General features: G+C 43.0%; 5 protein-coding genes across 7 annotated transcripts in view; all 5 read left to right on the forward strand.

Moving 5' to 3' along the window:
• Positions 1-4345: 4345 nt before the first annotated feature.
• On the forward strand, positions 4346-11725 carry LOC104040261 (serpin B10). Its single transcript, XM_009509316.2, has 7 exons — positions 4346-4513; positions 5795-5908; positions 7563-7697; positions 8218-8335; positions 8699-8841; positions 9433-9588; positions 11100-11725. The coding sequence occupies exons 1-7, from the start codon at positions 4346-4348 to the stop codon at positions 11502-11504; spliced, it is 1239 nt and encodes a 412-aa protein (XP_009507611.1). The 3' UTR covers positions 11505-11725.
• Positions 11726-14416: 2691 nt separating this feature from the next.
• LOC104039301 (heterochromatin-associated protein MENT) lies at positions 14417-22685 on the forward strand. The gene is made up of 8 exons (XM_009509319.2): positions 14417-14527; positions 15844-16020; positions 16945-17031; positions 17426-17563; positions 18096-18213; positions 18928-19070; positions 20166-20333; positions 21420-22685. The coding sequence occupies exons 2-8, from the start codon at positions 15853-15855 to the stop codon at positions 21825-21827; spliced, it is 1230 nt and encodes a 409-aa protein (XP_009507614.2). The 5' UTR covers positions 14417-14527; positions 15844-15852; the 3' UTR covers positions 21828-22685.
• Positions 22686-31660: 8975 nt separating this feature from the next.
• On the forward strand, positions 31661-40235 carry LOC104039588 (heterochromatin-associated protein MENT). Of its 2 annotated transcripts, XM_009509317.2 has the most exons (7): positions 31661-31840; positions 32933-33019; positions 34634-34771; positions 36672-36789; positions 37129-37271; positions 38624-38791; positions 39688-40235. In XM_009509317.2, exons 1-7 carry the CDS (start codon positions 31670-31672, stop codon positions 40087-40089), a joined length of 1227 nt encoding a protein of 408 aa, XP_009507612.2. In that variant the 5' UTR covers positions 31661-31669; the 3' UTR covers positions 40090-40235. The 2 variants fall into 2 exon arrangements, with proteins under 2 accessions (XP_009507612.2, XP_009507613.2); XM_009509318.2 differs by lacking the exon at positions 32933-33019 and having other exon boundaries at positions 31670-31859; positions 34653-34771.
• Positions 40236-41257: 1022 nt separating this feature from the next.
• Positions 41258-60205, forward strand: LOC104047917 (serpin B6). The gene is made up of 8 exons (XM_064443486.1): positions 41258-41411; positions 51661-51781; positions 52516-52693; positions 53721-53858; positions 54937-55054; positions 55297-55439; positions 57441-57608; positions 58565-60205. The coding sequence occupies exons 3-8, from the start codon at positions 52526-52528 to the stop codon at positions 58967-58969; spliced, it is 1140 nt and encodes a 379-aa protein (XP_064299556.1). The 5' UTR covers positions 41258-41411; positions 51661-51781; positions 52516-52525; the 3' UTR covers positions 58970-60205.
• Positions 60206-62495: 2290 nt separating this feature from the next.
• The window catches only part of LOC104051524 (leukocyte elastase inhibitor), an 8160-nt gene continuing 3047 nt past the window's right edge, over positions 62496-67608 (forward strand). Inside the window, exons 1-4 of one of the 2 annotated variants that reach the window (XM_064443484.1) lie at positions 62496-62656; positions 64193-64368; positions 66370-66507; positions 67288-67405. In XM_064443484.1, coding sequence (XP_064299554.1) covers positions 64201-64368; positions 66370-66507; positions 67288-67405 — 424 coding nt within the window. In that variant the 5' untranslated portion in view covers positions 62496-62656; positions 64193-64200. Of the gene's footprint in view, positions 62657-62771; positions 62866-64192; positions 64369-66369; positions 66508-67287; positions 67406-67608 lie in introns of those variants that run through there. The other variant, XM_064443485.1, reaches the window with a different exon arrangement.

The raw sequence follows: 67608 nt of genomic DNA on the forward strand, positions 1-67608 counted from the left end.
AACTGAAGAGTTTTTATTCAAACATAACTTTTTATTCTGATCTACCCGAAATATACAACATGGTAGTTTTGAATTAAATCAGATTTCCAAGAGCTGATACAGCTAAAATAAGCTACCAATAAACATGAAAACCAGCCATTGGAAGTTGTATCCTAAAATACTGTGTGAAAGCAGAAGCCACCATTTCTCTGTGACAGAAAGGCTTTCTCTCAAGACCCTCAAGAGCCTTTACAGAGCACTTCATAAAGTTCCGTTTAGACATCAAGCATTTCACCTACTCCTGAACCCAAGTTCTAATGAACAGAGTAACACACTGTGTAGGAAAGTCACAATGACTTGTGATAAATTACACTGAAACTAGAGGAAAACAAAATGTATTTATATAGCTGAGATATGGCCAGGGAGCTGATCTTCTGCCAATGTTTGTCTTGACAAAATGGAAATATGAATGACTACAGTGAAAGAGCCCACAAGTTTATTTCCCAAAGGAAGGATACTATTAATACAAATGTAAGTCTTCTGTGCTGCTGTGTTGACTTAGTATAGAGTGGGAGTGAGAATACCACTGCTACTGAGTCAGCAGTAGCACCACCCATTCAGCTGTGTCCTCTGATCGTGCTAATTTAAAATAATATTGGAAACCCGTATCAATCCATCACGCTGAGTTAGCATATGTTGTCCTTTGAGACGAGTATAATTTCAGTTACTCAGTATGCTTTTTTTTTTTTGCTAATGACCAGCCATGCCACTCAAGAGGTGTTTTAAAAAGGTAGCTTAAAAACCTTACACAAAAGCACAAGCCTCTCATTCAGTCTAACTAGCATTTTCACGTAAGCAGAACGCCTCAGCCACTTCTTGTAAAGTAGCAAGCAGCATTACAAGTTAGCAAATTAAATTCACCCCTGCTTTAAAACCAGAAAATCCACAGTAATTGCTCTAAGGGATGAAGTCTCTCCAGTGTATCTACCACTCGTTCAACAGCATGGCTAAATTTGTAAAGATTACTCAAATCATTTAGGCTTTGGGAATCACTTACGGGCAATGTAAACAGATTACAACTTTCCCAGGTGCAATGGAAGCAATTAATTCTGCAGTGAACACCTATCCTATGCTATGACACTCTCTGGAAAGTATAACTGATGCATTAATTACGACTCACACTGAAACATTCTGGTTTTGTGTAGCTACAATTTCAAAAGTCCTGAGGGGCAAGAAAACACCATCCGATTAAAGTCATGCAGTTCCTCACAAGCAGGAAAGCAACTTTAACAAAGTTTTTGGTACCCAAATTATATTGATGCAGAAGGTTCACCACTGGCAAGAGACCCTCTGCAGCTCTGCCCTCCTATGCCCTACACCAAATTTTGCCTGTAGTCCCATGGCTCATTCCTCATTATAGTATCCTTTGTGCCAGCCACTGACCTACAACATAAGTCCACGTTAAATGTATGCTTATAGGCAGCAGGTCAGAAGAAAGCTCTCAAAAGGCAGTTTATGCTGAGGAGACAGACTTCATGAGTGAGCCTTGCTCAATGCTGATGAGGCAGCACTGGAGAGACAAGCAGCTCCTGTCCAGGTTTTCAATGTGGTATTATCAACAGTGTAGGGGTAAAGAATGAAATAAAGGGCAAGGGTAGGATTGCACAGGGTGTTTCAGTTAGGGATCAGAGTGGGGGTGGACAGCTACAAGAAGGATATCAGAGGAAGGGACAGCATGACTGCAAGGAAAATCAGGGAAGGAGGTATTTCAGTAGCCAAGGCATGAAGAAAAAGAGAATTTGACAGAACATCCATTTCTGGAATGGAAAATAAGGAACGGATCTCTGAGGTGTTACATTGGTCAAAAAGCAGCTTTCAGATTAGGGTGGGGAAACAAAAGCAGAAGAAAATGAAGTCTAATCTAAGACCCACATCAGGTTCTAGGGATGTCACTGTAAGGGACTGAAAGAGTTAATGTCTCAAACATTGCTGTAAGATGGGATGTAGTGAACTGCAGGCAGGAAATTGGTGAACACAGGGCATCGGGGGCACGTCAGAGGTTGTGCAGTCCCAGGTTCTGCTGGGCCTCACACAGCAACTTGTGGAGGTCATACAAAGTTTATTTGAGGAAGGGGCTTATGACTGCCCAAAAGACCCCTCACAGCCACCCCTCACAATGGTGCCTGCGCATAATATCACAAAACTTCTGGAACAAGAACCACGTAAGCTCACTAGAGGCATAACTGAAGGTGAGGCTTAGACTGTAAAAGACACTACAACAAAGAAACCGGTGCACGCCCACCACCAGAGGATCATCACGTCTATTGACATCAGCACTGGATCCAAGGGTGGTGATATCTCCCTATCCTCCCCCAACCCCTCTCTGTCCCCTTTCCTTTCTTTTCGACTTCTTCTTCTTTTCAGATACTCTGAAAAGAATATTAATAATAATATTCTGAACCAATATTCTTAATAAGAACCTCCACCATCAATGCTTTTCCATGTTTTCAAGTTACTTCTGCATTGACATAAAATGTTTGCTTCATTTGGTGTTGTTTCACCTGAATTTAGTCCAAGGGGATCATTAGCACCTTGGTCGCTCTCCCTCGTCCTCTCAGGTTGGGATGTGACAGTCACCACTGATAATAAAAGCAAGGGTTTGGTGCCTGTTTCTCAACCTTCACTATCTCACAGTGACACTTCCATGGTTGTACAGTCTTAGAATCCTCCAAGAATAACAAAATCAATTTTTCTAAAACTGAAATCCACCAAGAGTGACAAACACTTTCTCAGCAGAAAAACTCACACATAAGAAGTCACTGTCTTCTCTCAATCTGTTCCTCAGAAATAATTTCTAGTAGATGAATCATTAAAGAAGTAGGTCAGCAACTGCCTTTTTTTAAAAACCTCCAAACCGCAAAAGAAAGGTTATTTAGAGTGGTGTGGGTTCAAATTACTACTAGCCTGTTGCCACAAAAGTGTTTATAGAAATACTTCTGCAGTCAGTTTTGTAAGGTTCTTGTATGGTATCATTCTCACCATCACTTCACATCCTACTCTGAGATGATTCAGTTCTTACACAGGGATGGGGCCTTCAGGGCATAATAAATTACAGAGTCTTGAGTCATAAGAGCCTTTGCAGAACTGCACACTATAAATTCACCCTACCCTTCATGGGAATTGCAGAAACCTTGGAGACACCCAGAGCAGCAGTGTTCCTCCCTGAACAGAACAAGGTACTGTAAAGATTTCTAGAGATTATTTATTTCATGTCTTCTTGGACGATGTTGCCTTGTTGACAAATGCATAGGAAAAAACTAAGCAGGTATCTGAATTGTAACAATTGGATTACAACAAATTGGAAACAACAAATGCTTGGGAAAGTAATTTACTAAGATGGCACAGGCACGGTCTAGAATGTGGAAGTCTTAAAAATATACAGGAAGAGCAATTCATTGCAGAGAGTTCTAGAATTTCTAGGGCTCACTGGCTAGCATATATATCATAGTAGAGTAAGAACCTCTGTGTTTGCTTAAGTCAGCTCATTTGTTCCTGTGCTTTTCAGCGCTTATGAACATCAGGTCAGCTCCTGATTTGCGAGCTGCTCAGGACATGAATTGCCTTTATTCTAAGGTCATCCTATACCAACCAGAATAGCTCCTAGTCCCTGCCTAGATCTCTCAGCTAAACCTGCAATGAAAATGACCAACAGCAGCACTTGTGGTCTACTGAATATAGCAGTATTGTCCTGCAGAAGAACTGGGAAGCTAGGATCTGGGTTAGTGCTGTAAGATGGATTTTTGGGACATTTTTGAAAGTCAAACCAGGATTTCAGGATGCTTAGCATACAATAGTTGGGGCGGTGCTTGCCCAAGCATTGGAAATAGTATTTTGCCCTGTCCTAAAGCTACAGTTTGACTGTTACTGTTACCAGGGTATTCATTCACTACAGTGATGAGCATCAAAAGGCTCTTGCACAAATCAAAGCATGAAAGATGTCATAAGAGACAGTCTCTCAGTATCCTCTAGCCCAGGCACTGGCAAGTAACATTATCAACTGCCACTCCAAGATGCTGTAAATCACAGTGCAGTAGATGTCCTGGTGAAGAAATACAAAACAAGATTGGAGGCTGGTTTTCCCCTAACCCAAATGATAGCTAGTGTCATCAGTGAAACAGGACATGCTATACTTTATATGACGTTATAATTGTTAATCCGCCTCATTCTTCATATAGATGAATACTACTGGAAAGATTTTAAAACACAAAAGAAACTTCAAAAAATGAAGAGAAACTTGCAGGCACATAGTCATACTTAGTGGTTCGCTAATAGCATCTTTTGTCCCTTTCTGTGCAGGTTAAGAACAATGGAAGCTTTGAATAAGGCAAACACAAGCTTTGCTCTCGACTTTTTCAAACATGAGTGTCAGGAAGATGGTGACAAGAATATTTTGTTCTCCCCTTTGAGTATTTCATCTGCCCTGGCTACTGTTTATTTGGGAGCCAAAGGTAACACTGCAGATCAGATGGCAAAGGTGAGTCTGGGCCTCAAAAGGTAGTTATCTGAAAGGGTTGATCTCTTGGAATAACATCCTCGATGCAAGAAATATATTATGATGGAACAGAGTAAAGCCATAAGCAGAAAAATTACTCTAATCAAAACACTATGCATGTATATGTCAGCTGCTGTCTCATCCCTGATGTTCGCTGCAATGAATAGCCCAGTCCTCCACTTGTGCGGGTCAAAGAAATAGTCTACTCTAGTCTCAGGAAACAGGCCCCTTGTTGGGCACTGGTGACTTTGTCTCCTTTTAAATGTCACCAGCAGAAATAAGGGATCTTTATCCCAAAGCTCACTAATTTGAGCACTCACCAGGGAGTGGAATACTTGGATTCTCCTCCTACTTTGCCACAGTCAATTCCCATCTCATATCCCATCTCTTTGGAAAAGAACCCCCACAAAAAGACTCTCCCCTATAGCTATTAAAAGTTTTGCACTTTGCTAAACATAAATCCAGGTCCACAAAATCAGAGAAGAAATGCTACAACCCTTTCTTTGGGGTATGTGTTTTACAGGCAAAATCACTTACCAAAATCCCTAAGTCGTACCTGTGCAAATTTCATAGCCTCAGCAGGCAGTAGTGAAAACAGCCCCAGTGCACAGTTACCCACCTCTTACCATAAGAGGTGAGGCTTGTGACTTTGCATCTGCTAAAACAGAAGGAGTTGTCCCATCTGCAATGGCAGTGGTGTAACTCCTGATTTACAGGACAAAGGAGGCCAGCAGGGTAACAAAGGAAGGAGTGATCTGCTAGGAAGAAGGGAAAAGAAAAAAAAGGCATAGCTCTTCAGAAAAATGTTCCAAGGTTGGCCGCACCCCTTTGTAGCCTGGGTAAGGTGCATATGCCCAGAGCAAGGTATTTAAGGCCTGAAACTGCCCTCATTGGTTTCATGCTTTCTGACACATAGCAGCGCTCCATTTAGATTTCTGCTTTGATAGTCTCCAACTGGAGGTAACTGGCTCTTCCCAGGTATTAACTGGTCAGCCCAGGGCATAACTCAAAGCAGGCAGATTCCTCTAGAAAGGCCAGTTACATGAGAGTCTTGCCCTGCAACCCTCAGCTTATGTGCTCATGCCATTTCATAGACATGGGCCTCAAGGCCTAACCAAAGATTTCATATTCAGTCAGGTCTGAACACAAGAATAAAATCCAAGTTTAATTCTCTTCATCACCAGTCCCATGACATCACTGAAAGATTTTATTGACACAGCAAATTTTCTACCATTGTATTTATTATTGCTTTTTCCACTGTAGGTACTTCACTTTAACAAAGCTGAAGGAGCCAGAAATGTCACCACAACCTTAAAAATGCAAGTGTATTCCAGAACAGAAGAGTGTCTGTCAAATCATTGTGCCTGTTTCCAGAAGGTATCTTGCCAAGACTAGTGGTCAAGCTATGGCCATGGTCACACCTCCTCTTGCTTGTATTTTCCTTCCACATTTGCATTTGCCTTCCTCAGATGCTGTGTACACAATTAACTGGTACAGCATCCTGTGATACCTTCATATAATGCAATACTTATTACATGCTTCCCCTTTTTAGGCAGAATTGCAAAAACTAACCTCAAATTTGCAAAACTTAAAATGTAATGTTACCATTCTCTGTCAATGTCTCTCTTGATCTTTTTCCTTTAGCTTTGAGGAGAGATTTCTTTCTCAAATTATTACTGCTCAATAGCTAGCTATTTAGCAAAAACATGTCCTTTGAACAGGCATGGTCCCTACCTCAGAGATCTAATCACAAGAACAGAGCTGTCCTCCCACATATTTGATTGCAGCATCAAGACAACAAAAAACAGAGTATTAACTTTTCTGGCTACCTATGCTTGGTAGGTAGCCTTCTTCAGAAATTAGTCTCCATTTCAGTTGACTAGTTAACAAAGTAAATTGACATGATGGAATTTCCCAAGCTAGATCAGTTGTTTGCAATAAATCTTAAGAGGAGTGGAAATCATTATATTCCTGAGATATTTCTTTGACATACTGGCAGGCATCTTGTACCAAAGTATACATAATTTAAGATAGCAGAAAAGTACAGAAAAGCAAACGTAATCCCTCTGAGTCAGTAAAGGCAAGTTTTCCTCACTGACAATTCAACCATGGTGCTGTCAACCTCTTATCCCTGCTCTTTCCCATCATCCTTATTCTTTGGGGGAGTGAGCCATTCCCTGTAGGCTGCCCACAAAGCCCCAGTGGCTGCAGGTTCTGATAAATGGGAAGTTGGATCTGCATTCCACAGCTAAACCCTATGGCAGGAAGACTTATTTTAGGGGCTATGTCAACAACTCATTTGCACTGCATAAACAGGAGAGGGATTGTTCCTCATGAGCAATGGTTCTCTGAATTGTAAGAATTACAGAGCGCTGTGGGTAGGGCAGAGGGACTGCTCTAACATTTAGAAATTTAAGTGCCTGTTCATGCTTCTGATTCTAATGTAATGAGAAGACGAACACAGCACAGAACTTTAATTTACTAATTCACAGCTTAACTTCCTTGAGCTCATTTGAGAGTTTGAGCCCACATTCATTTAACCCTCTTACTTCAAGGTTATGAATTTACTGCCATTACTGCAACATTAAAAATTTTACAGAATATTAACATTAGGAGCAAGGTGACAAAATTTAGGGGGAAACTTTCCACACACTCAATTCTCATAAATGAAAGGAGTCACACAGCCAAATCTCCATGCATTGTTTAACAATTACATTCTGTCTCTCACTCTCTGGGTATTCTTAAGTTTCACAATCTCCACTTAGTAACCCTTAAATGTTTTACATAGTTCAGGCTCTTTCTACCTGCATTCTAACACTCTTACAGTGCCTATGCCATGTCTGCAACTTTTATTACTTTCAAGCGATTCTTTCGATAGCTGCCTGGTTTAGAACACCTCTTGTGCTGCAATACAGGTAACAGATCAGCTCAATAGAAATAGTTTACATGCAGCTGCACGGAGGAAGAAATTAGAAATTTTGAACTATTTAACACAAAGCAGATGAGTTACTTTTTTCTCCTTTTCTCCAAGACAGAAATTGGCAAATCGGGCAATATACATACTGGGTTTAACGCACTCAACTTTGAAATCAACCAACCCACTAAAAATTACCTGCTTAAAAGTGTCAACTGGTTATATGGAGAAAAAACATTGCCTTTCAGTAAGGTATGTAGGCCGTTTATTCAGATTATGTAGTGCCATTCAACCTTTATGATCTACCTATGACAACGTACCATAATCTATATGCTTTCAAATATTTTCACTACATCTGCAAATCGTAGAATCACAGAATGTCCTGAGTTGGAAGGGACCCAAAAGGATCATCAAGTCCAACTCCTTTCCCTGCACAGGACAACCCCAAATTCACACAACTCTGAGGGCACTGTCATCATGTGGTTACCCTCAACATAAATATTTTCTATGACACTCTTTACAAGACATTGGACACTAAAATTTTAGTTTTATGGAATGTGTATCTAATTTCAGGGTGATTTGCAGATGTGGTTAGGTTCAAAGGTTTAAATGTAGTATTTCCACTAAAAAATGCTTTGTTCCTTTGACAAAGTACTGTGCTGGTAGTCTATGTCATTTTTATAATATTTTCTCTCTATTTGGCTGAAGTTATTTATTAGCATTCATACTGGCAGGCAACAAACATAAGACAACCATCTCTCTTGCACTGCAGGAGTACTTACAGTTATCCAAGAAATACTACAATGCAGAGCCACAATCAGTGGATTTTGTGGGAGCAGCAGACGAAATCAGGAGAGAGATCAATTCCACAGTTGAACACCAGACTGAAGGTAAGTTCCTGCCTCTCCTCTCCCAATTCAAAAAGAATCCATTTTGGCATTGAACAAAGCCTCTGTACCCAAGGGACCAAAGGCAGGTAAACAATTCTCCTCAGAAAGGTAAATGAGATCAGTTTTCCTAAAGCAGCGTCCACTGACAAGCCCTTACTAAAATTAGTGTCCTCCATCTAAGCACGTGAGGAATGTGCCTTACTCTTCACTGTAAATCAAGGTTACTCCAGTAATCACTTACCTGCAAGTAATCTCAGGATAGAAGCATGCTATATCAGCACTTAAAATTCCCCTGGTCTATATCTGCAGAAATTGTGCCAACACTTACTCTGAAACAGTAAAACTGCCTTTTGTTTCCTCTAGGTAAAATCCAAAATCTGCTGCCTCCTGGATCTGTAGATTCGCTCACCAGACTAGTCCTGATAAATGCACTCTACTTCAAAGGAAACTGGGCAACAAAGTTCGAAGCTGAAGCTACCAGGCAAAGGCCTTTCAGAATAAACGCGGTATGGGGATATACTTACTAGTATGTCTGTAGTATATACTAGACTGCAGCTGGAAAAAGCAATGAAAAAGATGAGGGAGAGAAATTCCTGTCAGTCTTTAAACCCACATGAAGTCCAGCATGAAAGTTATTTCATTTAATTCATGCAGTGTATTTCCTTCACCACATCTTCAGCACGAAGACATGACACACATACTAGCACCTGAGCCGCAAGTAGAATTGTTAGAAGCTCACTTGAAACAAGCTCTGTTCTTTGAAGACAGGGAAAACAAAGAGGTGAACAAAACTGTATGGGCTAGTTCTTTACATTTTCATTTTTAACCATATCACAAATCCGAGTGAAATACAGCTTCCTGTAATAGGCGTCATCTGAGACAGCTTAGATAACCTGCCTAGCCTCCAAATGCCTTTCCAGAAGACCAGAGGTCCTCTGTAGATCCCATGCCCTACCACTTAGAGCCAGAAGGATGTCTCAGACACACTGGGCAGCTTGTACAGTAAATAAAATAAACTTCCACTGTGCTACTTTAACTCAGTTCTTTACTGTTCAGTCAGAGTACAAATGGCAAACATCGAATTTGATTTCTTGCAGCATACAACTAAATCTGTGCCAATGATGTACTTGAGTGATAAATTTAATTGGACCTACGCAGAGTCAGCCCAGACGGATGTTCTTGAGCTTCCATATGTCAATAATGACCTCAGCATGTTTATTCTGCTACCAAGTGACATCACTGGCCTAAGAAAGGTAAAGAAACTGTCACGGTTTTGGCTGGTATAGAGTTAATTTTCTTCACTGTAGCTGGTATAGTGTATTTTGGATTGAGCATGAAAATAATGTTGATAACACACTGATGGTTTAGGTGTTGCTAAGTAGGTGCTAAGTGTCCCTAAGTAGTGCTTATACAGTCAAGCCCTTTTCCAGCTTCCCATGCTCTGCCAGGGGCACAAGAAGCTGGGAGGGGAGGGGGCACAGCCAAGACAGCTGATCCAAACTGGCCAGAGGGATATTCCATATCATATGACATCATGCCCAGTATATTAACTGGGGGGAGTTGGCCAGGGGCAATCGTGGCTTGGGGACTGGCAGTGTCTGTTGGTGGGTGGTGAGCGGTTGCATCACTTTTTGTTTGGTTGGGTTTTTAATCCCCCCATCTCTCCCCCCCTTTCTCTCTCTCATTATTATCCTTTTCATTTCATTATTACTGTTATTACTGTTTTACTTTAATTATTAAACCATTCTTATCTCAACCCATGAATTTTTTTACTTTTGCTCTTCTGATTCTCTCCCCAGTCCCACTGGGGTGAGGGGAGTGAGCGAGCGGCTGCGTGGTGCTTAGTTGCTGACTGGGGCTAAACAACAGCAACTGAAAACATAAATCATGTGAAAAAATAGGACTGTCATTATTTACTTATTTTATGTGTGTGTGAGGTAAAAGACCAGCAGTCTGCTGTCATGTTTCTAGGGACGAGGGTACTGATCAGGCTCAAGGAAAAGCAAATCCCAGACTTGGTCTAGCACTGTGAATTTGAACCTATTTGAGCTCAGACTAGATTTCTTACTCTTGGCAGCTGGCACGTCTGTGGTTCCTAATGTTGATCAGTCCTGGAGATACGTAATCCAAACCCTACAAGACTGGCTCTTCTTCCAGCTGAACAAATACGAGGACAGAAAGCCAGTCCTGCTGAGATTCACACTATCAATTCAGATATGATTTCATTCCAAAAAAAAACCCCCACAAATTGGACTTACTTTCCAGGAAGTCCAGAGCCAATACATATGGACACTGCCACCTTCTGTAAAGAGACGGATCCTGTCTTCAGATCATAAACTTTTACTAAATTTTTGTTCATGTTAGCGAGTGCTCTCTTCAGTAAATTCTAAAATGTAGGGAAGACAGAAATGTCAACAGCAAATCAAGCAGATTATCATTACTTGACACTGATGTTTTTGTTCTACAACTACTTAACCCTGCTATATTCGCTGACAGATACTGAGAACAGTTCAAATACTGCATTGACCTACTGTAAAGCAACATACCCCTTTAGTAAAAAAGATCTCAAATTGCTTTTTCACTACTGGTTGTTTTGTTTGGTGGTTGGTGCTTTGTTTTGGGTTTGTTGGTTTGGTTTTTTTTTTTTTTGTACTCTTATAACACCTTGAAAATTTCTTCATTTAAGAAAAGAAAAGAAATAGCCCCTAGGGCACAGGTTTTTGAAGACTCTCTAATTTTCTGGTTCTCTTTTTACTAACTGCAGCTAGAAAGAGAATTAACTTTTGAAAACTTGTCTGCATGGACCAGCCCAGAACTAATGGACAAAATGAAGGTGGAGGTTTATCTGCCCAGGTTCACATTAGAAGAGAAATACAGCCTCAAATCAACCTTGAGCAAGATGGGGATACAAGATGCCTTCACTGAAGGCCAAGCTGATTTCACAGGAATGTCAGAGAATGGTGAGCTGGTTTTGTCACAAGTTTTTCACAAGTGCTATCTGGAAGTCAATGAAGAAGGCACAGAGGCAGCAGCTGCCAGTTCAGCGGCATTGGCATCACGAAGTCTTGGTGCTACTGTTATTTTTGTAGCAGATCACCCTTTCCTCTTCTTTATCAGACACAACCAGACCAAGAGTATCCTCTTCTTGGGAAGGTTCTCTTCCCCCTAGAAATTTGACCTTCCTAAACAGGCCCTCACAACAACAATAATGAACAAAACATACACCATGAAGAGCATCTCAATAGTCTGTGCACTACTACCTTCTCCTGTACTGTTGACAAATCCCTCAATGTTAGAAAAAAGCACATATTAAAATTAACCTGGAATTCAAGCCTCTGGCTCATTTTCCTAGCCAAAGAACCCCAAAGTGGTTAGCACTACACTGTAAGTACCAAACTGTGCACAGAACAACATCGATACGTCTTTTCAGTGCTTTCTGAACCAGAACTGACCCAACGCAGAACAGACTAAGTTGACCTAAAGTAGTAATTCCCAACACAGCGCTTTGGTAAATGAGAACAAAATAAACAGGAAAAACTCCTTCCTGCAGAATGCTGCTGCATCTCCGTTGGTTTCAGCTTGCTACACTGGTTACCCCAGGAGGGCTACCTCACCCACATACTCGTCAGTTTTATACCAACTTTTCAGCCTGGCACAGCTGGTAATGAAATAAACCTGAAAAATCTTCTGTGCTCCTGATACTGGTGCTTCTTTTGTGCATGCAAAGGGGCTGACACATGTACTTTGTAACCTCTACCCCACAGCAACTGGAAAATGTTGAATGACAATATGGAATTGGAGGAAAATAAAACGTATGTGCCTTGAAACCTTCTACTTTGTAACCTTTCATGCATTCAACACTGTTGCCAGACCAGCACTGCACTGCTTTACTCTTTATTTTGCTTTGTCACTTATTTCACTGGTTTGGGGCAAGATCAAACTGGAGAATCAAGCTTGTGATAATAACTCCCTATGTGCCTTTTGGAAGATTACATGCAAATCCCCCAGTACATGTTTTCTCCTGTCACGGCTCTTTCTCCTAAGGAGAAGAGTGTCCTAATCAGGCACGCACATTTGCAGAGGATGCTCCTAACTCTCTGAATTCAGAAGGGAGAGCAAAGGACTGGGTCTCCTACAGGACTTGCACACACCACCAGCATCTTACTAGAAATATCTCTTGGTGGGACAGCAGGACTCCTTTTTCCTGAGAGAAGACTGGTGACTGTCACTGAGTCCTTTCTATTTTCTTCCATGGGACCAACAGCTCCCAGGGTCCCTTCCAGCTCTGCTTCCCAAATGGGAAGGAGTACAGGAAAAGTGTTGTGAAGCGCGTGCTTTATTGTATCCTGTACAACCTCAAGAGCACTGCCTTCTGTGTGACTCAGTTGTGAAGCATGACACAGGATCCCTGTGCATTCAGGTGCAATTCCGCCAGGTCCTGCTTCACCTAATGCAAGGGCTTCGTGTCCCCATGGCCCAGCCCCTTAAGCACTTCCTGGAGTGCCACAGGAATAAAGACAGGCAAGCCACACCTGGGAGGCCTAGGAGGAATAAAACTGTAACAACACGCACCCAAACTCACTCACAGGCCTTTAAAGCCAATGGAAATATTGAGTCACCTGTTCTCTCTCCTTCAGCTATTTTAAGCATGATTGCAAAGGTCACAGAGTTAATGCCCTCTTGGCAGGGCCAGAGCATCACTAAGTGTTAATGGCCACAGCACCAGAAGGGTGAGTTGCACATTAAGGAACAACCTTTGCCCAGGGTGAGCAGCACAGCACTGGAGAAGGCTGCCCAGAAAAGTTGGGGAATCTCCAGCCTCGGAAGGGCTATGTCTGACCTCCTCTACTGATGGCCCTGCTTCAAGCAGGAGGCTTACCTCTGGATGCCCCTTTCAATTAACACGTGTGATTTTCTCTCTCTTGTCAACAGCCATTCTGCCTTGTTGCCTCTCTTTCTCATTTTGCCTGGCATCCTTGCATCCTGACTAGCAAAGGGAGCTAGCTTGCTCACTCTCAGTGTACCCTTGTGGACCTTGGAGCCTCCTGGCTTGGGCTTTCCCACCACCTAACCATCAGCTGACCTCTCTCCTATCCTGATTTCTTGAGGACTTACTCATCAAACTAAAACCAACACTTGTTTAATTCCTGGCATTTCTTCACTGCCTTGCACAACATTGATTTCTGCCACTTTTTAGAAGACTTGACCCGCTCTGTTCCTGTAATCGGCTTGCAGCAAAACACTTAGCACAAAATAGTTTCCTTCCGTTCCTCCATCCCCCTTCCCCTGTCCCCCAGGGTCTTACAGTTGTTGCCACCATCTTCTCCTTCTTCCACTACCCAACAGCAGCCCGCCTCTCTTCTGGGTCTGCAGAGCGACAGCTACTGTGCCATGTTTGCCCCAGTCATATTTCTTCACTCCATCCTTGCTTGAGCCCTCCCAGTGGGGTTCTTTCACTCCTTGCCCTCTTTCATGACATGCAAGCACTGTTAACTCAGTGTTTTGCAGTGTTTCTTTCAAATGATTCCCAGCCATGGTTGCAATGAGATTTCTTCACCAACACAACCAGTGGGATGTCCATCCCTTACACTGAATGGTCCTTCATGGCTTTGCCTCTGCCTGTGTTCCTAAAGATCAGCAATCTGAAGCTGGGCTCCCAGCATCTAATTCAATCACTAAGCTTGACGTTTTATGCTGACACACCGCATTTGAAAACCAAGAGTCACAGCTGCACAAAACCAGAGAGGAGAATCAGGCCTACAGTATCTGCTTACATCCAGAAGCCAAAATGAAGCATTCTAGCTGTGTAACATTTCTACTACTTGTTTATTTTAAACACCAGGCCAGTTGTCTCCACAACACCAGAAGACCACTGGAATGGGTAAACTGTTCTGCTATCCTGTCAGTAGGCTACTGTGGTGTAACAACAGAGCCGAGATTTTAATTCCATTGTTCTTCTGAAATGTCTGAAACCGAAAAGTGACAAGGTCAACAAGGAGGACAAAATTACACAAGATCTATTGGGGATTTGGTAGAAAGGAACTTTGGCTAGGCGGAAACAACCTGGATGTAAGGCAGAAGGAAAGGGAGGTGCAAGCAGCACTCTATTTCTACACTTATTCATTGCTTAACACACAAACACAGAACCTGACTGAGGACAAGACCTAAGTCTTCTCTCTCACAGGATCACAGGTAAATATTTAAACCAATTTAAGAAACTTTTCTGATGCTTTTAAGAAGTGGTCTGTGTCTTGCATGACTGCATATGTAAATTATAATATACCAGTATTATAGTGCATTATTCTTGCCTCATGTTTTTCCAGATGTCAGCCCTTAGAGAAAATAAATCTGTGAGGCTAAGGAAAAATGATAATTTGGGGCAGAACTGATCACAGGAAGGAAAGTTTTCTTAGGGCAGTAACTTATTAATTAAAACCTTCAGTTTGATAAAGGAGTCCCATACTTCAGGTGAAGAAGAGGCCATTTGCATTCTGCAAAGGCACAGCACTGCACATTATCAGGCCACAGACTCAGAGAAGTATTCATTAGCAGAAAAAAGGAGAAATTTCCATCCAGATGCTCTCTGGGTGTGTTCTCCAAGGAAAGAAAAATCTCTCTGTGGTGCAGATTTGGTACTGACTGTTAGAAGAACTGTAGTCATTTGGCAATCAGACACTTGATAAATACCTGTAGACTTCAGAGATTGCCCTGCAATTTCTGTAGCTCCATTCCATAGATATAAAGCTTAATAATAGTAATAATAACAACAGCAACAACACTTCTGGTCTCTTGACTGGAAAACAACATGAGGCAGGTACTACTGGGCAGATATCTTAAAGTCTGGAATACTCATAACCTCAAGAAATCTGCCTGTTTCTGGGGAAAATAAAATTGTTGGAACACATGGAAGGGGTGGTAGGCACACATCGTGAAAGAAACTCCATCAATCTAAAAGTAAATAACAGCTTTGCTGTTTGTGATACTTCTCAGAGTAGGTAGCTGGCCCAGAAAAGCATGAGAGCCTAAGAATTACGCCTAAATTCTTTCAGTATCAGCTCTCAATTCTATATAGATCCAAAATGAAGTAGTGGGAAACTCAGGCCTGTTGTGAACCTATGTACTAATACTGCATTTCAGTTCCCCTGGGAACATTACTTCGACAAATCATTAATTAAAGGCAAAAAGGAAGAAAAATACACAGGTTACAAATCTGCACATTTTTGAAAACCAAAGGCAGAAAGAATCACAAAGAAAACTGCAGCTGTATAAAAGGTGACATATGTTGAATTATAGGAAAATATTATCTAGATAATGAAACACCTAAAAGAAATTGCTGCTCCTAAAAGGTGGCAAAGAGTAAGTGTGGAAGATAAAACATACAACTAGGCTGTTAGTTTTAGTGGGTGCCAATGCATCGTGTTGTACATGTAACATTTCTTACTAAAATGCACTGTGTACATAATTTTAAACATTCAAATAGTACAAATCTGTGTGTTGCCTCTCTCCAGGTTGTAACAATGGAACTGGTCTCAACGTCAGTTGGCAAGTTTACAGTTGATCTTTTCAACAGGCTGAATGAGGCCAACAAGGGCAAAAACATTTTCTTTTCCCCTTGGAGCATATCATCTGCCCTGGCTCTGATGTACCTGGGTGCAAAAGGCAATACAGCCACAGAGATGGCAGAGGTAGGTTGCTCCATGAAGCATACAACCCATACAATACCTGGCTCCTGTATTGGCTGCAAAATTTAGTGTTAGATAGAACAACTTGCCACCACAATGACAAGGAACCAAGGCAGACCAGAGAATGTAACAAGCGAATTCTAAATTTTATTCATTTCATAGCAGGTCACCCACTTGACCACCAAGAGAAATTGCCCCATGGGTATCACATGACGAGCAGAGGTTCTCTGAACCTGACTTCTTCTAAATTATTCTACAACTTTTGTTTTATCCTGTGATTCTGTCACACATGGAATATTCCCTCTGAGAAGCAAACAGCTGATGTCAGTAGCTCTTAATTAATTGGCAGGAGGCTTGCAGATCCCAGCACCCTCCCTCTCTCCCCTGGCCAGGATGCATCCTTCTATCTTGATTTATGCTTTCCTAAACAACTGCCTGGAAATCCAGCAGGAAAACAGGAAGGACTCTGGTATCTCCACAGCCCCTGACACAGTCCTTCCTAATGCCACAGGGGCACACTGCCAGCTCAAAGGGAGCTGTGGCGCTCAGCACTGCCCAGCACTCCCCAGGGCACCACACTCCTGTTCAGATGCCTTTGTACCGTTACTATGGGGACAACCATTTGGGTTTGCACAAACTCATTGCTATTGCTGAGAGCAACAGCTGTGGAAGGGAGTTCAGCCTTGCAACGCGCAGCCAGGAGCGCTGTGTCGGTGCCGTGGGATGGGGACAATGCTACTGCATTGCTACTCTGTGGGATTTACGTATACTGCAGCTTCAGCATCCCTTTGATTAGTCACCCAAGCAGCAGACAGCACAGTGAGTTATCACGGGGAGCAAAACAAGACAACCATTTGATCCCCATTTGGCTTTAAGCCACACCAGTCCTTCATGCCTATTTCTTACCTTTGGAAACTCTGCTTGCAGGTTCTTTATTTCACTCAAGCAGCAGGACATGAAGGCTCTTCTTCTCCAGCCAGACCTTCTCGGGGGAGACCAAAGAGAAGAAAAATGGTATCTATTAGAACTTAAATCCCAAGATAAAGAATCTCCAGAATCAAAATGTCCAGATACAGCTTTAGAAGTCCCGTATTTCTTGTCTGCACCCCTCCTTAAAGTACAAACCCCAACATACTTCACAACAGGTTCAAGTTCAGTCCCTTTCACTCACTCAGACCCTGAGAAGCATGGAAGAACAAGTCACTGGGATAGCATGGAAGGTTTGCCGTATGGCAAATCAGTTAATCCAGTCACAAACAGAGCCCTTCAAATAGCAGCGATGGTAAACTGGGAAAAATAAAAAGTATGAGACAGGAACCTAAATGCCTCTCCCACATACATCACTTGGCATGTTTGGAAAAGTTCATGCAAAAATGCAATTGCTGAATGTATGATTTCTCTTTCCAAGGATCCTGAGTACAAGGAAGCTGAAGATATCCATTCTGGCTTCAAAGAGCTCCTGACTGTCATCAACAAACCCAGAAGCACTTACGAGCTGAGCACTGCCAACCGCATTTACGTGGAAAAAACCTTCCCATTATTGTCAGTAAGTTAAATCTCAGAGAGGAGTAAGAAAAGGTGCAAAAAACATTTCTTATTTTAATTATTTGACATTAATAGAACAGCTTTGAAAGTTGACCCTGAACATTGCCAATGAAGAGCCCTGGATTCCAGTGATAAACTTAACTGGAAAATACCAGTTGGTATGCTCATGGTATTTAAGGGTGCATTGCCCTTTAACTGTAGTGTAGGGATTCCTTTTCATGCAATACGGCTCTATTATTGGAACCCCCAATATATACAATTGTAAATGAGACATTAAAATAAAAGCATCCATGGGACGTGCACAGCCTTCCTCGCTTGTACAAATAAAAGTGGGAACAAAAGAAGGGAATTTTCTGTCCTTTGGTTATTCCTTAACTGTTAACTCACAGTCCAACAGAGAGTAACAAGCAAGATCCTGCAGTCCTCTAGGCCCAAGAAGCTACCAAAGTGTCCAAGAGCTAACAACTTCCCCTTGGGACTGAAAAAGCCACTACAGAACAGAACTTTTTTTTTTCTCTCTCTCTATTTTGCAGACATACTTACAGCTCAGTAAGAAGTACTACAAAGCAGAGCCGCAGAAGGTTAACTTTAGGGCAGCAGCAGAACAAGCCATGCAGGAAATCAATGCTTGGGTTGAAAAACAAACTAAGGGTAAGCTGAGCTCAACCCCAACATCTTTCCTCTCCTAGTAAGTCAACCTGCCGTTTCCTTTGGGCAGGTGCCCTTGCCTCCCCACGTACTACTGCAGCAGCCAGGTCATGCCTCCCGATGTGGACAGTGAGCAGAGATGCAGTGGGAGGACAGAGAAAGAGCAGCACAGTTAAGCAGCTTCAAATACCTGATCCAGACCTCAGTGAGCTCCCTGGGGAGCCTCCTGTCAACTCCACTGTGCTCTGCATCAGCTGGTCCTCAAGAACAACTGCTGCTCTGGCACTGCACCCATGCACCACAGGCAGAGCAGACAGAGGGGAGAAACAACTCTGCCTACTAGTGTGCTCCAAGGCGGGTGGGGATGCCTACCTAGCTGTACCATCCTGCACTGGCCAGAGGTGCTGTCCTCCTTTTACCTGGCATAACCATCTGGCGAGGCAGTATATGGTGTTCTGCTTCTAGCTGCTTGCCATGAAGCTGTGACATTTTCTGGGGAAGGAGTCAATCCCTGTCAGCTAGCCAGGAGAACCAGGGAGCAAACAGCTTTGGAAACTGTAAACAAACTAACTGATCTATGTCAGGGGAGTATTTTAGGGAGAAGGGCACTAAGGCATGGACTTTTTCACTAAGGAGTTGAATTGAGAGAAGAAACAATCAAAACATGTCCTCACTGTGCTACACTGGACTGAAACTTGGCTCTTCTTATTTCAATAGGCAAAATCAAAGATCTTCTGAGAGCAGGAGATGTGACATACACCACCAAACTGATTCTGGTAAATGCCATCTACTTCAAGGCAGAATGGAACACAAAATTTAAGGCAGAATTTACACAACTGCAACCCTTCCGACTGAGCAAGGTAAGCTCCTCCGGTATCCTTTTTTCTGTAAACAGCCTGGTGACAACAGCTACTTCTGAAATCTTTCCATTTTGTAAGTCTTTTAGGTATCCCTGTGGTAACTAGACTCTCTGTGAAAAGCTGGTTACAGCAAAACGTGTCAGTGCTCAGCTCACTACAACATTAAGACGCTGCCCAGATAAATGTTCAGGAGCTCCAGATAACAGCTACTATTTCCAAAAGCAGTAGAGTCACTTAAGATCTTTTTGTAAAACAGTGCTAAAAGGGCTAGATTGTAAAAACATGATTTTGAGAGTCCAAGTTTCATGGACAGGACCTACATGCCATGTCATGGGTGAGTATGGTACCCAGGCCTCTGTGCTGTGCAGCCTAGCAAGGCGCAAACATACTTGCTCAAATACAGCTGCAGCAGGGTACCCTGAACTGGGGCATGATTGCGTGAGGCTAGAAGAAATGCTAATGGCATGTATCCAGAAGATATGTCAAAAAATTCACATCAAAAGCTCTGTGCCATTTCCACCACCTGTAGTTTCTGCCTTCTGCTTAGAACGTGTACATCGGCTGCTTCCCTGAACGAAGGGACGTTGGTGTTAAGAGAGGTTGCCAGGAACTCCCCTCATCATGAGCCCCTTTGCTCAGACATTAGCGTTATCTTCTGTTAAGGGTTATGACATAAAGAGCAATCAGCTAGTCACTTTTTATTGCCAGAGAGAGGGGAACACTAGAAAAACTGCACAACACTTGTCCTCCGAAAGCATAGCTGTTTCTCTGTCCCCCTAACCCTTGCAGAGATTTCTAACTCTCTTCCTCCCTCCTCTGTGGGCTGCTGTGCATGTCTTGGAGAGAACAGAATAATCAGTCAGTTCAGTCCCCAACAAAATGCTCTGGGACAAACACTGAGATAAGCATTATTGTCCAGACAAGAAAAGCTTTGGAAAACGAACGACAAATCACTGTTATAAAGGCTGCTTACAAAAGTTTCCTCTCCCTCCACTGCGCTGAGTCATCATCATCCTTCCTTTAAAGGAATGATTTCTTATTGTAAATACTTTACAGTCTCATCTACAGTAAACACTGTTAACAAATACTTTACAGAACAAGAGCAAGTCTGTGAAGATGATGTGGATGAGAGAAATGTTTCAGGTTCGCATCATGGAAAAAATGAATTTCAAAATCATTGAGTTGCCATATCTGAACTACGAACTCAGTATGTTCATCCTCCTTCCTGATGACATCAAAGACGGTACTACAGGTCTTGAACAGGTAAAAAACTATGCTGCATCCACTTTGTATCACCACCCACTCATTACAAAAAAAAAAAAAAAAAAAAAAGGGAGGGGCTGGCAACCGTATCTCCCCCGCTGAGGACATGGTGTTTGATCTCCATCTGCTGAATTAATTTCCTTTAATACCTATCTAATCCCAAGAACAGTCCTCCACACTGAGTGCCCTTAGTCTGGTAAGAACTGAAGACAGTCAACACCGTGCATAATCAGATGCTTAGCTCTTCAACAGCTGTGTGACTGACACCCAGCCCTACATGATCTGTAAGGGTTAAATCTCCCTTCACTGCACATTCAGGAGGGACAGCACTGCACAAGTAGTCACAGCCTGTTATCTTCCTGAAATAACAGACAACTCTTCTCCATGCCCTGGAAATCTTTTCACCGTCTTGTTCTTATTCTGTTTGCCCCACACACATTTGTTTGCTGTCTGTAAAACTAGGATTTTGGTGAGACTGCCTTTGCTACAGTAATGAGATCTGACACTGTAGTTACTACAATTGCAAGATAGTTAAATTCCTAGTGTCTATCATGTCAAGAATACCATTCATTGCTCCCCTCCATTTGATCTGAGCTGAACCCTGGTGACACAGTGCGCAGGACACAGAGTAGCAGGGAAAGATTTTGCTGGAAGAAGCTTGTTTTAAAATTGCCAGGGAAGTATGTGCAATATTAACACCTGTTTCTATGGAACTGGACCAAACCACCTGCCACACAGCTGGCAATCTCCAGCAATTTCCTTCACATCACGACTGAACTAAACGAGAGGCAAGAACTACTTCAGGGGGTGGCAGCTGCAGGTGTTGAGTGCCCTGGTTTTCTTTTGCAACGAGTTTGGCAGGGGTGGTGCTCAAAACCTTGCAGCATTAAGTCTCAAATATTTGTTGCACACCCTGCCTCCGATCATCAGTAAAACTACTTTATATTTCATGCTTTCAGCTAAATGTTAAATTCACCATTTAAGAACCCTTTAATTCATTAAATTGCCATGAAATTGATTAAGTCATAGCTAATTAATTGTTTTCTCCTTGCAAGCATCAAATTCCTTCTCTTTCTTAAACAATAGCTAGAAAGAGAACTGACGTATGAGAAGCTGTCCGAATGGACTGATTCCAAGAAGATGACCAAAACTCTTGTGGATCTGTACCTACCTAAGTTCAGAATGGAGGAAAGATATGAGCTTAACAATAGCCTGAGGAGCATGGGAATGCGCAGTGCCTTCAGCAGCACTGCTGATTTCACTGGAATGGCTGAGAAGGATGTGCTGATCTCTGGAGTTATTCACAAGTCTTTTGTTGCAGTTGACGAGGAAGGTACTGAGGCAGCTGCTGCTACTGCAATTATAAGTCTAACAAGTGCCAATGTTACGAATGTTCTGAAATTTAGGGTTGACCACCCTTTCCACTTCTTCATCAGACACAACAAATCCAAGAGCATCCTCTTTTTTGGTAGATTCTGCTCTCCCTCAGAATGAGTTATTACATGCTCCAAGGCAGCAACCAAGGTTCACTTTCAATGGAAAAATGTGAATTGCAGTGTTAAAAGCTCAACCTTAAGCCATGTAGCCACACGTGCTGAATGCATGTGTCTTTTTTTGATTCCCCCTTCAAGTAAGGCAGCACCCAGAGACAACCCCCCCAAAAAAAAATCCCTGAAAGAAAAACAAAAGGAACTTGTAGAAATCTGTATACTCACTTTCCTTCACTGGAAAAATCTGCATTTGCATTACAATGCAGTTTCCTTATGTTCATTTCAAATTTAAGGACTGTTGGAAATTAACAAAATTTAATACAAACCCTGAATAATCTCAAAATGCCCCTCACCTTCCCTGTCTCACCGCATGCATACAAACACATTACAGGCATTCTCTCCTCCCCTTGCAGCTTCATGAAGAAATTAGTTCAGCCTTCAACATTTAATCACTGACTTCCAACCACCTTGCATTTTTTCCTCATTTTTCTAAACTTTGTAGGTGAAGGTTGCTGGGCGTTCCAATCAGCAAAAATGCTAAGAAAACTATGAGCAACATGCTTCTTGCTACCTTTCATCGATATGCAATCTAAACCTTCCAGAATTCAAAAATGCTTCCTCTTTTTAATTTAACCTAGTTAGACCTGTTTCCTGGCTAATATCTGCACAGTTTCCTTGCTATCTGTGTCATTGATCAATGTATGATTTAGGTAATGATTTATGATGAATTATGCAATTGATGAGCGTATCTCAGCAAAGACAGTCATGGTATTGACAGAAACACCAGTGAGATTTTGACTGATGCTTTCATTCACAATTTTACCGTAATCTGCATTTAATCCAATAAACTAACTTGGAGTTGCGCTTGTGTTATTCAAGACACTGACTTACCTGGTTCTCTTAGAGCATCATGTAAGGTGCGCTGCTGGAGGACACTTCCATTCTTGCCATTCCAAACCAACCACCACATCACCCCAGCTGACAATGCTGACACAATTAGTGTATTATTTCCACCAGGCTTCAAACAGCCCTGAACAGCCATCGTTATCCAGCATGTTATCCTAGGGATTTACTAAACATACCAAATCAAATTAAACTCCAGGATAAGCAACTTTTTGCTCACTGAGTCAAGGCATTTGAACTTTTCTTTTTAAGCATTCGGTTTCCCATTTTTGACCACCGCTTATTGCACTATCGCCCCCCCGGGACCTGCTCAGGAAGCTTGTTCTCCTATCACAACACACTAAAAATAACAAGTCTGGCTAGAGCCTATAGCCCAGAAAAGCAGCTTCCAAACATCCCTTTTGCCCATGTACGATAGTGAACAAGCAATGCTGCGCTGGCAACATCAGCTCCCTCTGTTGGCTTGGGAGGGCAGCAGTTGTGCTTTTCTGCGGCCATGAGGAACAGCATAAAGTCTTGTAGCCATTCTGGTACTCAGTAAGCACATGTCAGAGAACATTATCTAAGGCAACAAGATTTGAATGCAGGAGGGACGTACTGTAAAAACATTTAATCTCTGCAAAATTCCACCTGTAATTACAACTCACTCCACCTCCACAAAAGGTATTCTATTTGGAAATACGTCTCCACCCACCAAAGTATACCTGCACCTTCTTCCCTGTACAAAGTACTGCTTCCAAAATCAGCACCCTCCCTTGCCTGTAACCTTCAGCTCAGGGTTCAGCTGTCTGTCATCCAGGACCTACGCTGGTTGAGCCCAGCTGTGTGTTATTGACTCAGCGTTACCAAGTAGTTTGTTGTTCAAGTGTGGAAAAGCACACAGGTGAAGGCTATGCAAAATAATAAAAGTACAAACAGAAAAGTTATTGTCAGGGTGGTATATTCAACATAGCAAGTCTTCAGGAGGAGAAACACTTGCATGAGGAGGTATGACATCTCAATTTTTTTAAAAAATATGATGAATTGGAAGACAATAATTAGCAATATCAAGGCTGAGCCTCTTCTAGGGAGCAACAAAGACCAGCCTCCCTCCACTTGAGTGACACCTGGCCAGCAGGCTCATCAGGGTGGTAAGCATGTTAATTCTTAGCCTTGTAGCATGTTAATCCTATCTCTCTGCTGTGTGTGTTCAACAACAAGTAATTACTGGGAGCTCCTAAATTGCGTATACCCAGTTTGAAGAGTCATTTCATGTAAGAGCAAAAGTTGCCCAAAGAGGTGGGAAGAGTTCCATGCAAAACCAAATGAAAGGTCTTCCCATGCTAATTTTTGTGCATCCCCTCAGTCATACCACACTGCAGAGCTCTGCAAAGCAATACCTCTGAGGCTGCCTGGGGAACTACTGCATGGTGTCTGCCTGCTGGTGAGAGATGCAGAGGGTCAAACAGGCTGGTTGTGGTACCAAGCTACTCTCAGTCTCAGCTTTCCTTGGGAGATGATGCACACCTTACTGCGTACGACATACTTGAAATGCTGGTGAAAAGGGTGAAAAAGAGGGAAAGGAACCCATCCAGAGGGAAACACTTTAGATCTCAGCTACCTGAAGCAACACTGGAAGCTGCTTCATTTGTGCCTCCCTGTACTGTTTTCATGGCAACCAGAGCCTGGCTTTCAAGTTGGGTTAACCCTTACAGAATCACAGCATCGTTCAGGCTAGAAGTGACCACTTGAGATCATCTGGTCCGCCTGCCTGAGCAAGCAGGGTCAGCTAGTGCAGGTTGTACAGGACCATGCCTAGCTGGGTTTTGAGTATCTGTCTCCACCAAGACAGACTACGCAACCTCTCCAAGCAACCTGTGCCAGTGTTTGACCATCCTCACAGTAAAAAAGTGTTTTCTCGTACTCAGATTGAATTTCATGTTTCTGATCTGTGCCCGTTGCCTCTTGTCCTCTCACTGGGGACTACTGAGAAGAGTCTGGTTCCTTGTTCTTCGTTACATGCTGTAAGGTATTTATGCACATAGATAAGATCCCCCTGAGCTTTCTTTTCTCCAGGCTGTAAGTCACAACTCTCTCATTCTCTCCTCATATGAAAGATGCTCCACTCCCTTAATCATCTTTGTGGCCCTGTTCAGGGGGGAGATATGGAAAAGCATACCTTCATCATACTGAAGAGCCCAGGACTGGACACACCACTCCTGCCATGGTCTCATCAGGGCTGAGCAGAGAGGGACATCCCTCATCCTTCTGGCAATACTCACCCTCATGCAGCCCCATGATGCTGTTGGTCTTTGCTGTGAGGCTGAACTGCTGGCTCATGGTCAGCTTGTTGTCCACCAGGACCCCAAGGTCCTTCTCTGTAGAGTTGCTTTCCCGACAGTCAGTCTCTGCAAGATCAGACAGTAACTTTATCCTTGTGGGTCACCTCCCCTGCTTCCACATCTCATACACCTCCTTTTAATGTCTGAGTTCAATTAGGAGTTTCTTGTTCATCCATGCAGGCCTCCTGCCACATTTGCTGGATTTCCTGCTTCTCAGAATGGACCATTCTTGAGCTTGGAGGAGGTGATTCTTCAACATCAAACAGCTCTCCTGGCCTCCTCTCCAGGGCCATATGCCGTGGGATTTTTCCAAGCAGATCTTGGAAGGTGCCCTGAAATCCAGGGCTGTCGTCCTCCTTTTTGCCCTGCTTCTTTCTCTTAGGATCCTGAGCTCCACCATCTCATGGGCACCGCAGCTAAGGCTAGTTCTGACTTTCACATCCATGTTCTTCCTTGTTTCTCAGTATAAGGTCCAGCAGACCATCTTTCCCTGTTGGCTTCTCAATCACTTATGCCAGGAAGTTGTCATCAATGTGCTCTATAAATCCCCTTGATTGCTTGAGCCCTAATGTATTGTTCTTCCAGCAGGTATCAGGGTGGTCCCCCATAAGGACCAGGCTTCCTTCAATTGTTTGAAGAAGGCCACATCTACTTCCTAATCAGGACGGCTACAGTAGATACCCACTACAGTAGCACCTCTGTTGGCCTGCTCACTCATCTTGACCCATAAGCTCTCAACTGGCTCCTGACCTGTGCCAAGGCAGAGCCCTGTGCATTCCAGCTGCTCTCTCACACTAAGGGCAACTCCCTCTCCTTGCCTTCCCAGTCTGTCCTTCCTGCAAAGCCCGTTCCCTCCACTGCAGCACTCCAGTCGTGTGACCTATCCCACCTTATCTCCATGATCCCAATGAGGTAATAGCCTGTAACCACACACAAGCTTCTAACTGCTCCTCTTTGTTGCCCATGCTGCCTGCTAAGTGTAGTGGTATTACAGAGAGGCACCTAAGTGTCCCAATTCCCCTGTACAGGGTTGAGAGGTTTTCCCGTAAGGCTCTTCTGCAGGTACTTCATTCTTTACATGCCTATGCTTGAAGTGAGTCCACTTCAGCTGTTTTGTTCATTGCTATGTCCCTCCTGTTCCCATCACCCCAGCCCTTGGTGTGCTTACCACATTCACAACCTCCTTTTTGGTTGTGGAATGAACCATGTTGTTATCCCTAACCCAAACCGGCCAAAGGGATATTCCGTATCATATGACGTCATACCCAGTATATTAACCGGGGGAAGCAGTGATCGCTGCTTGGGGACTGGCAGTGTCGATCAGCAAGAGGTTGCATTACTTGTTGTTTGGTTGGTTTTTTTATTCCCCTCCCCCCACCCTTTCCCCATTTTTCATTTCTCTCTCTTTCTCATTATTTTCCTTTTCATTATAGCATTATTGTTATTATCATTATTACTGTTTTGTTTTAATTATTAAACTGTTCTCATCTGAACTCACGAGTACGTGTTTTCTTACTTCTGTTCTTCTGATTCTCTCCCCCATCCCACAGGGATGGGAGAGTGAGCAAGCGGCTGCGTGGTGCTTAGATGCTGACTAGGGTTAAACCACAACAGCAACTGAAAACATAAATCGTGAAAAAACAGGAGTGTCATTATTTACTTATTTTATGCACGTGTGAGGTAAAAGACCAGGTTGCAGTCGTGTTTCTAGGAATGATGGTACTGATCAGCCTCAAGATTTTTGGTTTACTAATTCACAGCTTAACTTCCTTGAGCTCATTTGAGAGTTTGAGCCCACATTCATTTAACCCTCTTACTTCAAGGTTATGAATTTACTGCCATTACTGCAACATTAAAAATTTTACAGAATATTAACATTAGGAGCAAGGTGACAAAATTTAGGGGGAAACTTTCCACACACTCAATTCTCATAAATGAAAGGAGTCACACAGCCAAATCTCCATGCATTGTTTAACAATTACATTCTGTCTCTCACTCTCTGGGTATTCTTAAGTTTCACAATCTCCACTTAGTAACCCTTAAATGTTTTACATAGTTCAGGCTCTTTCTACCTGCATTCTAACACTCTTACAGTGCCTATGCCATGTCTGCAACTTTTATTACTTTCAAGCAATTCTTTCGATAGCTGCCTGGTTTAGAACACCTCTTGTGCTGCAATACAGGTAACAGATCAGCTCAATAGAAATAGTTTACATGCAGCTGCACGGAGGAAGAAATTAGAAATTTTGAACTATTTAACACAAAGCAGATGAGTTACTTTTTTCTCCTTTTCTCCAAGACAGAAATTGGCAAATCGGGCAATATACATACTGGGTTTAACGCACTCAACTTTGAAATCAACCAACCCACTAAAAATTACCTGCTTAAAAGTGTCAACTGGTTATTGGCATTTCCACTGCAATGTGCTAACCATGCTTGCTGAAGGGCTGGGGGATCCTGTGCGTAACAGGCTGACCAGCAACAGGCTTGGATGGGGGCAAGGAAGAGAAGACAGATCTGGGGAAAAGCAGATCCTATACCATGAAGGTAGGTCATGGTGTTCCAATGCTCTCTCAGGAAGGGCTTTCCCAAACACTGTCCTTTCTCTCCCGTCTGTCACTAGGGGTGGATTGATGCTTTTGAAACATATTTTCATTTTATTCTTCCATACTGAGGAAAATGCTATTTAAACACCGTTCTAAAACACTCCAAGGTAGCCAAGTAACAGGTGCTACATGACTGCATTTCCAAATAACTGCTTTCAAGAAGCCCTGGGTTTGTTCTGTCTCATCAAAATTTGTAATTTTGGTTCCACAAATTTCTCCTGAAAAGGTTCCAGGACTTTGAAAACTAAAGAAAGAAGTATCTACAGGATACTGCTGAGATAAGCTGCAATACAAAGACATTGTGAGCATCGACTGCTTGTTACTTAGTGATTCCACATCTGTCAGAATACAGTATATTAACATGCTTTCAGGTTATGCTACAATGAAAGATGGGGCTTTCCTCTACCAGCGCAAATCTCAGCTTAATAAAATAATCCCTGGCACCTCTGCGCTAGACTGACCTCATGACAAGCAGAAATGGCAGATGCAGCACACAATAATAAAGACAAGAAAGTTTACAGTGATGGTGTAGTGTTAGTATTCAAGACAAGGACACATAAAACCCCCCTGCTTTAGAACTGAAATGCAAATGCACCCACATTTTGAAAGGTTTTATTTTGCCATCAGTAACAGGCACAAGAAAATCCCTTTTTAAATGTTATTATAGCCCAATCCTTCACAGTTCTGTTGCAACAGATGTGATACTTGGTCTCATTTTCTTCCTGGGGGACATTGCTGAATGGGATTTCCTGCAAAATAAAAATCTGTAATTGGACTTAGCCTAGCACTGATTGTAAATTGTGCTGCTTTTTACTAGATGCAACTGAAGGAGAACTGATCTTCAGGAAATGCCCACTCAGAGTGAACCATTTACAGAGTTCGGGTATACAAGCACAACAAACAGGCAAAAAAATACAACCTCATATCCATGCTGAGCAAGATGGGGATGAAAGATGGCTTCCAAAAAGGTCAAAATGACTTCAACAGTATTCCAGAGGAAAATGACTGTTTTATCAAAGGACTTTTTATGACCATTTGTCAGAGGTCAGCCCACTTGAGGTCAAGAAGTCAGGTATTGTGATGCTGTGAAACCGTGTTTCTACCATTCTGGTTGAAGCAATTCACCATTTCCTCTCACTATTTCCATCTGGCACAGCAAAACCAAGAGCACATCTTCTTTGGCCAATCTGGTCCCCTTTGAAACTCCACTCTCTCTTAATAAACAGGATCTTGCAGCAGCTGGAATATACCACAAAGAATGTCTACATAGTTTGGGTACCCTTTCTTAATTTTCCTGTATTTTTGGCCAATCTTTGTTAGCCTCTAGTACCACTAACAGTTGTTCTGTTTTTTTTCCTTTCTCCTATTCATTTAGCTAAAAAACAGACAACAGCAGTTTCAGGTTCATAACAAACATTTCTTAAGCATATAACTAAACACAACAGTGCCTAATACATTTCTGAAGCCAGAAAATGAGATGGATATTCCAGGTACAAAAACTGCATGCACTTAAAAAAAAACCGTGTGAAAAAAGAGAGGTACATATATCACTCTTGAAACCCTATATGGCATGTGTACCAGTCAGATTTGAAGTGAATATGAGGCCAAAAATATAATTCTAGTTCAAAATATGGAGTTGTACTCTTTATACTGATACTTATTTCAATATTCCCTTTTAGTCATATCTCTGAGATTAGTTTCTATTCATTTCCCCAGTCTGTAGGGTAAAAATAGAAGGAAGATGTAAAATTATTTCAACGTGTCCCTTGCCAATGCAAGGTGGTTGAATTTTTTTCTGCAATTCCTACATTTTTGCAGGCCAAACGCCAAAGTTGTGGAGGACGCCTGTGGGAAAAGGCATACTGGCCTTCATGTTTCAGGACATACACCCACTAACAGTGGCCTTAAATTGAGAAGGTCTCTTTCTCTCAGTTCTGAAAGCAAGTGACAGAGAGTAGAAGTAGGAATAAATGAGGGAACACACACATTAATACAAGAAGAGGATGTAGGGAAGAAAAGGGAGGTGCAAATATTTCTACATTTCCAAGAGTATTCATTGCCTCACAGACCACCACAGATCCTGCCTGAAGACAGATCTTAACTCTTCTCTCCCTCAGGATTTCAGGTAGTGTAAATATTCATATCAAAATAACCAGCTTAACTTTGGAGGTCTTAAAAATTCAGAGTAAATTCTTTGGAACTGAGCAGTTAAATGATGGCCTAAAAGTCATGCAGGGGAAGGGAGGGCTCATTTTTTAGTACAAAGTGTAGCCCTTAGGAGAACCCTGTGCCAAGGCACAGTGGTCACAATGCAACCCCAGGTTGGGCAAAATCTATACATCCTGGGAAGGCAGAAAGTTTCCTCACCTGTAGGAAGGGTGCCTTGATCACCAGGCTACCAGTCAATTTAGGATCAGAGGACTGAGAACAGGCTGCAGGAAAGAATACACTCCTACTGATCCTGGAATTGAACACACAAGACAGCATGACTCTGTAGCACAGTATTTTTGGATGCTTGGCATAGCATGTACTGGTTCAAGCCTCTGCTTTATTAATATCAAATAACTACTGGATCAGGCATCCAGACGTTTCCTTTCCCAGATGACTGAAGTGGATAGTAGACCAGCGAACCTCACAGAAACACATACATGTTCTCCCTCTCAAGCCTGAGAAATGCTTGACTGCTCCATGCAGAGTCAATTCAGGTACTCTCTAGGAACAGGAGATGGAGATGTTGTTCTGAAACTCTTTAGGCAAAAACGTTCATCTCAGCCCTGTTCCCTAGATATGCTCTGGGAGTATCAGCATCTCCAGGCACAGCACTAAGAGATATTTGATTTGAAAGTCCTGAAAATGCTTAGACATGAGCTAAGCTGCAGGGTATTCACCTCTAAAGCACTCACGAGAATGCTTAAAAAAAGTTGTGGAGCCCTAGAAAGCTTTGAAATCAGAACTCAAGGATCCTGGAGGCTCTGAGCATCTCTAACACTGCATGGAAGCTGGCTTTGAGGACTGCAGTTTTTGGTTTAAGCATGTAAATTGTGGGTGAAGGTAGATTTAAATGTCCAGTTGCTTTGTTGATTGAATGTTTAACCTTTCACCTGATGCCATCTTACACTGGCTTTAGTACATGTTTTAGTAGTTCTTATACTGGTGAAGACAATGGAAATCTCTGAATTTATCCTAATATTTGTCAACAGTATTAGATTGACCTAAAATAAGCTAATAAGATGCACAGGTTTATTCTGGATCCATGTACTGAAAATCAGTTTAATCTTGGGGTTGGTTTTTTCATTTGCTTTGGTTTTGTCCTGTAAAATCATACTTGGAGAAAGAAGCAGAACAAGGATGGAATATCTGCAGGTTCTGATAAGCCAGCAGAAAACCAGGGAAAATCTGTTGATTAAAAAAGGAACTGTTTGGGGTTGTATGTAAGATACAAGAGTTTACCTGAAAAACAGTAATTAACAAATTCAGCTACAGCTTCCAAATGTGAGTTTACCTACACCAAGTACATATAAAAATCTGCAGATCTCTAGTAGCCTTCAAGATACACATAGTGAATTGCATGAATTTACCATGTTTTCTTCAGCAGAAAATAATAGCACAGGAAGTTTAAAGAAATAGAAAAAGGCTCAAAGCAGCACAGTGAGAAAATATTCTGTTTCTCTCCCTCAGAATCAAAGAATAATTCTGTGAAACTTAAGCAAAAGGGCTTTTGAAACAAAGTTGGTCTGCGAAAACATTTCTAGCTAAAATTGTGCACATCTGGTGAAGAACCAGTAAAAGAGCTGAGGACATTGAGGAGTGATGGAGATGGGAAAAGTTATGCAGGTCTTAAAGAGACCTACTAGCCGATTGTACTTGGTTTCTGTGCAGTATTTTACCCATTACAGGGACACCCTCACACTGTATTTGAAAGGGTGCACGGAATCTCCCACTAGCAGCTTTCTGTTTTTTAAAAGTGCAGCAGCACTCATCACCTCTCTGACACTCATCTGTCTCAGGCTGTATCAATGGAGTCTCTGCTGTCAGTGTCAACCAACAGCTTCACTCTGGACCTTTACAAAACACTGAACGAAACTTCCAAAGGCCAAAACATTTTCTTTTCTCCCTGGAGTATTGCAACTGCTCTTGCCATGGTCTACCTGGGGGCAAAAGGTGACACTGCAACCCAGATGGCTGAGGTAAGCTCTGAAATTAGCAGTACATCACCTTACAGGAGGTTCCCACTTAGATTGCATTATTCTTCTGCCTATGGGGAACACAAAGGAACAACATGGGAGAACAGTGACCTGCCATAATGTTGGGTACGGGAAATAACCAGTTACAGCACCAGCAGTCCTGCGGGTCGCTGTTCTTCCACTTTATTTCCAAGATCTCCCCGCTCTGCATTACCCCTACACTTAGCTTAGAGATACAGTTCCCAAAGCATTGCAAATGGTCTGCCAGATAGAAGTTATTGACATTAGAGACTACTACTGGTCTTGCTTGGAAATCTACCTTCTATTTCAATTGCCTTTTGAACACAATAATTCACCTGATATAGTGCTTAAATAGTAATAAAGAGACAGCTTTATTAGCAAAATTAATATGGAGCTAAGAAAATCTAAAAAAAAAGGAGCGCCAGAGATAAAATCACTGCTTCTAGACCCCAGCTGGTTCTGCAAGCAGCGTATCTGTTTTCTTATACTGCATACCAAAGTTAGTAAGCCCTCCTGAGCACATGTTGGGTTGCAAAGGAGCAGTACAAATATCTTTGCTTGTGGCATAGTTAGCCCATAAATAAGGTAATTCTCCCATGAATAATGGAGACATACTACTACTGAAAATATAATTTCACTTATACCTGCTTTAGTAGAACTTTTCAGTCTTATACTCTTTTAGGTTATATTCATTTACTTAAACTCATTAAATGTATAATTTTACATTTCTGTCCCAGTAGTAAGACTCTGAAGTGCACTATGCTCTTTGTTGTGCTTGGTCATCCGAAAATAAATTCCATGTAGCCAAGCATGAACTGACATTTGTCTAAATAAATGCGTATTTGAGCCATAATATTGATCTATTATTAAGCAGTAAATGTGACTAAAATCTATATAATAGTGATACAGTTATAGAGACTAAATCAAGAGTAAGGTCTTGTCCTCAGTAACTTTTAATAGACTGTCTCTGGGCATGACTGGTGAATTACCATAGAAAACTAATGTAATTACACACTTGGGCACATTTATCTTCAAAAAACAACCTATCTTTATGAACATTTATTATCATCACAGGTTCTTCATTTTAACCAGACTGCAGGAGAAGAAGGTTCGTCTGAGACAATGAGGCCTTCTCTGGGGAGACCAAAGAAAAAAAAGATGGTATTTATTATAATAAAAGACTCAGAGGAAAAGTCTCTGAGAAAGGGATAGTTCATCACAACTACTGCTTCAGTCTTCTAGCATGTACTTGTCTTCAGTCTATATCTACTGCCTCACTTCAGTAAGAACTAGATGTAGAAAGAGAAAAAGCAAACAGGCAGATAGCCTTATCATAAAAATCGTGAACTAAGGCCTTCAAAAGCAGAATGGAGACACTAACAGCATTTTGATTGGCCCTAATACTGTGTTACTTGGTTTTAGCTGGTCTATGGCAATACGAACTAATCAGTTGTCCTAATGTGCTTAGGACAATTCTCTCTCTTACGATCTTCAAGGGATTTTTTTCTATAGTGAAGAACAACTACTGCGTTCACACCTGACTCCAGCCCTACCCAATAAACTCCCTTACACCTTTTTCATGCATGGACACATCAGACAAATACAATTCCCCTTTAAGTTAATCCATGTTGTTTCACCCTTGTTCATCAGCTCCTCAGAGACTTGCCACCAGGAGAAACTGGCCAGATCTTTTTCATCAAATTAAATCCCTAAGCACCAAAAGGCTTGTAAACTCAAACAAGCCATGTTTCTTTAGCATAGAAATGAAAAGAAAGCTCAAATAAACTAGATTAGACAAACTGGAAATAAAAGGAGGGAGAAGATTATATTATTCTCTCACCAGGTGGCAGGGGATGAATCTTCAAGATGAATCATTACATCCACATTCATTTTAGCAACTCACTGACTTTCTGAGTTGTAGCAAAGTCTGCGTAATCTGGTCTTTCAGGCATTTCCCTCCATTACCTCTTTGATCTGTTCCCATCCCCTTGCAAAGACCAGCCTCTATTATCTTGTGTCCTTTGGCTACCAAATTCTTTCCCAGGTGTCCCTCCTAGCAGCCTGTGCCTCAGCATGATTGAGAAAAGACCAGAGCAAGGAATGCTGCCTGACCAACTTTATGACAAGTCACTATGAGTCAGTGGCACAGACTCCCTATGTCTCATGTGCAGGGCATGGTATATGCCATAGAGGAGGAGTCTGCACCCAAGCAACTGGAGGAGAGCAGCTGACAGGTAGCGGCTTATTCCTCTGTTAGCGAAGCAACATCTGGCAAGCAAGCTCATGCTCCCTAAAACCATGAACACTGATATCCAGGACAAGCTCCCTCCAAAATCCAAACAGCAACAGCAAAATTCATGTGAAACAGAGGAAATCTGAGTAGTTGGTAAGTCCGTGCCCTGACATTAGTGTCTGCCAGAACAGAGCACCCCCTCAAAATGCACAAGGCTGGCTTGATGGGTGCCTGTGACACTGAAAATTAGGCCTGACTATGACTGAAATGAGGAGATTCAACTTCCTGGGTACACCATCAGCTGGTGTCCCCAAAGGTGTACACAGCACCGCAGAAACAGATCATCGCCCTACAGAGAGAAAACAATTTCCCCAGTTATACAAACTGCTGCAAACATACAACATACTCAAAAAAGAGCTCCATCCCCTGAAATTCCTTTTTAATTAAAAAAAAAACAAACCAAGCTGTGCACTTTAAATTACCACAACAGGTGCTTCAGACAGAAAAGAATTATTCCATATTAATTGGTGTCTCTCTCCAAGGATCCTGAGCACGAGAGAGCTGAAAACATTCACTCTGGCTTCAAAGAACTCCTGTTTACCATCAACAAACCCAGAAGCACCTACTTGCTGAAAAGTGCCAACCGACTGTATGAGGAAAAGACCTACCCATTACTGCCTGTGAGTTGAACATTTTTACTTATGAATATTTGGACATTAAGAGGTATTGTCAACAGAGATGATAAAAATTTTCCAAATGAGAGCGCTGTGGTTTCAGGGAGAACATGAGGACAGCCATACGGGGCTAGCCTTCCACAGGCAAGAGGTCCATTTGTCTCCAACAGCGGTCAAGAGTTTAGGGAGTGTACGGGAACAAGGCACACTGTGTAGTGATGCGTCTCCAGAATATTCTCTGGTCACCAAGCAATCTGCAGCTCAGGGACTTCCTGTACCAGACAGCATGTCTACTAATAGACCTTGATGAGCTGTTCTTTCATGAATTTGCAGACTTGCCTTTTGAATCTACCACAACCCTCACCACCAGGAGTTCCACAGCTGAACTATACACTGTAGGAAGCGCCTGTGTTTTTTGAGCCTGCTACCTGTTGGCATCATTATTGGTTCATTTTTCCTCCAAAGGATGCTTCTTCATACCTCTGGTCATCCTCCTCCCCTGTCTCTGTATCTTTTGTTCTCTAGCGTTTCTGAGACTGGGGAGGCCAGAGCTGCATAGAGAACTCAGACAATGGGCACACCATAGCTTTATACAGTTGTATTCTGATATTCGCTTCTTTGTTCCCTACTCCTTTCTTTGTAACTCTTAACATTGTATTTGCCTTTTTGGCCACTATTGGGCATATTTTTTTCATGCAGCTGTCCATTATAGCTTCAACACCTCATTCCTGAACAGTAATAATCCCTCTCTGTAGTGTACCCTTCACTGGATCATTCATAAATGTTTTAATGTATATATTTTAATGTATATATTTTAATGTAAATATTTAGACCTGTATTTTATAGAAGAAATACATTAGCACAGATCCCAGCACATATTCCTGTGGTAGTCCAGTAGTAATAACCCTTCACTGTGAAGACTATTTCCTCCTACTCTTGGTTTCCACTCGTTGAAACAAACAAGACCTATCTCTGCAGTCCCATGGATGCAGGGCCTTTGGTGAAAAGTCTTACAACATGCCTTCTGGTAATTCAAACAGACTGTAATGGCTCAACCTTCTTACTCACATGCTTCCTGACACCTTCAAAAAACTCCCAACAGGTTTGTGATTTAGAACTTCCTATTACAAAGTGCTCTTGACACTCCTCCAATATGTCGTGTTTATCCATATATGCCCACTACACCTATTCTATTCATTTGCCCCGTACAGACTCATGAGTTCGTAATTACTTGTGTCTTTGAAATATTTTTAAAAACTGACACTGTATTAATCATCTCACAATTTCTTGGAAGCTGGTTTTAAATGAGATTACAGTTCTTTGATCTTGGGGTTTGTTTTGATCTCCTGAGTAATTAGTAATTTGCCCTTCTGAATGCTTATTGCTCATTTTCTCCATAATCTCATGTACCAGAACATTCCCTTTATACCTGATCCTCTATTGTCGTCATAAACTCTTGGCAGGTTCCTCGCCTCTGAAGCAAACTAAAAGCCTTGTTTCAACTTTATATGAGACTATTCTTCCCTCTTGTACCGAACTCTACATCATAAAGCAGGAAAAAAAGTATTTAAATGATATAAAATGTCACATAAACGATATAAAATATAAACTTGTGAAGAATGTTTGTTTCACGGGATATTTGAAAATTACGAATTTGCACTTTGGATTTCAAACACAAAAATCTGAAGTATCAGTTTCCTTGAGACTGAAGTTTGATCAGTCCTTACTTAGTATTTAGCATAGAATGTATCAGACCTTATTTTAAGGGTTATCCCGTTTCCAACAAGTTATATTTTCTTCAATTATGTATCAGCAGATTCTATAATCTGTTGAAGTCATTATTTCTAACATTTTTATAACTCCGATTTAACTAAATAAGCATACATTTACCAATTCTATTTTTCAGACATTCTTACAGCTCATTACAAGCTATTACAATGCAAAGCCTCAAGCTGTAAACTTTAAGACAGCTGCGGAACAAGCCAGAGAACAGATTAACTCATGGGTTGAAAATGAAACTGAGAGTAAGTACCACTCTGATGGCTTCTTTCTGTGGCTCCACTCTAATTAGCAAAGGTTTTACTTCTGCATTCTTCAGCTGCTTGCAACCAATTTCACAAATGTCCGAGCTATTCCACTTTACCCATTTTCCAATGCTATTTAATACTGAAAATGCAATAAATATATTTTTAAAAAGTACTTCAAAAGCCATTTTTACCATATGTATACCATGAAAAATATACACTAAAAGAATCTCCCAAATGCAAACATTTTCGCTAGATAGGTAGGCACAAAAAAGGCACAATTAAAATTGGCGAGTTACACAGTCACACTGGAATAAGTCCTATTTTCTGTTTTTAAAGGGAAAATCCAGAATCTGCTGCCTGCAGGATCTCTCAATTCTCACACTGTATTGGTCTTAGTAAATGCCATTTATTTCAAAGGAAACTGGGAAAAGAAATTTCTGGAGAAAAATACTTCTGAGATGCCCTTCAGACCGAGCAAGGTAAATTCCTTGTCTATATGCCTGTTGTCATATGTCAATATGTCTGTTACTGAAGAGCAAGAAAACTAAATACTTCACCTGCATTTTGTATGCCACTGCAACACTACTTATAGCTGGGCACGCGGTGCCAACTCAGGGAGAACGGCAATTGAGAAAATAAGTCAGCATTATCTTACTTATGCATATCCATGAGAATATGATTTTCACTTAATAGCTCTTCAGTACCAAAACACTTCAGAACACTGTGGTTTAGTAGCTCAAGGACAAGAGGCAATATCCATAAGTAGCAGGGCGCCATTTTCAAAAGGGACTGAGCTGCTTTTGAGAGCAATCTTACACACCTAGGTCTCTTTTCTGCTTTTGAGACACAGTCTATACCCTGAGTTCAAGGAAACAGAATGAACTGTTCTTCTCTCACGCACTCTGGGTGTTCTGTAAAACCTCAGAGGACATTTTCATGGGGCTTTGTCATTTTAGCCCAGTGAGTGAGGATGATGAATTCAGTATACACTGAGGGCATGATATTGAGCTAACAGTATTTAAACGATCGTGTGCTGACGATTCACACTAGCTGACTGCATGTTTTTGGACTGTGTCAAAGGAGAGCAAAATTATTTGAAAAAGGAAGCATGTATCTTGTTTGACATAGATTACGAGTGCAAATACATTTTGTATGTCAGGCAATGAACAGCAATTGTGTCGATGTGACTATATATCTGAAACCTACTACGCCACATGTGCAATTTTAGGATCTATCATGGCACAGAGTTCTGGTGGGCTGAGCTTGGCTGGCTGCCACGTGCCCACCAAGCCACTGTATCACTCCCCCTTCTCAACAGGACAAGGTGGGAGAAAAATAGGATGAAAAGTTCATGCGTGAAGACAGGGAGATCATTTACCAATTACCATCATGGGCAAAACAGACTCGACTTAGAGAAATTAATTTAATTTATTACCAGTCAATCAGAGTAGGATAATGAGAAACAAGACCAAATATAAAACACCTTCCTCCCACCCCTCCCTTCTCCCCGGGCTCAACTTCACTCCCAACTCTTCTACCTATCCCCCAAAGCAGCATGGGGAATGAGGGTTGTGGTCAGTTCATAACGCTTTGTCTCTGCAGCTCCTTCCTCCTCATGTTTCTCCCCTGGTCCAGCGTGGGGTCCCACCAATGGGATACAGTCCTTTGTGTCCAGTGTGGATCCTTCCCACAGCCTGCAGTTCTTCAAGAACTGCTCCAGCTTGGGTCTCTTCCATGGGGAGTAGTCCTTCAGGAATGGACTGCTCCAGCATAGGTCCCCTGTTTTAAGAAATGAAGTAATGCTATTTTTTATGTCTGAATTTTTTCACAGACCAAGACGAAACTGGTACAGATGATGTTTCTGAGAGATACATTTTTGATACTCCATGAAACAACAATGAAATTCAAAATCATTGAGCTGCCGTATGTGGAAAATGAACTCAGCATGTTCGTTCTCCTACCAGATGACATCAGGGATAACAGTACTGGTCTGGAACTGGTAACACTGACTTAACTGTTGCATTGCATACAACTATGAGACAGTAACAGAAACAGATTTAAAAAGTGAGGAAGAACGAGCTTCAAAATCAAAGTAGACTAGGTTCTGATGTGTGCATACTTTGTTTTACAAACTGTAACACTGATTTCTCAGAGTAGGATTCAGGGCATCTAATAACATTGCAAACATAATATTTTACTTAGGGATACATCTAAAAACTATGTCCACAAAAGTGTCTTAGCCTATTTTGTGTCCTCTTCTCTATTGGCAGAATAGCACAAGGAAAGCAAGGACTAAATCTGAGTCACCATGCCCTAAAGTTCTCTTCTCCTGAGGGTTGTGTTAATTCATTTTATGTCATTTGCAGTCCAGATTTGCACCTGGTATTTTGTGGTGAGGTTTCTCAAACTAAGTGCTGACTACCCTGACCCAGAAGGTATCAACAGCCACTCATGACCATGCCAGGATCAGTTTCAGATTTGAAATAGATCAGGGCAAATATCTTTTTATTTGTACCTGAGGTCTTATGCGTTCCACTTATTTACCACTACTAAGAGGAAAGTTACCCATATACACACATAGCAAGCACCTATTAATATTGAGTCACACATTGCAAAAAAGCAATATTCTTCACACCAGAAAAAAAAAACAAACAACCAAGCAACCTGAGGGTTCAGGCCTATACCTCACTGTCTTTAAGAAAATAAATAGTAGTATAAGTCGCTCAGCACTTTACAGGATTATGCCCTATAAATATGGTGCACATTCCAGCTGTACCCACTGCTGGTAGCTGGGCTTTGTTTTACATGTTCTTGACGAGCGTTAAGACACTGGTGTGTGCATGTCTTGTCTCTGTCCTTTGCATTCCAACTATTTTCTTCCTCAACTCATTGCAGGTGGAAAGACAGCTGACCTATGAGAAACTGGCTGAATGGACCACATCAGCCAACATGATGAATGCTGAAGTGGATCTCTACCTGCCCAAGTTGAAGCTGGAAGAGAATTACAACCTTAAATCCGCTTTGAGCAGCATGGGGATACGAAGTGCTTTTGACCCAGTTCAGGCTGATTTCACAGGGATGTCAGTGAAGAAGGATCTTTTCATCTCACAAATTATTCACAAAGCTTTTGTGGAGGTTAATGAAGAAGGTACCGAGGCAGCAGCTGCCACAGGTGTCCTGGTGCTAAGATCAAAAGCACCAACAATAACTTTTAAAGCTGACCACCCATTTCTCTTCTTCATCAGACACAACAAATCACAAACCATCCTCTTCTTCGGCAGACTCTGCTCACCCTAGTCACAGTTACTCCTTGCCCTGCAAAGCAGGAGGTATTCACTTGCCAGCTCAGGGGCAAATACCAAGACCTGGTGCCAGGTGCATGGGGGATCTCTCTGCCTAGCATACACACCTATTGGAGTTCATTTTTGATATTTATACATGACAGTTAACACACCACACCTATCTAATACATAATCATTGACCTGACTGAGCACCCTCTTCTTCCACTGGTCTGTATCTTCATCACTTAAATTTAAACCTACAGTGTGATCGTAATCCACTGTGCATGTTCAAGAGGAGTGTGCGTGCATGTGTCTGTGTGTGCATGTGTGTCTGTGGTTGCAATCTCTCCCTGCTGCCAGAATTACTTTCCCCCCCAGTTACTATGACTCTTGCCAGTTCATTGTTTCATGGTTGTGTCATCCCTGTTACCTGCCCATGAAGTTTCTCAGCCAGTGAACCTTGAATTCCTTTCACAAGTTGGCTCATTGAGTCATTTGTATTTCTCAGGATGTGGGTTTCGGTTAATAATGGCTCAAGCTGCAAGTTTAACCCTTTAGTTATTTACAACACTAACGCAGGCCCTCTTCTCACCCTCACGACTAGAGCTCCTGTTTCAGACACGGTCTTAGCACTTACTGCCGCAGCACAGCAGTCAGACCCTGCTTCTATTTTGCCCTTGATTAGGACCTTGCATTACAAATTGAGGGAGACCCTCCCTACCCAAGGCCTGTGGCCATTCTCTTGCCTTCCTTCTACATCTCAGCTCAAAGTCTTCATCAGCTCCCAACCTCACCTCAGTTGGTTTCACACGTCACTCTACTGATTCCTTAAAAACAAACAAACAAACAAAAAATTAAAAATACACTTCTGTGTGGGCTACTTGCCTCACTCAGACCCTCAGGTACATGAGGAGGGGACAAGCCCACACGGTCTCCGACTAGAGCAACACCTCACTTTCATTCAAAACAACCCTCACTTCAAAAACAATTATTAATAATAATTATTTCTTCTCATTATTTATTATTAACCCATCTTGGAGTGGTGGTGTTTTATGTCAGCGCTGCCATGAGCCGGCAACAGAGTCGGAAAATCACCGGCTGCGGCAACGCCCGCACTAAAGGGGGGAGTGAGAAGGGCTGCAAGAGCTCTCCGCGGTGGGGGCTGCGGCCATTTTACCCGCCGAACTGCAGCGCACCGCCGCCGTGACGGCTAAATGGCCGTTGCTGCGGAGGAGAAGCGTGTCAGGCGCCGGCTAACGCCCGGGGCGCGGCTACCGAGGGGCCGAGCTTCCGCCGCAAAGCGTTTACGGGAAGGGACCCGGGAGGCTGCGGGCGGAGGTGAGTGCGGAGCATTCACTGTCCTGTAATGTCATTTTTTACAGGAAACATGCGGGGCGGGGGGAGGAGGTGGTGGTCGTTATGTTGGTTTTGGTTTTTTTTTGTATTTTTTAAAAGAATGAGGGACTGTATGGCGTTGCTGTTACTATTATTGTTTTTCTCTTTCGTGACGTGATTTCTCCTTGTCAGGTGGAGTCGCAGCGGTGTGTAGGTAATGCTTTTCACGTGTAAGAGTGACGGGGGCACCGTGGAAACGTTGAGTTTTAACGTGTTTTATGGTGCTGTTATATTCTTCTTGGATTAAGTGGAATAACGCAGGAGTTAGTAGCAGTTAAGAAGGGATCACAGTTAGAAGTGGAAACTAACACCTGAGAATTTTAGAATATTCAAGGTAGTAAATAATGCTTAGGCTAGATGAGAGGGTAGTAGCAATGCATGCCTCACTAATGAGTACCTGCTCAGAAGAATACAAATTAGTAGTACTTCAAGGACTGACAATAGAAACACCCCCCTACAAAGAAAGGGGTGAAGGGAGGGCCACAAGTCAGCCAGCGGTGATAAAAGGGAACATCTTGCCCCAGAAGGTGCTTAAAAAATGAACAATTGCTGAAACACAGGAACTGCGGGGAAAGGTAATTCTGGCAGGGGGGAGATTGTCCCTCAGTTGAGTCGATGGTCGCAAAAGGACTAACACACACACACACACCCCCCCGCTGCTCCTTTTGCAAATGTGCAGTGAATTACAGTCACACTGTAGGTTTAAATTTAAGCGAAGGAAGTACAGGCCGACGGAAGAAGAGGATACTCAGTGCAATGAATATGTGTTAGATAGGGGTGGTGTGTTAACTTCCACGTTGTCGTGGTTTAGCCCCAGTCAGCATCTAAGCACCATGCAGCCACTCGCTCGCTCTCCCACCCCTGTGGGATGGGGGAGAGAACCGGAAGAGCAAAAATAAGAAAATACAAACTCGTGGGTTGAGATGAGAACAGTTTAAGAACTAAAATAAAACAGTGGTAATAATAATACTTATATAATGAAAAGGAAAATAGAGAGAGATATGAAACCTCAGGAGGAGGGAAAAAAGCCCAAACAAGTGATGCAACTGCTCACCACCCACCAACCGATGCCTCCGGTTCCTGAGCTGTGATTGCTGCTTCCCCCAGCCAACTTCCTGCAGTTCATGACGTCATATGATAAGGAATATCCCTTTGGTCAGTTTGGAACAGCTGTCTTGCCTGTGGCCCCTCCCCTCATGGCTTCTTGTGCCCCTGGCAGAGCATGGGAAGCTGGAAAAGGCCTTGACTAGTACAACCACTACCCAGGAACAACTAAAACATCAGTGTGGTATCAGTATTATTCTCATACTAAGTCCAAAACACAGCACTATATCAGCTACAGTGAAGAAAATTATCCTAGCTAAAACCATGACACACTTACAAATGTGAAAAAGGAATTATAGTAGGTGCTCATCCATGCACCCAGCACTGAATAAAATAATGCCTGCTCTTTACTACGTCCAGTGTTAAGGAGTTTTATTCCTGGTTGTTGGTGACAGTGCCAATTCCAGTGCAGGATGGAGGAGGGTCTTTTCACTCCTTTTGTGTTCCCTGGGAGTGCCAAACCCTTGGCTCCTTTTGCCTGTCCTGGTATCAGGACAGTGGCAGATCTTTGGGGCTCCTCCCTGTCCCTCTACACTTCTGCTGAGGCAGACGGGGCTGAGAGCTGGTGGTAGCAGGCAGTCACAGGGTTCTGGCATCCCCTGTGTCCCACCACCTGCCCTTAGAGAGGTGTGAAGTGGGGAGCCATGACCTGGAGCTGTCAGAGATCTTGCCCTACAAGTGTTTTAACATCGTGCCCCACTCCAAATTCTAAATGATGCCACTTCCCTCCAGAATGCATGCTTTGGTTCAGGAGATGGGAAAAGGGATGTCTGTGCCACAGACACAGCTTCCTCCGTGGAGATGGACACTGCCTGACGTCTACCCTGAGTTCCCTCTCTGGCTGTGTTTGAAACGGGCTCTTCTGAGACAGCTGTGGCAAGGTGGGGAGGCATTCACATATACCAGGCACTAATCCATGGCAGTCTTGTTGGGAGCAGGTGGAAAGCTGCCTGGCAGTGAAGGACCTGGGGGTGTTGCTTGACAGACGGCTAATTATGAGCCAGCAGTGTGCCCAGGTGGCCAAGAACATCCTGGCTTGTATCAGGAACAGTGTGGCCAGCAGGATGAGGGAGGTGATCCTGCCCCTGTACTTGGCACCGGTGAGGCGACACCTCGAGTCCTGTGTTCAGTTTTGGGCCCCTCACTACAAGAAGGCCATTGAGGTGCTGGAGCGTGTCCAGAGAAGGGCAGCAAAGCTGGTGAAGGGTCTGGAGAACAAGTCCTATAAAGAGCAGCTGAGGGAACAGGGGTTGTTTAGCCTGGAGAAGAGGAGGCTGAGGGGAGACTTTATTGCTCTCTAGAACTACCTGAAAGGAGGTTGTAGTGAGGTGGGTGTTGGTCTCTTCTCCCAAGTTACTAGTGACAGTGTTTTCCCAAAAAGTGGGTTCATTCACCCGGACTGCAAAACACCAAATTGCACACAGAGCCGAGGTATTTTATTAATTTCATTGTTGTGCAGAGATGGGTGCTAGGTGGTAACTCCACAAAGGTAGCACCCCACACTGAGAAGCTACAAGGTATTTATACAGTAAAATGTGTCAGTAACAGCTAATATTCATGCCCCCCCAGCTGATAATTGGTATAGCCACAGTCAGCAGCCAAGCACCACGCAGCTGCTTGCTCACTCCCCCATCAGTGGGATGTGGGAGAGAATCAGAAGACTAAAAGTGAGAAAACTCATGGGTTGAGGTAAAGACAGTTTAATAAGGATAGCAAAAGCCGTGCGTGCAAGCAAAGCAAAACAAGGAATTTATTCACTACTTCCCGTGGGTAGGCAGATGTTCAGCCATCTCTAGGAAAGCAGGGCTCCATCATGCCTAATGGCTACTTGGGAAGACAAACACCATTGCTCCAAATGCCCCCCTCCCCCCCTTCTTCTTCCCTCAGCTTTATATACTGAGCATGACATCATATGGTATGGGATTATCCCTTTGTCAGTTGGGCTCAGCTGTCCCGGCTGTGTCCTCTCCCAGCTGCTTCTGCACCTGGCAGAACATGGAGAGCTGATAAAGACCTCACGTAGTGTAAGCATGTCTTAGCAACAACTAAAACATCTCCACATTATCAACACTGTTTCCAGCACAAATCCAAAACATAGTCCCATACTAGCTACTACGAAGAAAATTAACTCTATCCCAGCTGAAGCCAGGACACTTTATTTCTCACTTCATCTTAAAGGTACAGCTCTCTTTAAATTTACCACACATGCTCAGAGAGTAAGGGGCTTATTTGAGTAGGGGTCTTTCTGGCCTACAGGCACAATTTTTAATACTATGATGAGGATAGTTCACCTAAAGGACACTTAGTTTTAGTTCTTATCAATATCCAAATTAGTTGTTCTCCTTGACTATATACTTTGTCACCCAGTTTTCAATGTCTTCTGAGGTGGGATATTCCCTTCTATCAGTCTGTCAGTTCTTCAAGGATATAGTCATAAAACAAATGCTAATGCTTCCCTATCTTTCAGCTCCCTCTCTGCCCACCAGATTACGTTTTGCCAAGCTCCCATGGTTCATGGTTATAAGAAGAAATTCCATTTTTTTCTGGATATCAGTAGGATGAGAGGAAATGTCCTCAAGTTGCATCAGAAGACATTGTATTGTATATTAGGAAAAATTCCTTTGCTGGAAGAGTGGTTGGGCATTGGAACAGGCTGCCCAGAGAGGTGGTGGAGTCACCATCCCTGGAGGCGTTAAAAAAAAAATGTGCAGACATGGCACTTCAGGGCATGGTTTAGGAGGCATGGGGGTGTTGGGTTGGCAGTTGTGTTACCTGTAATTTAAAATAACTTCCGAAACACACGAAGTATGTTTAGAAAGGAGATGTTTTATTCTGTGCAGGATGCAAGGTGGAATATTTCCACAAATCAAACACACCTACTGGAGTTCATTTTGACATTTATACATGACAGTTAACACACCATGTCTGTCTCATACATAACCATTGACCTGACTGAGCATCTTCTTCTTCCATTGCTCTGTATCTTTTCTGCTTAGTTTTAAAGCTACAGTATGATTTTAATTCACTGCACATGCTCAAAAGGAGTGGGGGAGGCTAGTCCTTTCATCCCTCAGTTGAGTCGGTGGTCACAATTTCTCCCTGCTGGAATTACCTGTCCCCCAGTTACTGTGTTTCAAGCCTTCTGGGGCAAGATGTTCCCTTTTATCACTGGTGACTTCACATCTGTGGCCTTCCCTTCATCCCCTTCTTTGTAGCAGGATGTTTTCATTGTCAATCTTTGAAGTTCTACTGATTTGTATTCTTTTGAGGAGGTTCTTTCTAAGGAGGCATTCATTGCTAATACCCTCCTGTCTGACCTGCACTATTCCATTTCATCCCAGAAGAATATACACGTTTGAGGCAACAGTTGGACTTGATGATCTTCAAGGTCTTTTCCAACCTTAATGATTCTATGATGTGTCTCTTGGGCCGCAGGCTGGAGGACAGCTGTACCCTTTTGTGGCCAGGTTTCCCCATGCAAAACATAGTTGGGAGAGACACTGCAGTGTGTATCCGCTGTTTAGTCAAGATACATCCTTTTTGTCCATAAACACTGTTCATAAAGACTGTCCTAAAGCTTAGGTGTCTACTGCTGAGAATATCAATCAACAAGGGACACAGTGACGGTAACGGTAAGTGCTGCCACTGAGTACCTGTTGACAAGGAAAAGGGGGTTCCCAGAGCCAGGGGAATCCTTGGATGTGGAGAGACCCCACAGGAGCTGGTAGATCCTGTGGGTGGGGCTGACGCAGCGGGGTAGTGGCTAGGAGCAACCGCAGGAAATTTAAACGGCCCGAAGGAGCACAAGCGACCAGGGGCGCCTTGACCCAGGACTGGCAAACAGGGTGTGGTGCGGCAGTTTGCACAGGCAGGATGTGCAGAGAGGGCTCTGCCACTTCAAGCAGAAGCCGCGGTCCACTTACAAGGAGCTGAGAACAGCAGGAGCCATGGTATTCACCCAGCAAAGTGCTGTGCCCTCAGTGTCTCTCGCAGCCCTTCCAGCTGCAAGAACTGACGCAGCCACCCAAACAGCGCCTTCAAGGCAGCATGCAGCTTTCCAGGTCTGCGCTGCAGGGTGTGCCTGAGTATCAGGCCAGTATCTGATGACAGCAGTGAGCTCACCTGTGGGAAGTGAACCCAGGTAAAGGAGCGGCTCAGCCTGGTGACAGAGCTTTGGGAGGAGGTGTCCAGGCTGAGAAGTATCAGGGAATCAGAGAAGGAGATCAACTGGTAGAATAGTACTCTACCATCCCTCCCTCTCAGAGGGACCAGCACCAGCCAACCATGGCACAAGCGACAAAGGATCCCCTACCCCTCCACCACCAGACAGAAGGAGGTAACCCAAGAGATGGGGGACAATGGAAGCAGGTTCCTGCCCAGGGCAGCAGGTGAATCCACTCTTGGTCTGCCTTACCTTACATGGTGCCCGTACACAATAGGTATGAGGCCCTGGAATTTGAAGGGCAGACAACTGATGATGTGGCTGAAGTTTCTTCTGGGATGGAGTGGTTGCTTAGGCAGCCCAACCCCTGCATCCCAACCAGTCATGTTAAGAAAGAAAGAAGGGTAGTTTTCATAGGTGACTCCGTATTGAGGGGTACGGATGGTCTGATATGCGGACCAGACCCAACCCACAGGGAAGTCTGCTGCCTCCCTGGGGCCAGGGTAGGAACTAGGAAACTGTCACTAGGAAACTCCCTGGTTTGGTGAGCTCCTCAGAATATTACCCGCTATTGGTTCTCCATGTTGCCAGAGAAGAGGTAGCAAAGAGAAGTCCAAAGGCTATCAAAAAGTATTTCAGAGCCTTGGAGCGGATGGTTGAAGGATCAGGTGCTCAAGCAGTATTTTCCTCAATCCTCTCAGCAGTAGGGAAGAATATTGAATGGAACAGGCAGGTCGAGCTGATCAACATGTGGCTCCAAGGCTGGTGTCATCAGCGGAACTTTGGCTTTTTCAATCACAGGATGGTCTGTTCATCACCAGTTCTGCTGACATCTGGTGGGATGCAACTTTCTCAAAAGGGGAAAAGGGTTTTTGTTCAGGAGCTAGCAGGGCTGATTGACAGAGCTTTAAACTAGATTGGAAGGGGGAAAGGGGCAATACCAAGCTAGTCAGTGATGGCAATGGGTAGACGCGCCAAAGTTTGAGGAGCTGCATGCTAGTGAGACTATTCAGGCTACTACACATGGCGATGGGCACAATGAGCCGCACTTGAGGTGTTTTTACATAAATGCGTGCAGCATGAGGAACAAGCAAGAGGAGCTGGAAGCCTTGGCCCAGTCCAAGAGATATGACATTATTAGCAAAGTGAAACCTGGTGGGATGAGTCCTGTGACTGGTGCGCCATAATGAATGGTTACAAGCTCTTCAGGAGGGATAGGCAGGGCAGGCGAGGCAGAGGGGTAGCATTGTATGTAGTGGAGGAGCTGGAACGCATGCAGCTTGCAGTTGGCAATGGCACAGTTGAGAGCCTCTAGGTAAGGATTAAGGGACAGGCAAAGTGGATGTTGTTGTCAAAGTCTACTATATGCCACCCAGCCAGGAGAATGGCACTGATGAGTTATTCTTCAAGGAACTAAGGGATGCCTCTAAGTCATCAGCTCTTGTCCTTATGGGGTACTTCAACTTGCCAGATGTCAACTGGGAATACCATGCAGCTGAGACAAACAGGTCCAGAAGGTTCCTAAACCATATAGACAACAACTTCTTGGTACAGGTACCAAGGGAACCGACCAGGAAAGGTCCCTTCCTCGATTTGTAGCTTATTAACAGAGAGGGTCTCATGGGTGATGTGGATATCGGTGGCCGCCTTGGCCATGGTGACCACGAAGCAGTCAAGTTCTATGGTGACAGGAGGAAAACTGACAGCCAGAGCTCAACTCTGGATATGAGGAGAGCAGACTTAAGGTTGCTCAGGGAACTGCTTAGTAAGGTCCCCTGGGGAGGAAGCTTTCGAAGGTGCTGAGGTCCATCAGTGCTGGTCACTTTTTAAGTACTACCTCCTAAGAGCACAGGAGCACACAATTCCAAAGTGTAGGTAGTCAAGCAGGCAAGGCATAAGGCTGGCTTGGCTGACCAGGGACCTTCTAGAAATAAGGAGAAAAAAGAAAATATATGGCCAGTGTAAGCAAGGTCAGGTGACATGGGAGGACTATAGTGATGCTGTTCGGCACTGCAGGGAGGAAATACGTGTGGCCAAAGCTCAATTACAGTTGAAACTGGTCAGTACCATGAGTGACAATAAGAAGGGCTTTTTAAAATACATTAATGGCAAAGGCAAGCCAGAAACAACATTGGCCTGTTGCTTGATGAGAATGCTCACCTTGCAAACAGGGACATTGACAAGGCAGAGATGTTTAATGCTTTCTTCGCCGTGGTCTTCAGCGTTGATGGTGGGAATCAGTGGGCTAGAGAACCATGACTGTGGGAACAATAAACTCCCAATCAACCTGGAGCTTGTGCAGGACTTGCTGCTAGATCTCTATAAGTTGATGGGGCCTAATGGGATTCATCTGAGGATACTTAAAGAGCTGGCTGATGTCATAGTAAGACCTCTCTCAATGGTTTTTCAATGTTCTTGGGAATCTGGAGAGGTCCCAGTTGACTGGAAGCTGGCAAATGTTGTCCCAATCTTCAAGAATGGCAACAGGGATGACCCCAGTAACTATAGGCCTGTCACTCTCACTTCCGTGCCTGGTAAAATTATGAAGATGATTATTCTGGAAGTTATTGAAAAACATCTGAAAGACAATGCAGTCATTGGTCCTAGCCTGCACAGGTTCATGAGGGGAAAGTCCTGCTTAACAAACTTAATTTCCTTCTACGACAAGGTTACCCACCTAGTTAACCAAGGGAAGCCAGTCGATGTAATCGTTTGGGATTTCAGTAAAGCTTTCGATACTGTCTCTTGCAGTATCCTCCTGGACAAACTGTCCAGCACGCAGCTGGATAAACATGTAATGGGTGTGCAATTGGCTGATGGGTCAGGCTCAGAGGGTTATAGTAAATGGGTTACATTGGGCTGGCGGCCAGTCACTAGCAGGGTTCCACAGGGCTTCATCTTAGGGCCAGTACTCTAATCTCTCCATAAATTAATTGGATGCAGAACTGGAAGGAATGCTAATTAAATTTGCTGAAGGCACAAAATTGGGAGGAGCTGTTGACACTCTCCAGGGCAGAGAGGCCCTGCAGAGAGATCTAGACAAACCAGAGAGCTGGGCAATAACCAACCATGTGAAGTCTAGCAAGGCCAAGTGCCAGATTTTGCACCTAGGGCACAGCAACCCCAGATGTACATACAGACAAGGGAACGAGAGGCTGGAGAGCAGCTCCACAGAGAGGGACCTGGGGGTTCTGGTTGACGGTGAGTTGAACATGAACCAACAGTGTCCCGGGGTGCATCAAGCACTGTATTGCTAGCTGGTCGAGGGAGGTGATTGTCTCACTCTATTCCGCGCTGGTGCAGCTTCACCTTGAGTACTGAGAGCTACTAGAGAGTGTCCAGAGAAGGGCCACAAAGTTGGTGAAGGGTTTAGAGGGGAAACCATATAAGGAGCAGCTAAAATCACGTGGTTTGTTCAGCCTGGAGGAGGAGACTAAAGGGAGACCTCACTGCGGTCTACAGCTTCCTCACAAGGGGCAGGTGCTGATCTCTTCTTTCTGGTGACCAATGACAGGACCCGAGGGAATGGCAGGAAGATGTGCCAGAGGACGTTTAGGTTGGATATTAGGAGAAGGTTCTTTCACCAGAGGGCGGTGGAGCACTGGAACAGGCTCCCCAGGGAGGTAGTCATGGTGTCAAGCCTGATGATATTCAGGAAGTACTTGGACAACGTCCTTGGACACATGGCGTGAATTTTGGGGATGTCCTGTGCAGGGACAGGAGCTGGAATCAGAATCACAGAATCATAGAATGTCCTGAGTTGGAAGGGACCCACAAGGATTGTTGAGTCCAACTCCTTTCCCTGCACAGGACAACCTGACCTGACGATCTTTGCGGGTCTGTTCCAACTCAGGACATTCTGTGATTCTATGACATGCATCAGATTCATTATGGTAGGAATACACAGGGTCAGGGCATCCAGAAACAACCTCAAGTGCATCACCAATGACCTGCAGAGCGCGTGGGGAGACCAGAGTGAGGAATGAGTTGCTGTGGGCAAACCCCCTGATCACTGAGGATTTTGCAGCTAACAGGTTACAATTAACTGACAAATGTGCTTGTATTGTATGGTTTTCGTTTCTTAAAGCACAGTCATTCTGTATTGTCTCTAAAACTGCTCTGATGAGAAGAGTATCAGTAGTTACATTGCTGTTCATGAGCTGCAGAGAAACCATGGATAACTGTAGAGATACAACTCCTAGCCTTGTGTCCTACCTATTGAAATATTACTTACAATTTGGTTAGATGCACTGATTTTCAGGTAGGCAAACAGTGTGAGCTGCGTCCTTTTGTCTGTAAATTTTTGTCTGTCATGGAAGCCCTAGAGAAACTTTCTAGATAGTACTGCTTGCTGCTGTCATTGTTTCTGTGTGTTTTGACCAAGTCAAAAACCCCTTCTTGCTAGCAATTTGACAGTTTTCAGGACAGTAGGAAATTTCTGGTCTTCGTTGTAACCAACACGAACTAAAAATACTAAGTGCCTTCTACTTATGCTGCAAAGTACACGCAGTTAAATTACTTGTTTCAGACAGGAGGATTGTTTCCATCCAAGCTTGCCTTTTTTTTTTTCTTCTTTCAGTTATGGGAGAAGAGAAACAGGAGAAAAGTTACTCCTGTTTATTGCAAAGCTACTACGAGAAATTTTCTTAGGTGGGAAATCATGGATATAGAAACTTGTTCTACCTATTTGTTTGAGATAATGAATTAATAATATGAACTAAGCCTTGGTTTTGTATTTTGTAGCAACATATTTTTTGTTTTATTATTTTATTGATTTTTTATTGTGTGTGTTTCTATGTGTAGACAATAAAATGGAGATGAAATGGACTTTGATATTTCTTGGTTCTACAGCAGGAAATTGCAGTAATCTGTCGTGCTGACCAAATATCTTTTTTTTTTTCCTTCCTTTCTTTCTTAATCGCATAGGTCAAGTCATTCTGCTGAATTCTACCAGGCTGGCTGTTGGGTTTAAAACACAACGGTGCACACGTTCAAGTAAGGTGAAGGTGCTACTGAGGGTAGGTGCTACTGAAGATACATAGAGAAGGTAAGAGTTTAATATTCTGTCATTCTGATGCCTTTTTGCTCTGGCTTTGCTATAAAGGCAAATAATTGTCTTTGTGAAGTCAAAAAAGATTTGTTTTAATAAATCCTAAACACAATACTGTTGCATGTGATAATCTGAAAAGATGTAATATTATTTACCAAGTGAAGAGTCTAATGACACCAGTGGGACTTGCTGTCTCTGTTACAGGTATGGGATTGAAATAGGAAAGCAAAGAATATATCTCTGTCATGGCTTGGGGGCAGGCAGCATTGGTCTGCAGTTGTGTTGTTTGTTTGTTTTTATTCGCTACCCCCCCGCCCGGGTTTCACCCCTCTTTCTCTCTCTCATTATTTTCCTTTTCATTATATAATTGTTATTATTATTAGTTTTATTTTAATTATTAAACTGTTCTTCTCTCAACCCAGGAGCTTTCTTTTCCTCTTCCGAATCAATCCCCCATCCCACTGGGCTGGAGGGAGTGAGCAAGCAGCTGGATGGTGCTTAGTTGCTGGCTGGGCCTAAACCATGACAATCCTTAAAATGGCTCAGGTGCCTAGTGTGGGATTTCAGGTGCTTGTTCCACCAAATCAGTTTTTCAGCAAGTTGCTAGTTTTCCAGCCTGATTATGATACTTGCTGCATAGTTCATATTATGAAATATAAAAGACAGAGATAACGTACCAGTTTGTATTCAAATAAATTTGAGCTATTCTTGTTTTGTGTTGTATCTCCCAGGCTCTGAACCATGGATAGCCTTTGTGCAGCAAATACCACTTTTGCACTTGACCTCCTAAGAAAGCTGTGTGAGGACAAAAGCCGTCAGAATCTATTCTTTTCTCCTTTTAGTATTTCTTCTGCTTTGTCTATGATTTTGCTGGGTTCAAAGAGTAACACTGAAGCCCAAATAGCAAAGGTATGTCTAAATAAACTTAGTGTATTGAATTTGGGACCATAGGAACAAAAAATCTGTATTATGTCTGTGACCGGCACTTATGCTAAACTATTATTGTCATTCTGGTCTCAGAGGGCAGAGGTCTTCCTTTGGTATGTATGTAAGCAGTACTTGCTTTTATAGGTGGAGCTTCCTTCGATATGGAATTAAGAGGTTCCTGGTTTTGGTTGTGTGGGGTTTTTTGTGCCTTTTGGAGGGATATTCCTTCAATATGTCATTGAGGTACCTAGGATTTTGTTTGTAGGTTTGATAAATCTCTAGCTACATAAAATATTTTCTTCTTTCTTCTCTGCCTTCTTTGGGCTTAATATCAGACTACACGTATTTTGAAAATGTAGCCAGGTACATTAAAAAATAAATAAAAAATTCACCCTGTGTGCATGTCAAAATGGTAGCTGCACCTTGGTTTGTTGTTTTTTTTTTTTAACTTGCTCAGGTGGCAGATACCGCTTGGCATATTTTTTACGTATGCAGTTGACAGTATTAAATCCATAATCAGTCATTCTTGCTATGTTTGCCTGTGTTGCATAGCGGAAGAGGAGTATAAACACATATTTAGTTTTCATTTAAATCTAGAAAAGTTTCTCCAAAATTATATTATTGTCATACTTGGAGATACCCAAAATGTACCTGGGCATAGTTCTGGGCCACCAACTGTAGATGGCCCTGCGTGAGCAGGTAGGTGGTACCAGATGACCTCCAGAGGACCCTTCCCACTGCAACCCTTCTGTGATCCTCTAATGCTTGGCTTGAGTGAAGGAAACTAAATACTGCTGACTCTTCTGCACCCTAATTTATTACTCACACAGTGTCTGACTGGGTGCATCATATGCGACTTGAATAATAAGCTCCAAATGGGAGGTGCGATGAAAAATCTTCTGGCTTCAAGTCACAGTTTTTAAACCCAAAAGTCATTAAAAAAAAAATCGTGCTGAAGCAGTGTGTTTAGAGAAGGCATAGCCCCCGCTGAGGATGTGTCTTTCTACAGGTACTTTCTCTGAAAAAAGCTGACGATGCTCACAATGGGTATCAGTTACTTCACTCTGAAATTAATGATCCAAACACCAAATATATACTGAGAACAGCTAACCGACTTTACGGAGAAAAGACATTTGAGTTTCTCTCAGTAAGTAACCATTAAATTTATGGGGGGTTTTAGTATCATCTACTTGTTACTGATTTCCTTTGGAGGCCAAAGGCAGGCTTTGGGGTTTACTTTCAAAATTTTCTAGGCTGAGACTTTACAATGTGATAGATTATGCCAACGCTTGGTATCTGACCTTGGTGGAGAAGCTCCTTTTAGCCTGTGATCTGAATGCACAACTGGTGCAAAGCACTACAAAACCCATCAGACACTAAATCTTCGGGGTTCTGTGATACATTTATATTTTTGTCTGTGGGACAAATGGTTGATGTAACTGCTTTCCCTTGATCATGTGTAAATGTGATAAAAAGATAATTGCTAGTTGCTCTTCAGCATGGGCAGTAGTTTGTAGCTTTGCTCTGTTACATAAGTGATTCAGAGAACATACTGAGACGAGTATGTGACTTTTAAGATTTTCCTTATCAGAAGATCTAAATAGGGTAATGGGTATTGCGTTACAGATGTTCCTTTAGATGCTTCCCTAGAAGCAAGATGTAAGGTGCTTTTTTTTTTCCTTCCCCTGGGAGTGACTTTCAGTGAATCTTTTCATGAGGAATGCTAGTGTTTCATTTGTCTAGTAGATAATAATTACATGGATTGTACTCTAAAACTTAGAATCTGTGTACTAAAGATCTAATTATGTTAAATGAGAGAAAAGGAATGTTTATTCAGACATAAGAAAAATCACTTTTCCCTCTGAACTAAAGGTTTTCTGTTCATCTGGGAAGTTTAACAATGAAATTTATGTAGAGAGAAGCTTACAAAATTGTATGCTCTATCACTGAAGCAAAAAACCCTGAAAACTAACCACATCACTTCTCAGTTATGTAGAACTTTCTAGCATAGTAAACAAGCCATTTGACTTAACATGCAGCGGACAATTCCTAGTTCAAATAGGTGCTATAAAACCTGATAGGAATGTGTCAGACAAAACTTTAATGGCTCTATATGAAGCTGGGGGAGGAAAGTGGGCACATTTTCTTGGTGCATTTAAGAAACATCTGTGGCTGAAGGAGAGCAAAATATATTGCTGAAAAGCTGTTCAGAATATCCATGTTAGTCATTTATAGAGTCAAGTCAGAAGTTCTACCATGCTGGACTAGAAAAGACTGACTTCATGCATGCTTGGGAGGATTCTAGAAAACAAATAAACGGCTGGGTAGAGGAAAAGACGGAAGGTGAGTGTTTTGCAGAATCCCCAGTTGTATTTAATGGCAGCTGGGGCTTGGGTAAACAGCTACTTCAAGATAGAATATTGTGAATTAAAAAAATCACAAACATTGAGCTCTTGCTCTGTTTGGTACATAATTCTCTTGTCTATTGTGTACTAATTACAGAGTAAATACTGTATTAGATAGTAATTAGATGCATGTCAAACTGTTAAAAATTGTTTGGCTTTTTTTTTCTGTGTACCATAAAGGTAAAATTCAGAACCTGTTGGCAGAGGGGATTCTTGATTCACTGACCAGACTTGTGCTGGTGAATGCCATCTATTTTAAAGGCAACTGGGAAAAGCAGTTCGACAAAGAGAGAACAGAAGAAATGCCATTTCAAATTAACAAGGTATGATATTCTAAAATGCTGGCAATACACTGTTACCCTGAAGTACTCTGAAATAAATAAATTTAATTCCGAAGGGAAAAAGAATCATTCAAGCAGGGTTACCTTGGGTAGGCTGTAAAATCCCTTATACCCCCTCCTGTTAATATGAACAGTTTCTGTTAAGTTTCATGTAATTACTTGAAACCTCAGTATAACAGTTAAGTATTTCTTTCATTCTGTCTGTTCTTCTTTCCTTTACTCTTCTTGTTTGAGAGAGGTAGCCCTCTATAAACCTGAAGTTTTAAGCTAGTTATTTTACAATCTGTCCAGTAGCAGAGATATTCTTTAACATCCCAGAAGCCCTTTCAGCATCCTGTGATATTATTTCTGTGCCTCGTGCACTTCTTGAACTGAATGGTGTTTACATGCTATGTGGCCTTTTCTTCACTTATAGAATCACAGAATCATTAAGGTTGGAAAAGGCCTCTAAGATCATCAACTCCAACCATCAACCCAACACCCCCATGCCTCCTGAACCATTCCCTGAAGTGCCATGTCTGCACATTTTTTGAACACCTCCAGGGATGGTGATTCCACCACCTCTCTGGGCAGCCTATTCCAATGCCTGACTACACTTTCAGTAACGAAAATTCTCCTAATATCCAAACTAAACCTCCCCTGATGCAGCGTGAGGCCATTTCCTCTCATCCTACCACTAGTAACTTGGGAGAAGAGACCAACGCCCACCTCACTACAACCTCCTTTCAGGTAGTTCTAGAGAGCAATAAAGTCTCCCCTCAGCCTCCTCTTCTCCAGGCTAAACAACCCCCATTCCCTCAGCTGCTCTTCATAGGACTTGTTCTCCAGACCCTTCACCAGCTTCGCTGTCCTTCTCTGGACACACTCCAGCACCTCAATGGCCTTCTTGTAGTGAGGGGCCCAAAACTGAACACAGGACTCGAGGTGCGGCCTCACCGGCGCCAAATACAGGGGCAGGATCACCTCCCTCATCCTGCTGGCCACACTGTTCCTGATACAAGCCAGGATGTTCTTGGCCACCTGGGCACACTGCTGGCTCATACTTAGCTGGCTGTCAAGTAACACCACCAGGTCCTTCTCCACTGGGCACCTTTCCAGCCACTCTTCCCCAAGCCTGTAGCATTGCGTGGCATTGTTGTGACCCAAGTGCAGGACCTGGCACTTGGCGTTGTTAAACGCTGTACAACAGACCTCAGCCCATCAATCCAGCCTGTCCAGATCCCTCTGCATCCCTGATCCATTATCCACCTTTTTATCCCATATCCATCCTTTTGCTGCTGCAAAATGTTTTCTGCCATATTCTCTGTGGGCATGGTTTCAATGGACTTTATTTTAAAATAAAAAAACTACTTGCACAGTTCTTATGAAGGTAAGGGAGAAAGCAATGAAACTCTCAACTGGAAAGGAAGAAATAATGGTGTAAACAATAGTAGCTGATGCTCCATGTGAAAATGGAATGTGAAAGCAGAGGATGAAATTGAGAAGAAAAATCTTTCCTCTCCTTACTGGCCATGTGACTTTTAAGAATTCTAAATACTCGCAGTTTCTTGGCGTTTTTAGTAAAATTTTGAAATATTTTAGTTCTTCTTTGTTATAGTAGTTGGTTACCCATGGACTGAAAATTGAAATACCTGCATTGAAATTATTTTGTATTCATTTAAAGCAAGGAACACAGGTCCTGCTTCCTAGCAGCTCTGTTTAGTGCTTGTCACTGGTTCCTAAGTGAGCAAATTTATGTGTCCTTGCCTCTTTGCCTTAAAGGAAACTTCACAGACACTTCTGCATTAGTAAATAAAAGTTACATCTCGGCTATCGTTACTTCTTCTGTCTTGCTTTGCAGAAGACAGTGGTGGGGTTGTACTCTGGTGTGTTCAGTTCTCTTCAGTCAAATTCTAAAAACCCATGAGTAACTGGGTGCCTGCTTCGTATTTTGAGACCAACATACTAGCTCGGTACTAACTGTTGACATCGCTTTATTTTTAGGAAGAGACCAAACCTGTGCAGATGATGTTCAAAAAAGACACCTTTAACATGACTTATATTGGGGACTTCCAGACTAAAATCCTTGAGCTTCCTTATGTTGGTAATGAACTCAGCATGATCATCCTGCTCCCCGATGCAATCCAGGATGGATCCACTGGCTTAGAAAGTGTAAGTTGTGGAGCTAAATGCAAAGATGGTCTGCTTCCTTCCAGGGAAGAGAGTTTGATGTTGCATATAGACCTTCAGTTCAGTTCCAAAGCTATTATGTCATTGGTGCTCAACACCAGCTGAAATCTCCCACACCTCTCTGCCCCAAAGTGATAGGCACGCATTGTGTCACTACTGGTCAAGCTGTGCACTGCCCCCTTAGCCAGAGGCTCTGGAAGAAGACCTGACCCTCCCCAGGAGCAGAGGTTAGCTGTGGTTATGGTGAAGGCATAATATAGTGAGCATCATATATGGTGAGAGGGGATCTGGGGGAGCTCTTGGGAAGTCCTGTAGCTCATCCTATAGATCTTCCATTCTGAACAGCTGGCAGATTCTCTGGCCCACCACCTGGAAACAGGCTCACAGGTAAGCATAGGATCTCTTCTGTTGTGGAGATATGATGCAAGTTCTGGCAATTTCATGCTCTGGACAGGGAATTTATTAATAAGGCTTTCTAACACTGACTGTGAAGGGTGCTCTGAGCAGAATTTTTCATCAGCCTCTCAACCTGAAGGAGGATCCTGTGGTTAAGAGACAGAAGAACTGGGTTCAGTTCCTTTGGGACCTTGTCATCAGTTGTTCTGTGCTTTTGCTTCCCATGTGTAAAAATTTTAAAAAAAGAAAACCAAAAGAAAAAAATACAAACAAAAAAACCCCAATCTAACATGTTTTATACAAGTAAACTTTACTTGGAAGGGGCTGATCTTACTGTGTCTACCAAGAAGCATATGAGACTGATCTCAGCTGGGGCCATAGTCTCTAGTGAGAAGTGTAATTTATACTTTTGGCTTCAGACCCTCTAAACCCTGGAAAAAGGGTGCATATTATGCATTATGTAAACAAACACAGTAATCACCACTTTTGGCTATATAAAACTGACTCAATCTTAATTATTTAACTTTCGGGTTTTTCTTTAGCTGGAAAGAGAACTTACGTATGAGAAGCTGATAGACTGGATCAATCCTGAAATGATGGACTGTACAGAGGTGAGGGTGTCTTTACCAAGATTTAAACTGGAAGAAGATTATGATCTGAAACCCCTTCTGAGCAGCATGGGAATGCCTGACGCATTTGACGTAGGGAAGGCAGACTTCTCAGGAATTTCAGCTGGCAGCGAGCTGGTGCTCTCTGAAGTAGTTCACAAGTCCTTTGTGGAAGTCAATGAAGAAGGCACTGAAGCGGCAGCTGCCACGGCAGGAGTGATGATGATGCGCTGTGCAATGATCGTTCCAGAATTCACTGCTGATCATCCCTTTCTCTTCTTCATTCGGCACAACAAAACTTCCAGCATTTTGTTTTGTGGCAGATTTTGCTCTCCCTAATAAAGAGATGCCTTGGCAGATGAGCCACCGTTGCACAATAACATTCTGTTTCTTTAGAATAGGGCTACTCTTTTTGCACTGATTGCCTCTTTCAGCTGTCCCTGAATGCACTTCTGTGGTCTTCATCTATCATGGTTTTGGCTGGGATAGAGTTAATTTACTTCACTGTAGCTGGTATAGTGCTGTGCTTTGGATTTAATATGAGAAAAATGTTGATAACACACTGATGCGTTAGTTGTTGCTAAGTAGTGCTTATGATATCCCAAAGAAAGCTGAATTTTCTTTTAAGTAATAACCATGACCCATGTGAGCTTGGCAAAACAGAATCTGGCGGGTGGAGAGAGCTGAAAGATAGGGAAGTGATTGTTTTATGACTATATCCTTGAAGAAGAACCAACAGACCGATAAAAGGGAACATCCCACCTCAGAAGACACCGAAAGCTGGTTGATAAAGTATAGTCAAGGAGGACAACTAATTGGGATGTTGACAAGAACTAAAACTAGATGTCCTTTAGGTGAACTATCTTCATTATAATACTAAAAATTGTGCCCATAGACCAGAAAGCCCCTTACTCGAATAAGCCCCTTACTCTCTGAGCATGCGTGGTAAATTTGAAGGGAACTGTACCTTTAAGGTGATGTGAGAAAGAAACTAACCAGTTATCAGCTGGGGGGGCATGAATATTAGCTGTCGCTGGCACATTTAACTGTATAAATACCTTGTAGCTTCTCAGTGTGGGGTGCTACCTTTATGGAGTTACCACCTAGCACCCATCTCTGCGCAAAAATGAAATGAATGAAATACATCTGTTGTGTGTGTAATTTGGTATTTTGCAGTCCGGGTGAATGAACCCACTTTTTGGGAAAATACTGTCACTAGTCAAGGCCTGTTCCAGGTTCCCATACTCTGCCGGGCGCACAAGAAGCCAGGAGGGGAGGAGGCACAGTGAGGACAGCTGATCCAGACTGGCCAGAGGGATATTCCTTATCATATGATGGCATGCCGGTATATTAACTGGGGGAAGTTGGCTGGGGGAGGCAGCAGTTGCAGCTTGGGGACTGGCAGTGTTGGTCAGCAGGCGGTGAGCGGTTGTATCACTTACTGTTCAGTTGGTTGTTTCCCCCTACCCAGGTTTACACCTTTCTCTCTCTCTCTTGTTATTTTCTTTTTCATTATAGTGTTGTTATGACTACTATTACTGTTTTATTTTAATTATTAAAATGTTCTTATCTCAACCCACAAGTTTTCTTACTTTTGCTCTTCCAGTGCTTATCCCTGTCCCACTGGGGTTGCAGGAGTGAGCGAGTGGCTGGGTGGTTGCAGGCTGGGGCTGAACCATGACAGTTCTTTTTAGTTCCCAACATGGGGCCCAAAGGGTTTGAGATAATAACAGTTGCTGGTCTCAGCATTGACCTATCTGTTCTCAATATTAGTTTATCCGATCTGCACCACGCTCTTGTTTTTGCAGTACATGTTAAAGATTGGTGTTGGTTTTCGTAGTTTGCTGTGCTCTGCAGTGACTAGAGATGTTTTGCTTAGGAGATTTGTCATTAAAACACTGGCCTCAAGCTTTATTGGGTATTTGGGTTTTGCTTTGAAGCCGTTACTGTGCTTTGGGTACCACCTCACAGAGACAATTAGCAATTATACCTCCTTATCTGAGAAGTTTTTTATGGAGAAAATAGAGAATGGCACCTTTGCTACATTCTTCTATGATGTGTCCTCCTTCATTACAACAACTTTTCAGTATCTTGAACATCCTTGGGTAGTTAAGATACATCTATTGGTATTGCTTGGGAATATTGTTTCAGTTTTGCTTAAGGTTAATAAGCAATTTAATAATATCATCCAGAGATCTGCCCCAAGTTACGGGTGTCTGGGCGTGTGGGATAGCATGGGCAAATGCCTAAGAAGGTGGACACCTCTAGTGTTTTGGGACTTCACCCCTGACCAAGTGCAGAATCCTGAAAAATAAGTAGAGTATTTGGAGGCAGTATGTTGTTACCCTGGCAATTTCAGAGAGATACAAATCACTGTAATGTGCTGGGGCCTGGCCCATGCCTACCGAGCCCTGTTTAACACTGTTCAGTAGCCCCAAGGGGAAGAGAAGGCCTCTGGATCTAAAAATACAGAGAGAAGGCAACAGGCACTGCGGCCACTCAAACCCCCATGACTCATCCATTTAATGTCTTGATACACTCCCTAGAGATGGAGTCTGTGGCAGCTTGTTCCAAGTGTTGCTAAGCATCCTAAATAGGCAGGTTTTCTGGATAACAACTGGACAAACTCTTAGGCAAGAACAGGAATAAAAGTATTTCTTTGTACCAGATGTCCTTACAGGGTATTCATAGAATCGTAGAATAGTTTGGGTTGGAAAGGACCTTTCGAGGTCATCTAGTCCAACCCCCCTGCAGTGAGGAGGGACAGCCTCAACTAGATCAGGTTGCTCAGAGCCCCCTCCAGCCTGACCTTGGATGTTTCTAGGGATGGAACCTCCACAATGTCTCTGGGAAACCCATTTCAGTGTTTCACCACCCTCATTGTAAATAACTTTTTCCTTATATCCAGTCTAAATCTACTCTCCTTTAGTTTAAAACCATTGCCCCATGTCCTGTCACAACAGGCCTTGCTAAAGAGGTTGCCCCCATCCTTCCTGTAGTCCCCCTTTAAGTACTGGAAGGCTGCAATAAGGTCTCCCCACAGCCTTTTCTTCCCCAGACTGAACAACCCCAACTCTCTCAGCCTGTCCTCAAAGGAGAGGTGCTCCAGCCTTCAGATCCTTTTTGTGGCCCTCCTCTGGACCTGCTCCAACAGGTCCATGTCCTTCTGGTGCTGAGGGCTCCAGAGCTGGACGCAGCAGTGCAGGTGGGGTCTCACCAGAGCAGAGCAGAGGGGCAGAATCACCTCCCTCGACCTGCTGGCCATGCTGCTTTTGATGGAGCCCAGGAGACAGTTTCTGTTCATAGTTTTTGAAATATATTGGTTTAACTGTATAATATAATAATAATATATAATCATTTATATTATATAAAAATATCAGTATATGGAATTATATAATGTTTAACTGTATAATACTGAAGGTATAGGTGAAATAGCAAAACAAATCACTGTACTGGGAAAGCTGATTCTGTTCCTGAAATAATAAAAGAACTGTAAGTGCTGTAGGACTTTTTCCTTTTTTTCCCCCAACCGTAAGTTATGCATTTTAAAAAAAATCTGTAGTATGAAGAAAGCAATTATTTTGTGATAGAGTACAACCAGCTAGATCTGCATAGCTTATTCGGAGTTCATTGTTAAACACGGGATTTTCTGAATACTGCAAACCTGAGGTGCTTACTGGGGTTGCCGTGGTGTTTGGGGTTGGCCTCGCAAGGGTGTGCAGCAAAGGGGTCCCTAAAACAAGCGTTTGTTTCTGGGCAGGAACTTTGTGCACGACTTCAAGTGGAGGCTCCGCGGCCACCGCCCCCCGTGGGGCGACGCTGCCATGTGCTTAGTTCCGTGCGCGGTACCTCTGGTGAAGAAAATAAAAGCATTATTTGAAAACCAGCCGGAACATCCAGGCTTCCCCCGCCGCGGGCGTGGCCGCTGGCTCCCACCCCGGCGTCCCGCCCCGCGCCCCGCCCGGCCCCGGCGCGGGGGTCGTGCGGTTCGCCCGGCTCCGCTCCGCTCCGCGCCGGCCCGGGCAGGTAGGCGGCCCTGGGCTGGGCTGGGGCTCCGCGGGGCGGGAGGGCGTCGGGGGACCTCTGCCTCCGGCGGCTTTAAACAGGAATGGGGCCGTAAGGGGATGGAAAGTGGACGTTTCTGTGCCCCGCGGCGGTGGGGTCTGCGTGGGGCGGCCGGTGCCTCTCGGGCAGCCTTGGAAGGGGTGGGGGCTGTAACTGCTCAGTGCGGTGGTGTAAGTAAATGAAAGTAAACGTATGCTTTTGGATTTGTGGGAGGTTTTGGTTTTTGTTTTGTTCTGTTTTAGCATGAGCTAGACAAAAGGACATTGCGAAGATGCAGGGTATCCATCTGGTAGTAGAAGCAGAGAGCGTTATTTTGCAATTCGCCTAGGAAGACTGGAAATACCCAAATTCTGGTGCAAACTCCCCCACATAGTTGGGTCTGGTCAGTGCTCATAACAGTACTACTGGGCTGCTGCCCTTGTTGCTGAGAGCAGAAGCACAAATGCCTGCGTCTGAAATGAAACAGCTTGAGGAAACAAGCTAGAAAGAGCCAAATCGAGAAGTGCTGCTGCAAGTGAAAGGGAAGCAGGAGAGTGAGCTGGGAGGGCAGGAAGGTTTTAGAGCATCAAGCGGTACTGCCCCTTGCCTTTGTGTAGGTTTTTGCACCTGACCCAGCCCTCACACCTTTCACCGCAGCCTGCTTCAAGGGCCTCCCAGGGAGCATCTCACCAAAATGAATCACTGCTCTGCTGCACAGGGTCAGCCCTGAAGCTTTGTCTGTTCTGCTCCTCACTTCTGCCTTCACTAGCCAGTACATCTCCTGCAGCTAATAAAGCCCCCAGGCTCTCTGCCCATGCTTTTAGGGCTGCTCAGCCCTCTTGGGACTTGGGTGCATTTGCACTCGGATGCAGAGCGCAGGTAGCTCGCTTGTTCCTGGCAGAGCAGGCTGTTTGCGCCACAAAGGTGGGCAGCTTGCTGAAAGGTGTCTAAATCTCCCTGAGCAATTACTATGAGTGCTTTCTGTGCAGGATTTGGGTAGAAGACTAGGGGGGAAGTTGCGTGAGTGAGCTCTCTGGGTTGCGCTGGGTCTGTGAGACTGAAAGACTTTAATTTGCAATCCTGCTAGCACACATCCCATTTCAAGGTGGAAGGCAAGGAATTTTTTAAAGTAATATCTTTAAAGTTAGTGCTTTACCTATTAAACTGTCTTTATCTAAAACCATGAGTTGCCTCACTTTTACTCTTCCAATTCTCTCCCCCGTCCCACCAGGGGGAAGTGAGCGAGCGGCTGCGTGGTGCTTGGTTGCTGACTGGGGCTAAACCACGACAGATAGGGAAGGCTGGGATAGACAATTCACACAGAAAATAAATATGCTTTTTCAATGCAACTGATTTTTTTTTTTTTTTTGAGATGTGCTGACAACGGAATTCTTGCTTTTTCTGGGCCCAGCTGCAGCCAGATTAATCCAGTGTTTACTCTTGCAAGTCACGCGAGGTTAGGTTTGGTTTTGAAGAGTTTTGTTTCCCGGAGTCTTTACTGACTGTTTTATTTTTCAGCTATAACCATGGAGAGCCTGCATAATGCCAACAGCAGATTTGCACTTGATCTGCTCAGAAGGTTTAATGAGACCAGCCCAACAGGGAATGTTTTCTTCTCTCCTGTCAGTGTTTCTTCTGCTCTAGCCATGGTCCTTTTAGGGGCCAGAGGTAATACAGAGGCCCAGATGCTGAAGGTTGGTAAAAAAAAAATTAAAAAATTATCTTTTGCTTTATATTTTATTTACATTAAAAGCTGTTGTGTTTTAGAGGTGGGAAAATGAAAGGAGGGTATTGTATTTATGTGCTCAGGGCAAGATTTTTGTCATGCTCACTGAGTCTTCCTCAGGTTCCTTTCTGCAGTTACCTTCTGCCTGCCCTGCTCCAGAGCCCTCTTTCCATGTTTGCTATGGCCCTTATTTCTTATCTAATTTCACTCATTAAGTTAATTCCTGAAGTAGGAAACTAATTTCATTAATTAATCAGTCTCCATTTAAATTGACTGGAGTTTTCAGCAGCAAGGCCTTAGTTTACATTGAGACTTTTCGACAAAGAACTGTTGCTTTGTAATACAAGTTTACGAAAGGTACGCTTACTACTAATAATACTGTATGTTGTAAGAAACAATAATAATATCTACTTTCATATTTAAAGCATAATAACTGTGATAATACATGACGATGCTACCTAAGTATCAGTATCTCAGTAACAGCTAGGCACTTGGATACTTCAGAGGGCCTGAGCCCACATGTTTATTCTTACCGTGGCCTTAGGTTAGGTAGGATAGTTTAAAAAACCTCATTATAAATTGCAAAAACGGTATATGGATGAGTGTGTGAGTTTCCCGAGGCCTCCTGCATGGAAGGGACTCGGTCACTATTATTTTTCCCCTTTGTTAGGCTAACGCCTGCTAGTGCAAAAGGGTGTATGACACTTCTCATTGCAGTCACGTGCTTGCCTGTGAATAATTTCACCTTTGAATACTGAACTTTAGGAGGAACTGTCTTATACTGTTGAGTGGTGCTGTGCTTCCTGAATAAGACAATAAAATTCTTTTGTCACTGCTTGTATAAACAGACTTTGAACAAATATATGCCAGGTAATCAAACTGACAGCCCTGCCTAGGATAAACCTACTGACAGGAGAAATCATGCAAAAGGAACTTGGGGAAAAAAATGTGTTTCAGCACAGTCGTCTTAAATAATATATGTTCTTCTACCATAGTGCATTACTTCTGAAAAATGTAGCTAATCAGGGAGGCAGTGACTGATAACTGTCAAGGGCTGTTTACAAGCATATAGAAATTTGTTTCTGTGATCATAATCCTATTGGAAGTTGCCTCTGTGATGTTTTTGCTCAGCTATTCATATGTGCGACACAGCTTGCATTAATGTGGGCAGCAAGGCCTGACCAAGAACCCAGTGAGAGAAAACAAGGGCTTTCCTTTGAATCCAGTGACTCCTTCACAGGAGTCTTCCTTACTGAGAAATACATGATTTAAGTCTGAATGTGAATGTCCTTGCTTTGGCCTAGTCTTCCCTGTCAACGAGGTCTGGCAGCTCCTGCTGTTGTATCTAAGCCTTGGCTAGCCAGCTTCCCTCTGGGAGAGGAGGTACTGGTAAAGAGAAACTGCAGTGACGCATTTGATTTTTAAGATGGTACAGGTTTGGTTTTTTTTAAATATATATATAAAAGCAGTTACATTTTCATAAAATGATAGAAGATAATTGTTCTAAGTTTTCTTAAGACCTTACCTGTGCTAGTTTTGATTGTATGTTCTGAAAAGTAAAACCCCAGGTTCCCTTGGGCCAAAGGGGGAAGCAAGAAAGCTAAAGTGTCTCTATGGCATCGTCTCTCTTTTCAGTTCCCCACCTGGGAATGAGTCCTTGTGCCCAGTGGTCCATGGAGGGGAGGCACGCAGACATCACGTGGACAGGACTCGGGGTTATGATCAACAGCTTCAGCTGTGACTATATATAAACTAGGAGCTTAATACAAGTGGCTGACACAGGTAGTGTAGCACCGAGGAACAGTTTCATTCATTCTTTGAGGTTTACAGGAGTCTGTAAGCAGCTTCCAGCCGCCTCTTCTCTCTTTCTTCAGCCTACCTACCTGCTGGATCAGACCCACCCAATAGATGTACAGTATGTTCTTTTAAGACAGTATTAGCAGCAGCTAATTCTCTTCTGTTATTTCAGACGCTTCATTTTGACAAAGTTGAAGATATTCATTCAAGATTTCAGACTCTGACTATGGATATAAACAGAAGCAATGCTCCGTATCTCTTACGGCTTGCCAATCGGCTTTTTGGAGATAAGTCCTACAGCTTTTTGCCGGTATGCTGGTGCAGACTGTGATGGTGTGGGTGAAACTGGTGGGAAAATGCAGCTATTTGAGTATTTATGAAGTAGAAAGAATTCTAGGCATATTTCTAAATGTTATCGGGCAGTCAACAAGTGTTGCCTACGTGCATATGCATTTCCATATCTATAGGCATCAGTGAATCTCGCCGAAAGGATGTTACTCAGAAAATCCTTTTCGCTTCTTGTTTGGTTCTGCTGCTCTTCAGCTCAAGAGAAAAATAATTTGTCCAAGTTCTTAGTTTACAGTAACTATCATAACATCCCACTCTGTTGCAACCAGCTTTTTAGGATTTTCTTTGGTCTAGTACCACATTAATTAAATATTTTTGAAAACACTGTATTTATTTGGGAGGGAATGCCCAACACGCCTAAACCACATGCCTCTTCACCAGTGATTTATACCTTTCTGTGTACCTAGGTGGCTATTTTTATCCCTCTTTAGCTTTTTTTGAGAGTTTTGTTTTATCCTAGCTGTGCTTGAGCCTGTTTCAGGAGAATGACACATAAATATTGCAACACATGCAGTAAGCACCCCATCTGCTCTGTACATGGCAGATGTACTATGAGGCTTACTCTGAAAGTGCAGAAGAAAAAAAAACACCCCTAACCCCGGAAACACCCCAGGCACTGCACTGTTAGAGCCCAACCTCAGAGCAGGTGATAATCTGTTTGACGTGCACCTTATCTACATCATAAAGAGACGTTTTCTTATCTGCATGAAATAAAAGCTATTCTTATCGTTCCAAAATCTAGGATTTCCTGACTAATACTCAGAAATTATATGGAGCTGATTTGGCTACAGTTGATTTTCTTCAGGCTTGTGATGAAGCCAGGAAAGAAATTAACCAGTGGGTAGAGGAGAAAACTGAAGGTAAACTACTTCGGTTAGTGAAGTAGCTGGTAGTGTTTCATACTTGGGGAGCATGAGTAGGCTTTGTCTTCTGCCACCTTTAGAACACTTTAATTTTCCTCTGGGAAATACACTTGATGCATTGACAGAACCAGAAAATACCTAAGCAAGACATTTAAACAGTTCTGTAAGTCCTGAGACTTTTCCATTTTTTGTGTTCAGGC

This window comes from Phalacrocorax carbo, chromosome 2 (genome assembly GCF_963921805.1).
Source record: "Phalacrocorax carbo chromosome 2, bPhaCar2.1, whole genome shotgun sequence".
NCBI lineage: Eukaryota > Metazoa > Chordata > Aves > Suliformes > Phalacrocoracidae > Phalacrocorax > Phalacrocorax carbo.

Bases quoted from the DNA above. Each gene is read 5' to 3' on its own strand.
- LOC104040261 (XM_009509316.2), top strand. From the start codon at position 4,346: ATGGAAGCTTTGAATAAGGCAAACACAAGCTTTGCTCTCGACTTTTTC. The intron at 5,909-7,562 runs GTATCTTGCCAA...CTTTTCTCCAAG, and splicing joins ATTGTGCCTGTTTCCAGAAG to ACAGAAATTGGCAAATCGGG. The intron at 7,698-8,217 runs GTATGTAGGCCG...CTTGCACTGCAG, and splicing joins AAACATTGCCTTTCAGTAAG to GAGTACTTACAGTTATCCAA.
- LOC104039301 (XM_009509319.2), top strand. From the start codon at position 15,853: ATGGAACTGGTCTCAACGTCAGTTGGCAAGTTTACAGTTGATCTTTTC. The intron at 17,032-17,425 runs GTATCTATTAGA...TCTCTTTCCAAG, and splicing joins GACCAAAGAGAAGAAAAATG to GATCCTGAGTACAAGGAAGC. The intron at 17,564-18,095 runs GTAAGTTAAATC...TCTATTTTGCAG, and splicing joins AAACCTTCCCATTATTGTCA to ACATACTTACAGCTCAGTAA.
- LOC104039588 (XM_009509317.2), top strand. From the start codon at position 31,670: ATGGAGTCTCTGCTGTCAGTGTCAACCAACAGCTTCACTCTGGACCTT. The intron at 34,772-36,671 runs GTGAGTTGAACA...TCTATTTTTCAG, and splicing joins AGACCTACCCATTACTGCCT to ACATTCTTACAGCTCATTAC. The intron at 38,792-39,687 runs GTAACACTGACT...AACTCATTGCAG, and splicing joins ACAGTACTGGTCTGGAACTG to GTGGAAAGACAGCTGACCTA.
- LOC104047917 (XM_064443486.1), top strand. From the start codon at position 52,526: ATGGATAGCCTTTGTGCAGCAAATACCACTTTTGCACTTGACCTCCTA. The intron at 52,694-53,720 runs GTATGTCTAAAT...GTCTTTCTACAG, and splicing joins CTGAAGCCCAAATAGCAAAG to GTACTTTCTCTGAAAAAAGC. The intron at 55,055-55,296 runs GTGAGTGTTTTG...TGTACCATAAAG, and splicing joins GGTAGAGGAAAAGACGGAAG to GTAAAATTCAGAACCTGTTG.